General features: G+C 39.6%; 1 long non-coding RNA gene across 1 annotated transcript; it reads right to left on the bottom strand.

Annotated features, from left to right (window-relative positions):
• Positions 1-5892: 5892 nt before the first annotated feature.
• LOC311585294 lies at positions 5893-32637 on the bottom strand. The gene is made up of 3 exons (XR_014775182.1): positions 32481-32637; positions 27901-28009; positions 5893-5921 (listed from the first exon to the last, which is right to left on the bottom strand). It is a non-coding gene; the product is annotated as an uncharacterized lncRNA (long non-coding RNA).
• Positions 32638-72089: the final 39452 nt, after the last annotated feature.

Genomic DNA, 72089 nt, shown 5'->3' on the forward strand with positions numbered 1-72089 from the left:
AGGAGACTTTGGGGAAATAGCTTTCCTATAGGTCACTGGATCATCTGGTTTTTGTCTGCTCTTTCCCTGATCAATATGGGCTTTAGGTTTGCAGTTACAAACAATTACTAAATTCAATGAAAATAAGATTAAAAGCCCCTCCAAGCACTAGAAAGATGGTAACAGAAGATCTCTTCACTCGTCCTGGGAAGTGTCCCACTAACATGTCTGCTAGCTACATAAGCCTTTCTTCCGCCTTCTCTGTGAGTATGCTGTATGATCTCTCTTCCCAGAAGGACTAAATCTATGATATTTTAATTCCTGGAAACAATTCATCACACCAGCATAGCGTTTACTGCCAATGCATGGCATTTAAGACCCTCATTTTTCCAGTCCCCTCATCACAGAGGGCAGTGCTGGTAACTCTTCAATACTCATTTCACCATATGCTGAAGTGAACCATACACTGAAATGACCCTGTTTAAACAACAAAGTTCAGATATTAATCATATGAATAAGTGTCTTAAGCATATTTTTGTATGGATAGAATTCCCAGAACTGCTCAGCCAAAGGGGACTTTGAGTTTCCTTCTGTCACTATGAGTGTTCTTGTTAACATTTGTACTGAAGTCGTCACTTAACTAATCGGTAGTCTATGCACATGTGTTTTACGAATATGCTGAGTAAAGCTTTACATATATGATGATAGACTTTGACATTCTTACATCCTCAAAAAACATCTGCAGTGATGAGCCACACACAATATTTCCGTCAGTGATAGTCCTATGCCACCTCCTGAAGTTACCACTGTCTAAATTTGTGTAACTACACTCTGCGACATCACACAATGACAAAACCATCTACTGTCTCAGAATGCACCCATGGGGGCAATACCTGACTGTATATGAAAGCATACTTGAAGCATTTTACTTTTCCAAAGAATGAAAACTCAATTTCAGCAAAAACCAGGTATGTGACCTGCTATGTGGTGAATGGAGGATTGCACCATTCAAAAGACACAATTTTATGGTGTGGCCTTACCATTTACCTGATGAGTGGTACTGCACATATCACAGTATCTCTGGTTCATGTGTACATACTTTTTGAGAGTCCTTCTCAATGTAAACATCCTTGATGCTATGATTTTTCCATACCATTAAGATGCTTTTTGTTCATGGACTTCTTCCAATGACCACCAGAAATAGCCTGCTTATAACTGTGCAAGAAAAGATTTGGGCTTTTTCCCCCCTCTAGATATAGACATGTTATATGCTGTTATTAGATTGTATCATGTATTTATTTTAAGCTCTTGAAGTTACATTTAGATAAGCTATAATTATACTCATTATAATGCTGAAATGCTCAGATTTTTTCTGCAAGTCAGCTTTTAGTAAAAAGATAAAATATAGAAAGACTACTTAAAGTAATGTGTTCTTCTTAAAGTAGTCATGCCTTGGAGTCAGTACACATTGGCGTGGACACATTCTGCTTCTAATTGTTTCTTCCATTACTCTTAGTACAGTGACCATAAACGTTCTGAATGTTTGCCTCAAGTTGCTGAAAGAACCACAGGCATCCAAAACACAAACTTTGATAAGGAACTCTTATCTGTTAAGGAAGAGAAGCCATTCACTATCTTGGTAAATGTTCAAGAAGTCCGCCTGAAATTACAGACCATGCATTCTTCTGGGCACTACAGAGAAACCAGAAGACTGGATGGTAATCTTTTGTTTTATTTTAACAAATCTGCAAGCGGGGAACAAAACAAAAACTGACAGTAACATACTCATGGCTACCATGGTAAACTACTAGTCATCAACTTCCTATTTCTTTCTTGTGTTTCTCTATTCTAAATAATAGAGAAAGCTAAAAGTTTACTTTTCTTAGATGCCTTCAAGTAGAGTTATAAATGCAAATGAGACCATCCCAGCCCAGCACAGGTTAGCCAGGCATGCTAACACATGCCAGTAATTGCAAACACCATCAGGAGTACTCAGCACAAGAGGCTGACGTGGGAGTTCAAGGCCAGCCTAGGCTACACAGCCAGACTGTCTCAGAAGGAAAATGAGTGTTACTTGAGACTTGAGAAAAATCTCAGTCTGAGACTTGGCAGGGACGAGATGGGAGCCAGCTGCTTGTTGCTGTGTTCATTGATACCAGCAAGCTGGCTTGAAAGGGCTGGTCTTCTCATGTCCAGGCACAAAAGTGGTAGGCCTGAGACTGAGTTCAAGGTGGTAGCAGAAGTTCTCCCAAACCTTGAATTCTAGCTCTATGAGCAGCCATCAATCAACTCTATAAGATCCCCAGTGTCATCTGTCTCAGCATGGCTGGGAGAGCTTTCCCTCCTGTTGGACCAGTTAGGACATTCTTCAGGCACTATAGCTCGTAGCTAGCCTGAAGCCCCTCCTAAGCCTTGCACAACTCTGTAAACATCCAGATTTACACTAATCCTCCCACGTTAACACAGCTGGACTGATGCCACTTTCTAACAGCAAATATGTGCTAACTGACAAATACTTGTAAATTCTCTGAGAGGAAAACAAGCATTGAGAGCAGGAAAGATAAACAGGTACTCTGATCCACAAAATGACAATGCTACCTACACCTTGAAGGACAATGCAACACCTTGGAGAATACTTACACACATGTGCTCTTTATGTATGGGACGGAAACTTGGGTTTGCACCAGTCTAAGACCTCAGATGCTCTTCACAGCTGTAGCTCTTGGACATTTTGTCTTACTAGCCTCAACTGAAAGACATTGCTCATTTTCCAGGCTTCAGCACATCAAATGGCCCATCAAAGAGCTGTTTCTGAGGCCGCGTTTAGCCCCAGACATTTAGAGAGAATCACAAGTGATCAAAAATATGTTCCCAATATCTCATGGATAATTCATAAGCCAGAAAATACAGTGTTAGAAGAGAACTCGTCTAAGACGGCCCTCCTGTGCCAAAGAATTATGGGGATTATAGCTTGGTTTTGAGGCTTTAAGGCCTACAAATCATAACAGGCTCTATTAGGAAGCAGTGCCCAGGGGACTGTAGGGAATGCAGCTCACAGAAGCAGAAACCTCAGCCATGCTGCAATGCACCAGGGTGTTGCTTTCATCTTCTTTGCTTGGACTGTGGTAGGATTTTCTTGTTCCCTGAGGTTAACCACACCAAAGCACCCTGGGCCTTTGCTGGGCCATGTTCTCTTAGTCAAAGAAGGCCCAAATTCTTTGCCCTCTTCTCCCCAACTCATAAGATGATGTACCTTTCTTTTCCTTCCTCCCTCCGCTATGTAACCGTGTTGGATGTCTTCTTCACATAAAGCTACAGAGGACACCATCTTACTTACCTGCTTTTGAGAGCTGGCTATGGTGTAGCTATGCCTGAAAGCCTTTGATCACATATACATCCAATGAATTCAGACCAGGACAGCACTGAGGGATTCCATTTTTCCCTTTGCTTAGGGCTTAGCAACTAACAGAGGTACAAAGGTTAATTTCCTCAAGGCACCGGAGAGCCACGCCCTTATCCTCTTTGTTTTGCTCAGAGGTATGTTATCTATCCTTTGTTACTTTTGAACTGTGTGCTGTTACTATTTTCGTCAACTAATGAACCATTTGGAGTTTGTAAATGTGACATTGAAAACATGGTTACAGAAGCAACAGTTGCTAACACTATGAAAATGGACACATGAGTCCCGGCCTTCCAGACTCTTCTCCCTAGGGGCTGCCAGCTTTGAGTGAGCATCCAAGTGAGAAGCAGATGAGTGTGAAGCCACTGTATCTTCTCTGAAATTAATTTTAGGATAGATTTTATAGGCCATAAAAGGATTACACTAACAGAAGCCAGAGACACGCTAGTAGATGACAGTTGGCTTTTTACTGAACTATCTGAACCTTGCTGTACAGTGGGGCTTCTCAACGTCTGTTCAAATGCTCTCTTGCTCAACTTCTCACTCTTTCTACCTTGCTGAAATCACTGTTACTAAGTTGATAGTCAGCTCTTGGGCATGGGGCTGGGGCTTGCTGGGGGGGGGGGGCGGGCATGGGATGGGACAAGATGGACATCCAGCTCTGCACTCTTACAGAGGTAGCAGAGAATGAGAAAGTTGAGTTCTGCAGAACAAACTGTTCAGATCACTTTGTGGTAGTTTGAATAAGAAATGACTCCCATAGACCCATGTATTTGAATGCTTGGTCATTAGAGAGTGGCGGTATTTGGAGGTGTGTCCTTGTTGGGGTAGGTGTGGCCTTGTTGAAGAAAATGTGCCACTGAGCCATTAAGGTTTCAAAGGCTCAAGCCAGGCCCGGTGTTTTTTTTTGTTTTTTTTTTCCTGTTGCCTGCTGATCAAGATGTAGGACCTTCAGTTCCCTCTCCAGCACCATCTGCATGCACGCTGCCATGCTTCCCACCATGATAATGGACTAATCCTCTGAAACTATAAGCCAGCCTCAATTAAATGTTTTCCTTTATAAGAGCTGCCATGATCACGGTGTCCCTTCACAGCAGCAGAACACTGACTAAGACGCCACTACTCTCAGAAAACTCCATTCTTTTACAGGCGAAATGGGTCTTTTTCAACGGAATTGAATAGGTATTGGTGTTTTGCTTAGGTGTATATCAGTGAGCCACATGGACACCAGAAGACGGTATCAAGTTCCTTGGAACTGCAGTTAGTGACAATTGTGAGCTGCTGTGTGGCTGCTGGGAATTGAATGCTCTGGAGGAACAACTGGTGAACAACTGGTGTGTTAACTGCTGAGCCACCTCTTGCCTCTTATTTTGTTGTTTGTTTGTTTGTTTGTTTTAACTAAAGCTTGGTGTGGTAGTGTTTACCTATTGCATCAGCCACTTGCAATGTAGGGATGGAAGGATATCTTCAGTCCCAAAGTTCAAGGCCTAGCAACATAGTGAGAGTCCTGTTTCTTAAAATGGACAGCCTTTATTGTAACCAGTTTGAGCTGCAAAAAAAAAAAAAAAATACCACAGTCTGAGAAATTGAGAAGAAATGGAAATTTGTCCTTACTGTCTGGGAGGCTGGGAAGTCCAGGATTGAGGTATTACCTGATTCAGTATCTGGTCAGAACCAGTTCTCCGCTTCAAAATGGCGCCTGCTTGGCACACCCTCACTTTGAGAGATGAGAAGGCAGCAGGCTGAAGGTCATTTGAGGCCATTCATGACAGCCTCTATCCCTCAGGACTTCACCTCTTCATACTCTGTGTCAGAGATGTTTTCACTTGGACTGGGAAGAATCATGGAAGCCAGTGAAACCTATCAGGTGGCGCACACTTTGTGTTGGCATCCTCATACCTGTGTGTGAACCCAAATGCAAGCTTAGTTCCTCACTGAAGCATGGGGCCACTGCTGCTCACACACTGGGAGGCCAAAGGGAACCCAGAAGGTGAGCAAACAGAACAGTGAGCTCAGCCTATTTTCTTATAGAACCCAGGACCACCAGCCCAGGGATGCACCACCTACAATGCACTGGGTCCTTCCCCCATCAGTCACTAAGTAAGAAAATGCTGTATAGCCTGATCTCATGGAGGCCTTTTTCTCAACTGAGGTTCCCTCTTTCCTGGTACTCTAGCCTGTGTCAAGTTGACATAAAACTATCCAGCACAGTGAGACTACATAGCTAAAGGTAGAAAACATTTTGAATGGATACCTTTTAAAAGTCTGTTTGTGGTAGGAATCTCATTTCTAGGTTAATGGTTTTTTTTTTTTAACTTTCTTACAACATTTTCTCTAGTAAACTTACGGCAAATGAGCAGTAGTATCTATCTGTTGGTTAGTGATTTGTATCTTCCTTCCTATACTGGAAGATGATTGAATTTTGAAAGCTGTTCACGGAGGCAACCATACAAAAAGTGGGAAAGGCGATGCTGATTTGGGTAGGGGATGTGGGAATACTTTGAGATGAAACGCAAGTACCAGGAAATCCCAGAGATTACCACTGCAAAGGAGAAACATGTCACGCTTATTAAATTAAGAAATGGCGTTTGACATTTATTCCTCCCTCCTTAACTCACAAGCTGCTGACTCAACTCAAATCTGTCCTAATTGAAGGTTTTATTTGGTTTAAAAATGGGCTCTTTAAAAAAAACACCTCCAAATGTCCATATATTATATGCCATTTCTAATTATAAAATATGAATGACAGAAGTAAACCAGCCCAGCTCTCCATTCTAGATAACACATGTATTATTATATTCAATAAAAATAAGATGTATTGAAGGTACTAGAAAAATAAAGCTTATATCCATTAAATATGCTTTCTATATTTCCACATTGGTTTCTTTATTGTAGGTTTTTACATGAAATAAAATCAATTTTATATGCAACCCAAGTGATCAGGGTGTGACCTCCTCTCTACTTAAAGATCTTCTGGGATTTGTGACCCTAGCCATCATTTTTCTTAATGTAGCTCCTTTTTCAGGCGGTTATTTGACTTCAGTGTTTGAGTCCTTTGCTCTTTGCAGAAAAACATGAAAGGTACCTTCATCTCTCTGGTGCAGGAGAGTTTGACCACGTGCTAAGAATCGTGACCCAGACCTGCCTAGTAGTAGCAGGTCTCACCTTCCTGCTAACTGGACTGTGTACTGTGCTGATGCAAGAAGACAGTTCCAGAATTAACAGAAGAAAAAAGATTTGTTCTTAGAGCCCCATGTCTTGGTGTGTTGTGTGCGTTAAAACAGAAGTGAGAAAGAATTTCAATAAGTAAGTTACTTCGCTGCTACGGTAAACCACTTAAGGGAGAAAAGGTTCATCCTGGCTTACAGTCTAGAGCACCTCCGTCATCCTGGCTTACAGTCTAGAGCGTGCCCATCATCCTGGCTTATAGTCTAGAGCATCCTCATCATCCTGGCTTACAGTCTAGAGCATGCCTGGTTGTGGTTGCAGAGGCAACACCACAGGAAAAGCATGTGGATGATCAAATAGGATCATGGAGTGACTTTCTTACATCTCAGTGGACCAAGGAATGCAGAGTATGAATTCTGGGGCTCAGTTCTCTTTCTCTTTCTCTCTCATTCATTGCATCCATGAACCTGGATCATGGGGTGGTACCATCCATATTCAAGTCTTTCCCCTTAGTTTGTGCACTCTGCACCACCTTCTCGGACATATCAAGAAACAGGCTTCAGTCTCCTAGGTGACTATAATACTGTCAAGTTGACAATAAATTTAACCATCGAGCTTACTTTATTTGCCCCCCTCTAGAAGTCATTAGGCTGATGGCAAGAGTACAAGAAAGGAGAATGCAAGAAGACAAATGGACAGGTATGCTACTTTTCATTATTTCTTTTTGCTTGAAAAAAAAAAAAAACCACAACTCAGCTTTACAACCATGAGCACATATCCTGCCTGTTTTGAGAAGTCCAGCATCCTGGTTGTTTTGTGCCACCATCTCAGATATGCTGTAGTTAATACTTACCTCCTGAAACTACAAACTCTGAATAACATTGCTCCATACGTCTTTCTCTACTTGTTCCACAGTATCTCAGTTTGAGAGCCTGAGAGTAACTGCACGAGGAAACCTGAAGACATCTAGCTCACCCTTTCATCTTACATCATCTAAGGAAACCTTGGGTGTTTGAGTGACACAACCACCCAGCAACAAAGACAAAAACAGTGCACAGTGCCCCTACTCTGTACCCTCTGATTATCGTCCCTCCTGGCTCATCTTTCAGCTCTCTAATCTTCCCTTCTATCCAATTGTAGCCTTCCTGGAGAGTGATGGGCATGAGTGGATACCATTGTGATGAAACCTAATGGATCTACTGCAAGCATTATGGGAGAATCCCAACCTATTGAGACTTTACTCAATCCATTTCCTCTGTATCCTCATTAACTAAGAGACAGCTGGCCTCTGCCTGAATTCTTACAATGTCGAAGAATGCTGCAGTATCCAAGATAGATTATCCCAATACAAAACAGCACTTTGAGAAGTCAATTGTTTGGAGAAAATTATGCCCACCAATAACCCCTACTAGTCTGCTAAGGCCTGTTTCTCAGTAAGAAAGTGGCTTGCTTTCCTATCCAGTATATCAGAAGAGAAAACCTTCTCCCTGGAGTCTCTGTACTTGAATCTTTGAAATTTAATAACACTCTTTCATCCCAGAGGGCATTCCCAGAGAAACTGCAAACCCGAGGCATCACCTCTATTCCTATGAGACTGACAGTTGCCATGGGGACCGGATGGGGTGCTGTCCTCTGATGCTCCATGATTTCATCCCAGCAGAGCTCTTGCTGAGACCTGAGTGCCTGCTAAGATTTTTATAGAGGTCCATCAGCTGGGCCTAAGAGAGGAAGTGCTGGGTCCCTGTGCGCTGGAGCCAGGGACATGATTTATTCAGAGCTTATTGAGTGGTTCCAACTTCCTCGCTTCCTTCACTGAGAAACACAAAAATTCTGACTTTATTAGAACCCCAAGCTCCTGGTTTCAGTCATAATTCTAAGGTGGATTTCAATGCCTTATAATTAAAAGTAGAGAGCACTCCAAGAACCCTTAGATGATCAGGTACCAAAGGTCCACTGGATGCATCTAAATGCAGTCCTATTCCAAATGTTAAGCTTTAGATTCCCTGCCCCCACCCTTTGGTCATAAACAAAGAAAGCAGCTCAGACTAGCTTCAGCAGGATCTTAGGCATGACTCACCCAGTGCTGGGAATTTCAGCTGAGAATACAGTTAGTCCAGCAGCTATTTTACAGACTAATGAGAAATCTGACTCTGTTCCTGGACAGAAACAGCTCTCAAAGACAGCAGGACCATTCTGCACAGCAGAGAGTGGCAGACTGCAGCAGGCAGCCAGGAGCCACCTGATACAGAATCCAGGGTCGGATTTATATTGATTTTGTATTGGAGGGGGCAGGAGCAAACATTCCTTGTTGCAGAAGGCTCATCTCTAGTGGATTAGATAAAGTCCAGGAGAGCCTTGGGCCCATCCATCATCATCATCATCATCATCATCATCATCATCATCATCATCATCATGTCAGGAAATAGGAAATTGGACTAATGTTAAGTCCTTAAATAGATTCAACAATATCCTTCCCGACTCGTGGGCAGAATTTCAGCATGTATGCATCTTCAAAGTCAGTGTCTTGGCTAGATATGCATTTCTTGCCTCCCCCATTTTTTTTTTTTTTTGGTAGAATGTCACTATTTAGCCCAGATTTACTATAATTGATATCCTCCTGCTCTACTCTGCCAAGTGCTGGGATTGCAGGTATGGGGCATTATGCCTAGCATATGACAAAAATTATTTTAAAAATTAGACATTATTTAGAATATTTTGGATCTAAAAACAACATCATCTCATCAGAAGCAGAGAACAATCCGTTAACTTGAAGGTGGCCCATGTTAACTTTTCATTTGTTTTGTCCCAGACACTTAAAAACAACCTCAAGCTGAAGTACACATTTTTCTATACAGAAGCACTTTTGGGCAAAAGAGTACATAGTATTGAGTTCAATAACTTTACATTATATAAATATAAATAAAATGAACTTCATATATTTTTTGTAATTTATTCTTTTTGTTCAAATAATAGTTAAGCAGCTCATCCGTGCTGATAACCATAGTGGTAATTTTTTTTTTGTTTTCATTACTCACTAATAATTCATTGATTTATTTTCTTGCCAAATGGTTAGCTTTTTCTTTGGTTAAACAATGCATGTTATTTGTGAAAGAGAAAGCTCTAGAATATGTTCTCAGCTTTTTGCATTGCTCTTGAAAGTAGTTGTACTACAATATTCTCTGACAGGCAATTATTGAGGTCTTTATAACGTTGTCTTTGTTACTACTTACCAGTGTCAACATATCATGATATGTCATCTGATGCTCCTTTGCTATGACATTAATATTAATTTCTCTGATTTACACTAAACAAATCACTGCCTCTTTTATTTAAAAATTAATCCCAAATTTTCTCCCTTTTTTACATTAAATTCACTCTTTGTCTCTCTCTGTGTGTCTGTGTGTCTGTGTGTCTGTGTGTCTGTGTGTCTGTCTGTCTCTCTCTCTCTCTCTCTCTCACACACACACACACACACACACACACAGAGAGAGAGAGACACACACACAAAGAGAGAGAGAGAGAGATAGAGAGAGAGAGAGAGAGGAGAGAGAGAGAGAGAAGAGATTTCTACTGACATATACATTGTGGAAGACAGAACAATAAATACATATAATAATATGCTCAGTAAGTAGTATGTTATGAATAAATAAAGTTACACTGTATCAGTGCTAAATTTGCTTCAGGTGATAAGAAATCAGCGGTGCATGGATCTCTGTCTCCAGGAACTCTTGACGACTCATTCACCCTGTACACTGCTGCTTCTCATAGTGTCGTCTCCACTTAAACCTTCCCACACCTTCCCATTTTTGAACAGAACAACATCAAGGCTCTCAGGAAGACAGATATGGCTCATCTGGTGGAGCCATTTGTTTAATCCACTGGTTCTTAACATCCTTAGTACTGGGACACATTAAGACAGTTCCTCAAAAAAAAAAAAAAAAAAAAAAAAAGACAGTTCCTCATGTTGTGGTCACCCTCATGCATAAGATTACTTTTATTGTTACTTCATAACTATAATTTTGCTACTGCTATGAATCGTAATATAAATATCCAATATACAAGAATCTGATATGTAACACCCAAAAGGGGTCACGACTCACAGGTTGAGAACCACTGGTCTATTCCATCATGTTTTCTGGTGTGGCTTTCTCATGCTCCCACTGTTCTAAAGACATTGCTGATGACTTATCTCTTCCTCAGTGATACAGCTTACTAGCAGGCCAGACTTTCCAGGGGGGCGGGTCTCCAGAACTTTCTACATGTAGAATACACTGCCCATTTTTAATCTGTATAAATCAGAGCCTTTTCAGCTTTTGAACATGGTGAAAGCAATTTTGTCTAATAATTTGCCTTAGTTTTCTTTAATTTGAGTTGGGAGGTTCTTAATTTTTTTTTTTTTTTTTTGAGGCAAGGTCTCACCATTTGGTCCACATTCGCTTACATCTAGTGGTCTTCTTGAGCCGTGAGTTGGTATCACGGGCATATGCCAACAAGTATAGCCAAAACTATTGTATTTTGTACAAAGGGATTATGTGGCTTGGGGAGCAGGTTGGTGTTCTGACTTTTAAAATTGTAGTTTCCAAAGATATGTTTTATGTAATGTTATCACTGTACAAAACTGGTTATGTCCCAAAACCTATCTAATTTGTGTTGTGGAAACATCTCACAAGTCAGGCTGTGCAGTCCACTTTTTTTTTCATTTTTTTCTCCTTTATTAATTTATTCTTGTTACATCTCAATGGTTATCCCATCCCTTGTATCCTCCCATTCTTCCCTCCCTCCCATTTTTCCCTTATTCCCCTCCCCTATGACTGTTCCTGAGGGGGATTACCTCCCCCTGTATATGTTCATAGGGTATCAAGTCTCTTCTTGGTAACCGTGCAGTCCACTTTTTAAGAGGGATACAAAAAAAAGTTAGAGTGTAAAAGAGAGAACAACACTTTCACAGCCATCTCCACCTCTGTAGTTATTGTGTTCTCTAAACTCAGCTCTGCGAGCCTGCTCTTGTCCAGGATACTTAAGATACAACATAATGACTAGAGAATGCCATCTTCAAAATGGCTCTTAGAAGTTCCTTGGACATAAATCCTCTTCCTTCCATGAGTCAGGTTTTTTCCTTTCAGAGAAAGAAAGGCTCATTCAGCAAGACGAATCAATAAGAACTAGATACAAACAGCTGCAGCCATTACCTTCTTCCTTATAATAAACAAACATGAACCCAGAGAAGTGACGTAATGAATGTCATTGATACCTAAATGCCAAAAACCAACTGTGGACCTATAGTTTTTCCTTCTAAGATGATTTCTGCTAATACATGCCTAACATATTTTTCTTCTTCCTCCTCCTCCTCTTCCTCCTTCTCCTCCTCTTCCTTTCTTCTTCATTATTCAAGACCCTCGTTGTCTTCAACTCACTCTGTAGACCAGGATGGCCTTGAACTCACAGAGATTCACCTGCCTTTGCCTCTCGAGTGCAGGGATTAAAGGCATATACCACCAGCACCTGGCCAGTTTTATTTTTTTTAATAATTGAAAACAAAGCCCTATGTTGAGAGAAAAATGAGCGAGTCCAGAAGAAACCTAACATCATACTTCTCCTCTAGTCACTAACATAAAGGAGAAAAGAAGAGATTAATACCAGGTGATGTCTAAAATTACACCCAGCTCATTCTGTGCCCCAATGATTCTAAAGTCAGAAGTGTTCTTGCTGCCTGTTGTATTTTTTTTTTTACTGATGCTCAATAAATTGAGGAGCTTTTAGAAATACTTATATTTCACACTTTCAAAACCTACATACAAGTTACTATTAAACTGTAAAAAGAGTTTAGAAGCTAAGCCTGGTGGCACATGATCACGATCATCCTTACAAACCCAAAGCAAGAGGACAATGAATTTTAGGACAGCACAGCCTGTATAAAATGTTGCCTCAAAACAAAACAACGCTAAACAATGTCAATCTGAACACTTGACACAATTTCAAACTCTATCAATTTTAGAGTGAAGAATTTGGCTTTTCATAGAACCTATTCTTTAGGGCCAAAAACTTTCATGAGATCCTTTTCTGCAACTTAAATTCCAAGAGAGAGAGAGAGAAAAAAAAGGCACCACGTCATCTAGAAATTGTGGATGTTACTAAATGGCCTTTGATGAATCTAGATGCTGAATGTCATAGATAAATGTGGCATGGAAGAAGAAATATTAACTTTCAGTCAATGTTAAGAACAAGAAGCTTTCTTGAAAGGCCTCAGACTGTGAGTGAAAAGAGAAACATGATTAACCTTTGTTTATAGTGGGGATGAGGGGGGAAAGGCTTGTTGTCTGGGAAACACAACCACAGATAATGTAGGCAACATAGATGGCTTAAATGCAGAGGGCTTGGCTCCTAAATAAAAGCATAGACTTTGGGATGGATCATGACTCGGTGGGGAGAGGTGGAAGCTGCGGAACCACCCAGCTCTAAGCTGCCTCACCCTGGCTATTTTCTCAGCTAAAGCACACTGCAAATTTGCGTTCATTTCACTCGCCCTCAGAGCTTGGTAGCTTGATCACTACACAGAGTGTTTTCATATGTGCTGTGTCAGTGGGCAAAGTCACTCTAAGTGAGGTCAGAGCCACAGGGCTGAAGATGGAGCTCATTTGAGTATTTATCTAGTGTGCACAAAGAGCTTGGTTCAGCTTCCAGTAGTGAATAAAATAGACACCTAACTGTAATTCCAGTTCTTGAGGGCTAGAGGCAGGAGACTCAGAAGTTCAAGGTTATCCTCCCCCACATTGCAAATTGGAGGCCAACCTGGGCTACAAATAAAAGCACTGTCTCAACAAACACCACCACCACCAAACAGAATTCTGTTATAAAGACAAGGGGAGATGTCTGATATTGGGAAGAGAACAGCCTCTGTCAATACCTAAGATAGGAGATTGAGAATTATTAAAGAATGTTCTACTTGTAGGTTTCTAGGACCCTCTGGATCCTTCTACTTTGCTATTCTCCCATGCTTCTCTCATCTCAAGTACATGAATGATTGTTTAGGTACCACACATTTATGTGGTTACAGATACTGTTGCTAGCAGGTGTTTGGGGCTTTAGGTCTCAACTACTGTACAAACTACCAAAACTATAAGAAGTCATCCTGAGCTCTTGGTCACACTTGCTTTAACTGTTAATTGAAGGACTTACTGTACAGCACAGGGAACATGTCCAAATGACTGTTTCCAATTCCCAGAGAACACTGACCAAAGGAAGAATTTACGACTCTTACCCTGTGGGCAAGCAGGATTGCAGCCCGCCTATACCTGACCCTACTTTTGTGATGCAATAAGGTCTCATACACTTCCTTGTAATAAGGATTACAAGGAAGAGAATGTAAAATCCATGTAAAATCCAGCAGAGTAGAACAGGCAGGCTCTATTCATAAGCCTTTGTCTTTCTCTCTTAGTGTTTGCTAACAAAGGACTGGGGGAGAAAAAGCCTGTAGTGCACCTGAACCATTTTGAAAAACAAATATAAAACCTGACCCTTCTCAGGGACTCTCTGGAGTTCTTCACAGGCATAGATGAATACATATCTTGCATGCTTTGACATTTACTAAAATCCTATAGATTGTAAATGTGGTGTAATTAGAGGTCCTCTCCTTATGTATGTAATGTTTTTCTTCTATGAAGTGTTACTTGTAAAAGTCATAAAAGCATAGCCCAGGTAGTCCACATCTGACCATACCTGATTTTCTGTGCATTGCTTTGTTCAATCTGGGACTCCATCCAAACGAGAATGTTGGAGAAAAAAAGGTTGACTCTAGTCCATGTAGTCAATTTAATATACTCATGGTGGGGGGCGGGGGAGGAATGTCCTGCAGGAGTTTTAGCAAATGTGTTGGAATTTAAATTTCATGTGTGGCTGCTGCTTTATGAGGATTAGCTGCTGTGCAAGTCCGAAAAAGAATGGCAGAGAGAAAGCAAATTGCAGATAGACATGGTGTAAAATCAAGGGTGGCTTTTGAGTCACACTTAATAGGAATACAGAACTCTTTACACTTTCCAAGTTCCCTCCATCCTACTGGGACTCCTAAACTGAAATAATAATCTCTTTTCCCCTTTAAATAATTCTCATCCCACTTTTAAGACTATTAGGGGAATAAAATAAAACACATGCAAAAGTGAACCTCAGCGGTACTAAAACATATGAAACAGCATGCAGAAACTCCACAGACCTTGTAAAAATCCATTTCAGAGTACAGAGAAAAATCATCTGACATACAGACCAAAATGTGTGTGAATGACGGGAACCTCATCAAACCTCACCATGCATCCATTGCTTTGTCTCTGCTCAACTGTACATGATGGGCAGTCATTGTTATCTATCTGAATGTTGGTCTATTCATATAACCGTGCATCAGATCTACATATTGCGTGAGGAATATTATCATCTTTATGTTAATATTTTTAGGTCAAATGAAATAAAGTGACTAAATAGTGCAGATATTGGTCTTCTAATCAACAGTAATGAAGTGCAACAGGCAAAATTCTCACAGCCCTGGCATTAGCGCTAAGGTCACTAGCAGAGAACACAAGTTCACAGTTATCTATTCTTTTCCATGTAGCTATTTGGCCAGACTTCCATTAATATAACCAAGACCATTTAAACCATATTTTGACCCTAACTTCCAAGATTTATCTCACCCTTATTTATGCAAAAGTTTAAAAGCAGCAACTTCTACATGCAGTGAGTCCTTTTCTCCCCAAATCTCATGGATTCCCCATGTGAGAGGCAGGGTATGAGGTGTAACAAAGCAATGGACCTTCAGATTTCTCTCTTCAATGCTGAGGTCATTGGAACAATTTTTTCCCTCAATTCCAATAATTTCAAGGAGCCAAACAGTCCCTAGTCTGTTGACCTTGAAGTTTGGGCTTGAGCCCACAATCCTTAGAACTGGGAGTTAACCCAACTGGAGCTTTTATCTGGCTGCATAACAAAAGTTCTGTAAAACTCTTAGAAACAAAATGTCTACAAACAAAATTAACCAATACATTACTTTCTACAATGTGAATTTAAATCAAAGGAACTTTTAAGTACACAAAATAACACATAATTCAATAAAATGTGTGTGTTATTTTAATCAACAGTAGTTTTAGGAATATGGGTAGGAGATTTTATAGGAAGTTTAACATAATTGCTCATTAAAGTTGGTTCAGTTATCACTTTTGTCAATGACACTGTGCAAGGCTGTCCCCAGGGACCAGCTCAAAGAAGGGGAACCACTGTCATTTTCTTAGAGATCCCACACTCAGAAGCACATATGTTGAATGTCATGCTGTAACCTTCCTAATAGTTTGTCTTCTTTCTTCTCCTTCTTCTCCTTCTTCTCCTCCTCTTCCTCCTCCTCCTCCTCCTTCTTCTCTTTCTTCTTTTGATTGAACTCAAATTCATAAGTGAAGAAAATACACAGGAGAAGATGACAAAATATGGATGCCCCATTGGTATTCTGTTTGCAGATAATCAACATTCACCATGGACATGGAATTCTACTGCGATCACAATGCATAGCCCAATACTGTGAATGAACGTCTGCAGCTAAGTGAAAGTACTAAGAGACTCACTGCTATGTTTAGATAAATATCTCCCAAAGCTCCAACTTCTGCTGCTCTCGTATTTTTGTCTGAAAATGCAGTTACTAAAAATTTTCAATATTAGCCCAGTGCATTGGCTCATGCCTGTAATGCTAGGACTCAGGGAGTTAGAGGCAGGCATATCACTGTGAGTTTGGGGCCAACCTCATCTATAAAAGAGAATCCAGGACAGCCAAGGCTACACAGAGAAACCCTATTTCAAAACCAAAACAAAATGTGATTTTAAAAAGGTGTAGGCATAATGAAGTGAAATAAAAATTAATTAGCAGATTAGTGTTATATAACATTTGGTTATAACATTTGGTGATTTGGGCAAAAACAAAGCACACATGCGTCTTCATATAAACTAAATGCTGTTGTGATTGCCTCAAAATTAATGTTATGAAACAATGGCAAAAACTAACATTGCTATGAATAATTTAAATGTTTAATTCCTTTTTTTTTTTACTTAAATGTCAAAAATTCGCAAAAAACAAAAAACAAACAAACAAAAAAACCCTATGGCTTGCCAAGAAACAAAATAAAAAAATACACTTCCCTTAAACAACAGAAAAGTTAGGCTGAGTGTGGTGGTGAATACCTTTAATCCCAGCACTCGGGAGGCAGAGGCAGGTAGATCTCTGAGTTAGAGGCCAGGTGGGGCTACACAGTGAGTTCCAGGACATCCAGGGCTATACTTAAAAACCCTAACTCAAAAAACAAAGCCCCAAAGTAACTAGAAATAGAAGGACTATCCCCTTCAATATGATAAAGATTTTATATGACAAACCTATAGGAAACACTAATCTAAATGAGGAAGAACTGAAAGCATTTCCACCAAAATGAATGATGAGACAAGGATGTCTTATTTGTTCTCCATTATTTGATATAGCACATGTAGTTTCAGTTAGACCGACAAAATAAATAAAATAGATTCATATCGGAAAGAAGTGAAATTATCCCTATGTTCACATGATGAGATCCTGCACACAGAGATCTTCAAGACTCCACCAGAACTAATGAACATACACACAATAGAACATACACAACCAGGAGTGTCCCAGGAATGAAGGTAGAAAAACGGTGTTACTCACACCAACTTCAAATAAAGAAAACAGCTTAAAATAAACCCAATCAGGAAGTAAAAAGACCTACACAATGAACATTTTAAAACACTGAGAAAAAGGAATAAAAAAGGACACGAGAAGATGTAACTCAAAAAACTAACAAAATGATAATAGTAAGTCCTTCCCTATCAGTAATTATTTTAAATGTAAATGGTTAAACCTCCCAAAGGCTCAGTGTGGTTGAGTAAATTAAAAATGAAACAAAGCAAACAAGATCCAATTATATGTTGTCTGCAGAAGACCCAATACACATAGAAAGGCTCACACAGGCTGAAAGGATAATGATAATCTATAAATGATGGTGAAGAAGAAAGAAGGAGAGGAAGAAGAGGAAGAAGAAGAAAAAAGAAGAGGAGGAGAAAGAAGAAGAAGAAGAAGAAGAAGAAGAAGAAGAAGAAGAAGAAGAAGAAGAAGAAGAAGAAGAAGAAGAAGACATAGCCAGCAGTCTGTTTACATCATATAAATTATCAAGGAAACATTAACATTACCATATGGTCAAATTAGCCCCAAAAGATGTACCCAGAACTCCCACCCATCAAGACTCCAATATACATTCTCCTGGACCACACATGGGATGACTTCCAAGAATCATCACATTTTGGAGTACAAAGAAAGTTTGCCTTTTGTTGTCCAATTGTTTGTCTTACATATGAGTACTTTGCCTGCATGTAAGCCTGAGTAGTACACACATGCCTGATGCCTACAGAGATCACAAGAAGGTGTCAGATTCTCTGGAACTGGAGTTACAGACAGTGGTAGCCACAGTGTGGACGCTGGGACTCAAATCTGGGTCCTTCGGGAAAGTAGCTGGTGCTCTTCATCTATAAACCTCCTCTCTAAATCCCACAAAACAAATCTTTAAAAAATATTAAGAAAAATAAAAATCATATCAATATCTTTATAGTTATAATAAAACTAGAAATCAGTAGAAGAAGAAGTGGGCAGTTGACAAATGCATGCAAATTAAGGAACACATTCTTGAACAAGCAATGATATGAAGAGGATAAATTATAAAGTAGGATTTGACTGTCATGAAGCTGTATTATGAAGGCAAAGAAAATAGCTGATAGCACTCATCCCTCTGTTATCACTTTTAAATTACTTTTGTTGGGACATGTCTTTGAAGAATCCCTAACGGGACACATCTAACTCATTGTGGGACAGGAGTGCACATGAGACATATACAGGGTGAATTGTAGCCTGTCATCCCTCCAAGCCCTTGGGGCTATGTGGCTTTGAATGTTTCTTTTACCCCCATACATAGGTTTAAACATCAAACACACCTTCTAACCTGGAAGCCACCCTGAGAACTATCTCTGGCCACTAGGTCCCATAAAGCTACACAGGGGCAGGTTGAGAGAAGAGAGATATAGACTCCCTTTGAACAGCCTTGGCAATGACCATGGAAGGAGTATTTATTTTCTTACCATTGATCAAGAGAGCATTAGGCACAACTGCCACTCAGAAGCCAAAAGTGAGCTTAAGAATTTCTCCCAGTGAAAGTGTGACTAGTAACACCTTTGGGCTTCATGCTCCTCTCTCAGGAGCCACCCTTCAAGTCACGTAGCATTGACTCATGGTGTGCGTCCAGAGGAATCTAGTTAAAGGCAGAGCATATCCTCCAGAGGAGTGTGTGCTTGCGACAGGCACTCACTGTACAGTCTAAAGTGGGCTCAGTTTGACTGCTAGGATTGTAGGGGTCCCTCACAATGTCCAGGTAAGACAGGATATTTAATTTTCTTTATGTTTGCTGTTGTTGTTGCCTCATCTTCTCATGTTTTATTAAAAATTTTATTTGGATTTTACTATTTTTAATTTTCATTAAATATATCCACTGTACATTGTATAGTATCAGGATGTTTTCACTCAGCATGGATCTCTTGACACCCCAAATCTCCAGACTGCCCTGCAATTTCTCGTAAAATACAGCTCATGGGCTAGTTCATTTAGCACCATTTGTAGCGACTTAAAAAAAAGACAACAAAGATTGTCAGGAGGATGGGACTTAAAACACACTAGAACTTGAAAACCATTCCAATATTTCGGATCTTAGTCAAGATTTCTATGGATATGGATGATCCTCTCTCTGAAACTCATAATTACAGCTTCCCATCACTTGGACTGGTCTCCAATGGTTCTCTGCCTTCTTATTTGTGCATGTGTATCTGCACACGGCTTATGCTTTAAATTCACTATCACACAGCCCAATATTTGAGCAGCTAAAATAAATACCTCTAATCATAGAAAGGAGGGCAGAAAAAATGGTTTGATGCTATCCTTGACCTTTAGCTCCGTGTCTACAAACAATGCCCCATGTGGCCCTGAAAAGGCCAGTTAACCTCCTGATGTCTGTGCTTCCTCTTGCATTAAATGGGGCTCATAACCTGTATGATGTAAGAGAGTGAGCAGATACATTATTAAAGACTAGATGATCTATAATCTGCCTCACATACTATTTTGAAGCTTCGCATCCATTATTCATTACTGAATGCACTTATCTTGCATTGTTAGAGGATGGGGGTTCTCATAATTTTCAGATATTACATACATTTTGATAGGTGCAAACAGATACTTGCTATGTGACATTTTAATTGTGATGAATTAGACTTAAGTGAGCCGGAATGAAATTCTTTAGGATTTTATTTTTTTTAATGATAAAATCGTCATGATGGTACTAAAGACCCCTATATTCACTGTTGACAGGACTCTAGGGCTATGGGGATTCATTATCACAGAACTGGGTTTAGCACTTACTGTGTTTAACTACAATCTCAATATGGAATAATATGTAATTTTTTGATGATATGGATTTAAACTGCATCCACGTATGTGCCTGGCATGCAGAAAAACAGCAAGCTGGCTTCCCACCTTAGCTGTGTTACCCACCCTCCCTAATATGCAGTAGCTGTGCCCTCTACCCTCTCTAATATGTAGTAGCTATGTTCTCCATCCTCCTTAATACATATGTGTTCTTTGCCTTCTTTATTTTTTCTTTTTTCCTTCTTTCTTTTTTTTTCTTTTTTTCCTTTTTTTTCTCCACCTTCTTTAATATTCTCTAAGTGTTCTCTATACTCACCCTAATATGAAGTAGTGTATTTGTGGAAAATTTGATAAATAATACATTGCTAGTGCTGGTGATAAAACCAAGGTCATCAAAGAAGTGCTTAACTGGAAAAGGGAGGTGATTACTAATATGGGAAGGGTTAAGCTTGGCCAACATAAACCGTGGCACAATGAAGTTCTCTAAATGGGCATTTTGGAAACCAGAGAAATCACTCATAAAATTATTTTAACAAGAGTCTTTGCCAAGTGAAAAGTATTTATATTTCCATATTCTTTTCAAATTTGGCAAGTCTGAGAATCAAAAGGTCTCAGTTCTCAAATTTACTCTGCAGCCCATTACAGCAGAGAGCCCTGCTGCTGAAACGTGCTCTTCCTTTCCTTTACCAATTTTGCTGGCACTTTAATTTTTTAGCATTTTGTGAGAAGAAGCCACACTTTCCAAATGAAAAACTTCCTTCCCATTTTATTTAATATGCATCCACTAAGCTATATACCTTATTGTTTTATTTTACTAGTGCTTTAGAAACCATTTTTAAAAACAGGTAGCAAACATGTTTCTAATGTTTTTAATTTTTTATATATTCTTTATCTAATAATATACTTAGGGTTTCTTGAGGCACATATTATTGAACATAACGTACATGTTATACCTCTTAAAGAGATTGTGAGAAATAATGTTTTGAAATCTATTATGTTTTGCTTTTATCTTAGAGTCTTGGGGACTGCTTACCTATGGAACATACTGAATAGCCTTGTAACTTCACCTCCTATGGCTCAACATTAATACAAGGTAAAACTACAATCTTCAAGGGACTAGAAAAAGAGAAAACACTTGACCATAGTCTTATGAAACTAAAAATCTGTATCTATATTGGTCTCCTCAGGCAGGGAAGTAGATATTTTACTGTTCACTGTGAGAACAGCAGTGGGAAGGAAAACTTTTGTTAAAGCTACAGGGCAGCACAATCAACACTAAGCCAACAGTGATAAACTCACAAATCAAAGCTTCCCAAAGCAAAGAATCAGCAAATCACTGATCCAAAGGTTGCTGACCCAAGGCTTTGATGGCAAGCTATGCCTATGCTATATTTTTAGACTTCTGGATCAGTTTATCTGAAGAATCCATTGGCAACTAGTTGCTAATTCTTTACCATATGACTACAAATGTGTTCCATAACCTTCCAGCTCATATCATTTTGTTTATCAAACAACCTCATGGTTCATGAAAATCAACTATAATAATATATTTTATGAAGTCAAAATTTTAAGATTTGAACACTGAGCCCTAAATGGGGTATCTTCATCAAATCCCTCCCACAAAAGCTGGGGGACCTTTTCAGAAATGGAGGTAGAAAAAATGGTAGGAGCCATAAGGAGAAAGAATGGAGGACACAAAGGAAACAAAGCCTTCCAGACACATCAGGATTGTCACACATATAAACTTACAGATTCTTGCAGCATGTACATGGCCTACACAAGTTCCGGCCTGATGGTGTCCCAAGGTTGAGAACGGGAGATGGACATAATACCCCATCCCTAACCAATATACTATCCTCAATTTATATCTACTTGCAAAGGAAGTCTTTCCTGATGCAGCCTCACTGGGTGTATTAACCACACTCAAGGGAAGGTTCATGCCTAGCACTAGATGGCCAACATACAATAAAGTCAGTTGTATTTTTGTTGAAATTTTGTCTAATATTGCTTTGGGCATTTTCCTTTGTATTACTTTTCTTTTGCTTGTATATTATAGTTTCCAATTTTGTGTTTTTATAGTGTGTGTGTGTGTGTGTGTGTGTGCGCACACACATGTGCAGATGCACACTCATATTTCCATGTTTCCTTCTTCCTTTTTTTAAAACTCATTTTTATTCTGGTTTGGTAGTTTTTCTTTTTGTTTGCCTGCTTGTTTTCTGAAGAGGGAGAGAGAGAGACAGAGAGAGAGAGACAGAGAGAGAGACAGAGAGAGAGACAGAGGCAGAGAGATAGAGACAGAGAGACAGAGGGACAGAGACAGAGAGAGACAGAGAGAGAGACAGACAGACAGACAGAGAGAGAAAGGCGGCAGGGAGTGGAGTTGCATAGACAGGAAGATAAGGAGAATCTGGGAGGAGATGAGGAAGAGGAAACTATGATCATAATGTATTTAATGAAAATATTGTATTTTTTAATTGAACAAGATATATTTGAGCGAATATGAGATCTATTTTTTCAAACTTGATTATCTATGTGAGTTTTTAAGTGTTTTCAACTTTTACAATGCTGTATGCTTTGATAAGATTTACCTACACTTGTAACTAGTTAAAATTTAAGATCAGACTTGAATTTTTATGTTTATGTATATGTACATTAATATATTTATCTATATATGCTCTAAAACTTTGAAGCTTTCTTCTGCAATTCCTTAATAAATATCTTTGATAACTTTTGTTTCTACAATCGTTGGTATATTTTGATTCTCTGTATCAACATTAGTATATTAATTTTCCTAAAATGATCATTTTTTTGGATTTAGAAAATGCAGAATCACTATTTTATTTGTGATTATAGAAAGTTTTAGTTTGCTGTTTTCTAGACTTCCCCTCAAATTAAGAAGGAAAATGAGGAAGAAACTATAGTAATAGGAATAAAGAGCAAAAGGTTTCAGCACGGGAGTGAGAGACACAGTGTGGTCTTACTGTTTCCTCAACAGCCCTCCTTTTTTAGAAGAGCCACCATTTTTCTAGAGAGAGGGGGAAAGGAAGAGGTATAAGTTGCAGAACGTGCTTTTAAAAGTCGGGCCATACTGCTGTCAGTCAGAGATCTTTAGTTCTAACATTATTTCGTTCGTGGGTGTCACAGCTGGATAGAAATACTGATTGCCTCCCTCCCTTGGCACCTCTGGTCCTGCGAAAGCTGGGCTGCCAGGAAGGGCTTTCATATGATATCCAGCTCAAGTCTTTTGAGTCCTGTGTCCCAAGTGTCTTCAGGCAGGAGGGACTTGACTTGAACCTCTAAGAGGCAATCCAGTGCAACAGAAACAGTCGATATTGTATTGGGACTCTCTAGGACTTCCGTAACCAACAACTGAAATGGCAAGGTATCTGTAAAGGGCCTCTACTAACTCTCATATATTGGGAGTAATAAACAGCTGTCTAAGTGGACTTAAGGCCCCATTCAACAGGAGGTAAACCATGCCCAGTATTAGAAACCCAGACAATTACCTGGTACTAGAGACGCCATGGATCTTAGAGGAGAATTTTTTTAAAAATTTAATTTTATTAATTTATTCAGATTACAACTCAATTGTTATCCCATCACTTGTATCCTCCCATTCTTCCCTCCCTCCTGCTTTTACCCTATTCCCCTCCCCTAGGTCTAAGACCAAGGGGGACCTCCTCCCCCACTATATGGTCATAGGCTATCAAGTCTCATCTTGGTAGCCTGTTTATTCTTTCTGTGAGTGCCACCAGGCCTCACTACCAAGAGGAGGTGGTCAAATATGGGGCACCAGAGATCATGTCAGAGTCAGTCCCCGCTCTCCACATAACTGTGGAGAATGTCCTATCCATTGGGTAGATCAGAGTAGGGGTTCGATGTTTATTAGAGGAGAACTTAATACCACTTTATTCCATGAGCACAATTCCTAAGTACATTCTAAAACATCCTTATATCAACAAATTAATGTAGCTCTCACCCCACACCAAAGAAACTTTTCTTTGTAGCCAACAGTTACCATTACAGAAAACCAAAAGTGATTATAATGCAATTATCAATTGATTGTGGTGTACCTAGTCCCAACATACATATCTGTGATACAAATCTTTCCCTTAAGGCTCATGGCACATCATGGAAGAGGTGGTGGAAAGGTTGCCAAAGCCAGAGGACCAGGAAGTGTGCTGTGAGATTCTATCTGGTAGAAACGACAGAAAAGCTAAACTCATGATAACCTCAGCAATATGGCTGCCTAACCAAGACCTGAACAAGGACAACACTAAAAAACATACTAACATGGGAAGAGGGGAATCTCACAGGATCACATCCCTAAAATGTGAACTATAGGCACAAGAATGAGCCCCTCTAATTGGTTATTCAATACAAAGTGCTCAACAGTGAAATTGCATCTCACTGGATGGACTCTGCTCATTACAAGCACAGATTTGGGACAGGTAGTGAAGTGGGCGTGGACCCGGGAGGAAAAGAGGAAGGAATTATGTATGACCAACATACACTGTACAAAATTCTCAAAGAGGTAATTAAAAAAAATAAAACTTGCTAAAGAGAACTGTTAGTGCTGGCTCTATGTTGTTGTTGGGGCAGATTAGGCAAAATGCTCATAGTTCTCTGAGAAACAATCCTTCAGAATTAGAAGCCCTGAGTACTATGCCACAGACTGTCAATATTCTCTGAGTGGCTTGTTTTTCTCTAGCAAATATTGACTTTTAAAATCACATCCTTTTCCCCATGTTGAAGATGATGACAAAACACCATGTGAGTTATTGCTGGCAGGTTCTGGCTGGCGACAGTACTTTGCAAGAATAGGTCTGGTGTGAGCAGCTGTTGTGTCTTTGTTAATCATGAGAAATAAGTTACATTCGTCAATATGGCCTTCTAAGTCTACTGTTTAAGCACATTTCAATAACTTTGAGAATATACTGGATTCCTTCAAAGAATCAGAAGTAAGTTAGAAAAAATAAGTAAAAGATTATTATGGAGATGTGGGACCTTGAATAGACACTGTCCAAAAGAGAAATGCCTTGTCTACAACACATCTATTTTTGGCTTATTAACCTCTCTGTACCTTCTACCTAATTTTTTACCTTTCACCTACACCACTGTTTGTTGGTCTTGTGGTAATTTTGTAGGAAAAGTAATCTGATTTTTTTTTTGTTACCTATATTTAATGTTATTTCCCTACTACGTTATGTAGAGACACAATGCTCCTGGCAACACCCTGGTGGCAAAGAGATTGTATGGTGGCGCACGCCTTTAATCCCAGCACTTTGGAGGCAGAGGCAGGTGGATCTCTGTGAGTTCAAGGCCAGCCTTCTCTACAGAGCAAGTTCCTGGATAGCCAGGCTTCTTACACAGAGAAACTATGTCTTGAAAAGCAAAACAAAACAAAACCAAAACCAAACAAACAAACAAAATAGTACCTACTTTCTGAAAGTCAGTGTTTTGGATTACACAAATATCCTGTCCCTGTCTTTTTCTTGTCAATACAATCATTCTTGTACATAGACAATTATAATCCAGTTGTTCAGAATATGATCTGAGAACTGAACAAAAAGAAAGGGGAAGAAAAGTAGGGGTGAAGAGGCCCCTGGGTATTCTACAAGTTTATGGCAATTTCTACCCAGGACTGGAAAAAAAGAGAAATAGATGCCTCTAAATAAAAATAAGGGCCATTCTGCAGATGGTTCTGAGGCCTGGATGTATGCAATGGGAGGGACTGTGGAGGGAAGAAAATGCTCATTGTACTGGCCTAGCTTTGTGACTCAATCTGTATCTAAGATGCTAGAAAGGAAACTACTGAATTGAAGATAAAGCTCATGCATTTCATGAGCTAATATTGTGGGAAAGGTAGGTAGGGAATACAAAATGTTTATGTGAACAAAAGCAACAGAAAGGTAGCAATAGTTAGTTGTATCACTCAGAGGGGCAAAATCCCACTTCTCATATCCTCCTTCCCTACCAGGTGACTCAGTTTGTTAAGATAACAGGACATCGAGGGTTCAGCAAATACCAAGAAAATCAGGTAAACACCTGTAGATGATTGAGTTACATTGTTAGCAACCTAGAGTTGTCAGTTGGGAATCCAATATTTATGTAACATTTCATTTAATCACCTTCAACACTCAGGCTTTCTACATCCTATGTTGGAAGTCCCTTGATTGTTTTCCCACTTTTCTTTTTTTTTCAATTTTAATTTATTATAACTTATTCTGATTACATACTAATTGTTATTCCCTCATTTGTATCTTCCCCTTCCCACCATCCCAACCTTTTTCACCCTATTCCCCTCCCCTAGACCTCTGACGGAAGGGGACCTCTTCCCCTACCATATGATCACAGCCTATCAAGTCTCATCCGGATAGCCGGTTTCCCTTCCTCTGAGTGCCACCAGGCTTCCTGACTGAGGGGAAGTGATCAAATTTAGGGCACCAGAGATCATGTCAGAAGCAGTTCCTGCTCTCCACACAACCATGGAGAATGAGCTGTCCATACGCTCTATCTGAACACGGGGTCTAAGTTTACTGTATGCATTGTCCTTGATTGGTACAACAGTTTGTGCAGGCTCCCCTGTGTCCATATCTGCAAGCCTTGATGGTCTCCTCGTGGGGCTCCTGATCCCTCTGGATCTTTCCATCATCCCCCCCCCCTACTGTTCCATACCACTCTCACCTGGAGTATAGCATCGAGTCCCAGCATCTGTTGTGAACCCTAGCTGGGTGGAGTCTCTCAGAAGAAAAAAAAACATTCCTAGTAAATTTAGATGAATGGTCCTTTGCTTAGTCAATACCGAGGCTCCAGACATCTTTCTATGGAGGCTGCAGATGGTATCTCAGAGACTCAACAGAGAAGACTGTTTGTTGCACAAGTAAGAAGACTTAAGTTTGAATCCCCTGAACCCATATAAAAATCCAGGTGTGGTCACCATGCAGTATAGCCCAGGGCTATGGGTGGGAAGGGAAGACACAGAAGGACTATTAGACTTGATGGCCACAAACCTAGCTCCAGATTTTATAAAAAACTTTGCCCTGGGGGAACTAAGGCAGAGAGTGAAAGAGCAGGACACTTCACACACACACACACACACACACACACACACACACACACACACGAGAAGGCATGTGCTTACAACCTAATGCTGGAGAGGTAAAGTCAGAAGGAGGCTCTAAGGCTTGCTGGCTTGCCAGCCTAGCCTAATTGGTGAGCACTGGGCCTATGAGAAACTCTAGCTCAAAAAACAACGTGGAGAGACTTAGGAATGACAGTCAAGATTGGCATTTGATTTCCACACATGTAAGTGCACCTGCACACACTTGAACACTTGCACATGTGTGCATTTACACATAAACATACATACATTGCACACAATTCAGATATGTAAGATATGGCTGCTTGGAATTCAATAACACAGCAAAAACAACAACAACAAAATGTTACTGTTAACCTTCTAGCCCACCTCTCTTTAAGCATATAAGTAAATTTTTACCCAGAGATACCTACTTATCCTCAGAGGAAAAGATATCTTATATCTGAACATATTTACATCTGGACATAGGAACACACTTATATCTGAACACATAAAGAATTAAGAAGCTGAGCAGATCTTGCCTGGCAAAGTTTCCCCAGTTTATCACTACACTGTAATCCCTTCATCCAGTTCTTATCAGAGACTATGAACTTTTAACAAACTCAGCGAGGAAATATGCAGGCTCACATACATTTTAGAGCCCTGTTTTCTCATGCAGGCTGTTCTATTGTATAAAACTATATGCTTGAATCAGTTACTTTCTGTTGTCATGATAAAATACCAACAGCAACTTAAAGGAGAAAAGGATTTATTTCAGCTTACCCTTTCAGAGGGATAGAGTTCATCACGATGGAGCAGGAAATAGGCAGGGAAAGCATGGTGTCAGGAACAGGAAGCTGGCTGACCACAGTTCCTCCACAGGCAGGAAGCACTGGCAGAAGAGGCAGCAAACAGGAAGTGAGATGACATTATAAAATTTCAAAGTCCATCCCTGCAGGGGCATTCTTCTTCCAGCAAGGCTCTGTCTCCAAAGGGTTCCAGAACCTCCCCAAACAATGCCATAAAGTGAGGACCAAGTGTTCAAATATATGAGCCTACGGGGGATATTTTTTCATTCAGACCACAATGCTTTTCCCTTAGTGGTTTGTCATTTGTTATGTCGATTTCATCCAGGAACCAATGATAGCTTTGGAAAGATCTTGTCTTCCTTCCACTGTTAACACAAAGCCTGGGCCCACATCCATCCCGTTTCCAAATCCCAAATCCCATGCTTTCCCATCACATTCAAAGAACCGCCCACCATATGAGGAAGTCTGATTCACCCTTGTAAAGTGAGAGTGACGGGAATACCAGGTGAGGCTCAAGAGTCCACTGACAACAAGTAAGTGATGGGAGCAGATCACATGCTTTTCTATCATTGATCCCCAAAGCAACCCTGGCACCTGCTTGAAGGATTCTCGGATCCGTTATATAGTGCTATACTCATATGAAAAACTACCGTAACATTTAACAACGTGTAAGATTGGACCTGTAGCAGTTTCTGAATTCCCATTCACGTCATCCTGATCCATGAGCCTGAGTGTGGGCAAAGATTCTCCTACGTCCTACATGACAAGATTTACAAGACCTTCCAAAAACTCTCATCTCATGTGCGTTTAAAACCTGCTATCCTTCCTCTGAGTGCCACCAGGTCTCCCATCCAGGGGAAGGATAGCAAGTTACCAAGAAGAGACTTGATACCCTACGAGCATATACAGGGGGAGGAAATCCCCCTCAGGAACAGTCATAGGGGAAGGGAATAAGGGAAAAATGGGAGGGAGGGAAGAATGGGAGGATACAAGGGATGGGATAACCATTGAGATGTAACAAAAATAAATTAATAAAAAAGATTTAAAAAAACAACAAGATATACCCCTGTGCTGGAAGAACTTCGGAGTGTTCTCTGAATTGAGATTTAAACATCCAGAGACTTCCATCATTAACTAAATTATCATCTTTCTTTCTTGAGTTTTCCAGGGAGCATTGGGAAAAAAACTGGATACTAAAAACCATAAAGAGGTTATGAGGTGACTCCTTCAACATGCTCCAAATTACTTCTGGGGTGAAGATGTAGGATCCATTTCTCCCTTATAATAAGTGCCACCAGCCACTGAATCCCTGCTCGGAAGCCACGATCCAAGCCACATCTAATGTCTCGTGCCAGGCTCTGTTGATTTTCTATATTAGCACATAGTTGCAACTTCTGCTTTAAGGAAATGCCCCCAAGACAACTCTGCTGTCAAAAAAATGTGAATTCCCCTGAGTGGGAGGTCAATAGCATCTCCATATGCCCAGCCTGGAAGAAGAAATGAGATGCCAAGCATGAGGCCCACTAATCATCCACCTTTCAAGGCTTGATTTGGTAATTTTCTCCAAGGATGAAGAAGCTGACAAAAATGCTTTCTGGGTGGAAAACAGGCTTGTAAACCTTCCCAACTTATTATTTTCTGCCTGAGAGCAATAAACATCTGTTTCCTTGATAAAGTAACCAGGCTCAGATTGGAGGGGAACAAAGCTATTTAGCTCAGCTCCAATTATGGAATCTTCCAGAGAATATCACCCCGAGGGCTTTGTACTGTGAGATATTGAACATTACCCTAAACCTCTCCATTCCCCTACGTATCCTGTCAGCCCAGATTTCATGCTGTGAGACATTTCTTCGAACTATAAAATGTTGGCAGATTTTGTGAGTACAGAAAGTAGGCAATAGATGCCTACCTGAGCTATTGGGGACCAAACCAAAGCTTAAGGATGAGACACTTTTTCTAGCAATAAACTTCTCTCCAACACTCACTCATTTCTTAGATCTTATATAATCAATTAAATCCAGAAGGAGATTGAAGGTTTATCTCAGTTTTCCATATCTGTGTCTCATTGTTATATGCAGAACATGTTGACTTGGGGTTCCTGGCTAACAAAAAATAAAAACCTATCTTCTGATATTCTAAAATTGCAGTAACAATTATTTAACATTAATGTTTAAATACAATGTTTTAAGGCCAACCAAGTGAAGTAGAGGAGGGTAGAAAAGGCAAAAGGCAATCTGTAACTGTTCTGGTCAAGTGGTTGTAAACACCACTAAACTTGAGCCAACCAGCAACAAAATATTTTGAGTCCTGTAGTATACCAAAACTATTCTTTTTCACTTAAAGGAATATGAGGGAAGAAAATTTCCTAACTTCTGACCTGTAAATTTATATCCAAGGTGATAAAAAACATTTATAATATAAAAAAAGACATAATGTAGAAAAGAAATGGCCGTCAGGAAAGCAGAGGATTAGTGATAGAAGATACTTGCAGGAGGAGGACAAGAGGGGGGATCTCAGAGAACTGAGCAAAGGTTTAGAATGTGAGGGGGCTGGTGAAATAGATATGTGAATACATTCAAGGGAGACAGAAATCTCAGAGACAGGGGACTGCCTGGTAATTTTGAGAAGCAACATGGAAACCAACATGTCTAGAGACGAGTGACTGCAGGAAAGAAGCAGGATGTGACATCAGAGAGATTGACCAGGAGGAAGGAGGGGAGTCATGTAGACACCTAACGTGGAATAAAATAAAGTTTTCTACGATATTGAGCAATGGAGTCACGTGATCTGAATCACATTTTAGAAGGATGCTTTGTGGAAAGAGATTGTAGATACTGGGTAACCAGTGTGGAATCAAGGAACATTTTCAGAGACTGGTAATCTAAGCAAGTGGCTTAGGAAAGTGGGGCTGTAGAAGCAGCTCAGGATTCTGCATCTGCTTTGAAAAGTCACTACAATTAGACTGCTTGTAAGGTATGAAAGAAGGACACTCCAAGGGTGTGTTAGGATTGTTTTGACCTTGAATGAATTTGGATACACAGAAATAAGATGGGGAAAATTGAGTGAAACAACTTAAGGAAGAACATCAGTGGCTGTTAGATGCCTCATATAGATGCAGAGGCAATTGGGTTTAGAAGCCCAGATTTCAGGCAAAAGGTGCAAGATAGAGGCATCAATTTGGTAACTGTATGGTAGTCAAAGCAATGCTTCTGTAGGATGCTGCATGAATAATTATAGATAAGAATCAAAATCGAAGTTCAATGGTAGTGGTACACACCTTTAATTCCAGCCCTAGGGAGGCAGAGGCAGGTGGATCTCAGAGTTTGAGGCCAGCCTGGTCTATAGAGTGAGTTTCAAGAGAGCCAGGGCTACACAGAGAAATATGGACAAATCAAAGACTGAGCATAGGAACACACCAAAGTTCACAGGACTACAAAAAGAAGAGGGTTCCAGTAACAAGGACCAAAGTGAGCTGTTGGTAAATTGACAACAAGCAAAAAAAAAAAAAAAAAAAAAAAAAAAAAGCTGTGTTCTAAGATCATAGAGAAGAAGCTGTCAAATGTTTTAAATACTGTCAAACAGTCAGGTGGAGAAGGGAGTTGACCATAGGGCTGAGCATGTGAATCTAATCAGAGCTAGTTAAGGTCGAGAAAGCCAAAGAATACAGTTATAGAGAAAAATACCGGAAAACTTTAGTCACTTCTTCTGCAGACAAAAATTAGAGAGCAGAGCTTGGTGGAGGAAATGAAATCAACCTATGTGTCCGTCGTTTTAGTGTGGAGAAAGATGGCAACAATAAGCCAGGGCACCATAGCTAGAGGATGGTGTTGACTTGGAAAGAAGCAGATGTGCATGGCTGTGGTGTGTAGGAGAGAGCGGTCGGGGAGGGGAGCACAAATAGGCCACCAATGGCCACACCTCTGGTAGAAGATGCAAGTGCTATGAAGCAGGTGGCGGTGACGGTGTGCTTCGTAGAGTCTCTTAGGGGTACAAGGTGAAAGGAATGGTCATCAGGTGAAAATGATGCGGATGGATTAGGTGTTTGGCAAGCGATGTGGGAGTTGTCTCCACCCGTGTGTGAAGTCACTGGGCCAGGAATGAGAGCATCAGCTTTAAGACTGCTGGACATGCACTCTCGATTGTGTGTGAGCAATAATTCCAAGTGTCTCATCTATGAATGAGGGTAGCAAGTATGCATCAAGGAGGTAGTTTCAACAATAAACACATAGGTTTACACAGTACTCAGCCGTCGGGTCTTGGTAGGAAACAAAATCCATGCAGATGGTTTTACTGGCTTCATTACCTGTGGAGCTGTTGAACAATGGGGCCTGTAACACTGCTCTCCAGGGATAGGAGCCCAAGCATTGTGGTTGTCATAGTGATGATAAATGTGTAAACCTCCTAGGTAAGTGGTTAGACTTCAAGGAAGGAGCTACTCACAGGGATCTAGGCAAAGTTCCCAGAGAATGCTGGAAATGGAAGTGGGAAATGAAAGTGGAAATGGGAAAAGGAAACACTCAGGGACCAGCAAATGCAGGGAAGGCATGAACTTACCTGGAGCCTAAGGAACAAAAAGAGGAAACCTTCTACTATAGGGAAGGAAGATCAGCCTGGTGAGGTTCAGCAAGGAAGGACTGGGCTGCTTCCAGGGAAGTAAGCAAATTAGGGCCCAGCAGGATTTAATTGTCTTCTTTCTTCCCAAGGCTGGTCTCATGATGTTTCCTCCCACTGGCAAGGCATCTTGGGCTATGTAGTTCTCTACTGTGGTCCTGAAAGGGGAGGAGATGGGAAAGGTTGCTGAGGAGTCAAATGGAGAAAGATCAAGGGAAGCCTTTAGTGGAGGACCAGGACATTTTCCAAGCACTTTATATAGATTAACATTTTAACAAGTGGCTTCATTTCTTTTTATTAAAACACAGTACTTTCTTATTGAATAAGGCTACATGCCAAGTAAATTAATTATTAGAGACAGCTGAATATTTTAACATTTAAACACACAGCATCTCCAGTTGAACACTTCAAATTTTTACTAGGTGATAAAGCTAGCACTGATCTTTTCTGGACTGAAGAAAGTCTTACTGTTATGTTGAATTTCGAATATAATCTAGGTGATAAGACCGCCCGGTTCTAATGACCACGTTTTAAATTTTTTACTCAGGAAATGTAATAGAGAAAGATACAATGCACCCATAAGTTGCAGAAACTGCTGGGATTCTATGTCCTGTTCTTGACCATCCTGAAGAACTCTACTTGTAAGTTCTTTTGTTTTCAGTTATACGCTATGTTTTGACATCATCAACAGAAGTTCTGGGGAAGATAAGAGAAAATATATGATTGCTAGAAGGCACATGTGACTCATTAGCTGAAGCAAGCAGAGAAAGCATTCCACCAGAAAAGATAGAACTTAAGAGAATAAACTATGTCATTTCTGAGTTATTTTTTTATTTATTTTTTTCTCCTTTATTAATTTATTCTTGTTACATCTCAATGGTTATCCCATCCCTTGTATCCTCCCATTCTTCCCTCCCTCCCATTTTCCCCTTATTCCCCTCCCCTATGACTGTTCCCCAGATCTAGCCAATGGAAAGAACACTCTTCACAGTAGAGTGGAGAGTGGGATATGACTTTCTCACATACTCTGGTGCCTCACCTTTGACCATGTCCCCTGGAGGGGGAGACCTGGTGGCACTCAGAGGAAGGACAGCAGGTTACCAAGAAGAGACTTGATACCCTATGAATATATACAGGGGGAGGTAATCCCCCTCAGGAACATTTCTGAGTTATCAAAACACAACCAGAGTGTGGCTGGCGAGACAGCTCAGTGGTTAAGAGTGCTTGTCACGCTTGCAAAAGACCTGGGTTCAATTCCCAGCACCCATATGTTGACTCACAACCACCCATAACCCCACGGAATACAACTGGGATGCCCAAAGCACATATACATGAACACAGGCAAAACATTCATACAAGTAGAGTAAAATACATAAATCTAAAAAATATGTTTTTAAATTAACCAGCGCCTGGGGCCAGAACTTAGTTGGCACGATGCTCAGCTAACATATGGGAAGCCCTGGATTGGATCCCCAGCACCATATACAAACTAGAAATTCCGTGAGGTGATAGCATGTCTGCAGGCTTAGAACCTGGGAGGTGAAGACAAGAAGGTTAAGCATTTAAAGTCATCCTCACCTACAGTATAGTGTTGGAGGCTAGCCTGGGCTACACAAGACCTTATAGCAGAAGACCAGCAGCAGTGACAAGGAGGGACCTGTTCTTACGATGGGCATTTTACTAGACCCAGGAAGCAGTTGACAACAAAGCTTCCTGGGGGAGTTTGGGGGATGGGGTAGTGGGGGGTGTGGTGGGTGGGTTGTTGTCAGCATCATCTGCAGAAAACAGCTGATGAAAACAATAAGCATCACTAGAGCGAGCAACACAGCGGGAAGATCATCTTCCTCAATGACTGCTTTCCTCTGCACCCAGAAAGTTGCAAGTGCAGAAAAGCAAGGGTCAAGAGTAAGGCCCTGGGGACCACAAGGGTATCTCATAAAGGGCATTCCTGTGGGTGCTGTCACCAGCATTTTTGGTTCCTCCGTCATTCTGTAATCAAGGGAGATATGAACCTGATTCCTTTAAACTCTGTTGAGCTTTTGGGAATCACAGTGCAAGAAAGGTCGTCTGCTGCTTCAACCTGTGTGTGCTGTTTGTTAATCTGACAAAGAATTGCCACAAAATGTCCAATGCATGTTTCCATTTCAGCATTTTTTAAACTAATACATTTTTAAAAAATTTAAAAATAAACTATCTTCTTAAACACAAGAAATATCATTTTGCTAGACATCTAAATTTTTTAAAAAATTTCCTAAGCCCTGTGACAAGTCCGTCAGAGAGAGAGAAGGTGTCTACAAATCCTACTCTAACCAAAACTGTGAAGCTGCTTCCATATCTAGGCCCTTTACTAGCCAGTTAATGAGGCTACCTCAGCACTGGCCATAGTAATTTAACATACACTATAATCCCAACCGGCACCGCCTAATGAGTCTATCACTGCTATAGACAAAAAGCTCTCCCACTCAATAAGTGTAAACTCACGTGTCAAAAATGAAACATAGTTGTGATGCTTAAATGGCCTGTATCGATTCTCCACAGTCTTTCTGCGTTAGCCTGGTGTCAGTCCTTTAATTTGCACCCTGAAGGGTACAGCCTCACTTGATTTAGATGTCAGCATAAGGCAGTCTACCCGTTTGAGAAATCAACTGAAATATTTTAGAAAATTGCTTGGAATACTGTCACACAGTGGCTGTGTAAAGGCCACTGCTCTCAGAGAAAGAAGGGGCTAACTAATGTGACTCCCATAGACATTTTGGGAATTTTGAAGTGAATTTAATCAAAGGAAATGTCCTCAGAGTCAACGCTTGCCCGGTGCAGTCCTTTATCTGAACAAAAAATTCCACTTGAAGAAATTCAATGCCAAGTCTGTAGAATCTGCATTCCAAGGGAATAACTATGTAGGGCATTGTCTTTAAACTTAAAGTAAGCAAGAAGAATGTTCTAACGAAAGTATTTCAGTAGTCAAACTACGTGCTCTGTATCTAATATTCCAGAGGAGTCAGGCTCTTTCAAAGATGTCAACCTGGTGAGAAAGCACATTGTGGTCACCGCTATGGACCCTCCTCAGAGAAACCGAGCACTTCTAAGGACATGAAGAGGAGGGGCTAAAGAACCAGCATTTTGGCGGTCCTCCAAATTGCTATCCAATGCTGCCAAAGCACAAAGAAAACTAGTTCTTTCTTTTCAAATGTCACTGAAATATTCAAATCCCTAGAACTATAAGCAACACACAGTACAATTATCCAACTATAATCCAGATATAAAGTTTTAAGGACTAGGAAGGACTTTGAAGATAACTATTGGGTCTCCCCTCTACTGTCCCTGTATCCTGGTTAGGGTTACTCTTGCTTTAATAAACTACCACAACCAAAGCAATTTGGGGAGGAAAGGGTTTATTTGATTTATATTTCCACCTTGTAGTCTATCACTGAAGGGAGCCAGGACAGGAATTCAAACAGGGCAGGAACATGGAGGCAGAAACTGGTGCAGAGGCCGTGGAGGAGTGCTACTTACTGGCTTGCTCTCCATGGCTTGCTCAGCCTGCTTTCTTATAGAACCCAGGACCACCAGCCCAGGGATAGCACCTCCCACAAAGAGCTGGGCCACCCCCCAGTAATCATCAATCACAAAAACACTCACACAATCTTCTCTACAAGCTAATCTGATGGAGGCATTTCCCCAGTTGAGACTTTCTCTTCACAGATAGCTCTAGCTTATATCAAATTGACAAAACACTAACAAACGTAACTCCCTTCTGCATGTGACAGAAAACATAATAGTTGTCTTTAAGGGACTGCCCTATTTCACTTAACATGATATCCATTTCCATCCATTTTTGGCAGACAACATAATTTAATTTTTTAATGGTCAAATAAAACTCCATTGTGCATATGTTCCACATTTTCTCTGTGCATTGTCAGTAGGTACCAAGGCTGACTCCATAACTTGGCTATTGTAACCAGCATCATATGGAGGTATCTCCATGGTAAGGTGACTGAGTATTATTTGTATGTACCCTGAGAGGCTATGGCTGGCTCATCTTGTGATTCTATTTTTATTTTTGAGACTCTTCTATAATTATTTTCATAGTCTTGAACTAATTTACATCCCCACCAGGAGCATATAAGGGATTTTTCCCCCACATCCTCTCCAGCACTTGCGTTGATTTGTTGATGACAGCTACACTGATTGGGGTGAAGTGAAATCTCAGTGACATTTTGATTTGCACTTTTCTAATAACTAAAGAGACTGATACTTTTCATGTATTTCTTAGAGAAAAAAAGGAGGCCATGAAGCCAAAAGGGAGATTCCTAGGAATACAGAGAAGGGAAAGAAAAATAAGAGGAGGAATTATTATTAAAAACAATAGGGTTATAATGATTCAAATATATTATATGCATGTGTGGAAATGGCATAACTCAAATCCTTTATGTAATTAATACTTGCTAATAATTGAAATTAAACTACAGCACTAAAAAACATCAATTGGTTTTGTTTTGAGTTTTTTGTGTTGTTTTTAGGAAAAATGAAAAAAAAATGTCAGAAGAACTGAAGTTACTAACCCAAGTTCTAGAGCTCACTAAGAGTTATTGGACCCGGACCATGTTGGTTGCAGAAGATGAGTAAAACTGGAAACTGTAGTACCAAACCAGACGAGCCAGACTCAGGAAGACAAACACGGCTGTTTCCTCCCACAGGCGGAACCTAGACAGAGCAGCCACAAACACATGAAGGTAGAAGGCGTACTATGTGGGGTCAACATGAAGCATGACTGGGAACAACAGAGGGCGACTGTACAAATATGACTCAGGTCCATTTCATTCATGCATGGAGATGTCATCGTGAAATCCATTTGTTTTTTTTTTTACAATTAATATATGTAATTTTTAAAATTAAAGGGTATTGGGAACTGGAGCAAAGATAGTGATTAAGGGTGATTGCTGCTCATGAATGAGACCATGGTTTGGTTCCTGGCACCCATATTGGACAGCTCACAGCCACCCGTGACCCCAGCTCCAGAGAATCTGCCACCTCTTCTAGCCTCTGTACGCACACACATTCACTGCTCTCATATACAAACACACACACACACTCACACACACACATACATTCACATGCACATATGCTCATACACACACACACACACATTCACATATGCTCACACACGCATACCACACACACATATTCACATGCACATATGCTCACACACACATACGCACATGCACACACACACACACACACACCACACACACACATTCACATGCACATATGCTCACACACACACACAGCACACACACACACATTCATATGCATATACACTGACTAGGCTGCCCACATTCTGATGCAGAAACTCCGAGACAATTGCTCAGAGTGGATGGCAGCTGTTCCCAAGCTCATGTGTTTGCCTGGATCTTTGCTACTGTATAAGAATACTGAGCTCGGGATGGACGCTCAGGGAGATAAGTTACAGGACGTCTGCTCCCACACAATGTTATTAAAATGATCGTGGAGAAGAAATCACACTGTTTTATGTACCCTGCAAGGCCAAACAGCTGCAGCACTTGACGTGTAAATTAAAATCCTAGCTGTGAGTTTTAACAAATTAGATGAATTTAGCTAATTGTCTCTGTGACTCATTACTGATAACTCACCAGTCTGTTATATTTCTGGCATTTTCAGACTCTGGGGAGTCTTTTTAACAGGAACCTGCTGTAGATAGACTTTATTCTCAACATCTTTTATTAAGCAGGTCATAATAAGTCTGGGTGGCCTGTCTCCAGCACAGAGCTTATTTTCCATGTACATTTGTGCTTGCATTACTGATCCAAGCCTTGTTTAGGATTGTGTGATACATCTCACACCAACAATCCTACGTCCTGGTATCAATTATGTACATGACCCTTTTGTTTTTCCATTAATTTAGGCTTTTAGGAATGAAGAAACAATTCTATGGGAGTTTTAGGGTCAGTCTTCTAAGACTTGCTATATAAAACAGATGGGTCACGTGAAATCAAGAATCACAAAGGCGCAATTGAATTCTTTTAGGACAAGAAAATTAAGAGATAGTGGAGGTTTCCTGCCCATGGAATTGGCCTGTCTGGACAGTTTCTGTATGGGCTTCCAATGGCAAAGCAAGCAACAACCTCTACTCATGGACAGGGATGTTAAATAGCACACACAATCATCAATGGGGGGAATGACCCTGCTATGTCACACTCTTGTATTCTCTCTGTCTCTGTCTCTGTCTGTCTCTGTGTCTCTGTGTCTCTGTCTCTCTCACACACACATACATACATACATACACACACACACACACACACACACACACTCCTCTCCCTCCCTACCTCTCCCTCTTCCTCTTCCTAAAAGCAATGGGGCCAACTTTCTATGGACTAAATCTACTTAATCTGTTCTTTGTAAGTTAAGTAACCTTGGGTATTTGTTACAGTAGCAAACTTACTAGTGGATCCTACCTTCCTAAAGCCCAGCAATACAATGGACCTAGAACTGACTTCATTGTTTGTTCCTAACACTGTACCCCCTACCCTACATACATTCCCCAAGAGCGTGTGAAGTGCCCACTTGAACAGGAATTCACTGGAATTTATGTTGCTTGCTTTTTTGAGATAGGATCTCACTATAACAGTTCTGGCTGTCCTGGAACTCACTCTGTAGACCAGGCTGGCCTTAAACTCAGAGATCCAGCTGCCTCTGCCTCCCAAGCGCTGAGATTAAAGGCATGCATACTACACCTGGCTCCAGAATTTGCTGGGTTTTAAATATGGCACTAAAAAAGAAAATGGGTTACATGTCATATTTTGTAACTTACTCGGAGTTTCTCAGGCTGGATACAACCCCGATCATATATTAGATTTGCTAAGAAAAACTTAGCTACCCAGCACACATTTTGGTGAAATTACCTTTGTGTTGGAATTCACTACCAGATACCAAGCGATAAAATGAATCTTCAATGGAATAACTGCTTTTCATTAACTGGGTCACCCTTTATGTCTAGAGGGCTGAGCTAAATTGGGACACTATAGAATACATTATCTGGGGGAAGTCTGCGATCTAATTTAATAACACTCAAATAACTTTGGGAACAAGCAGAACTGAGTAGTTCAATGCTGTTCTAACTTCCAGAATATGTCTTTTTTTTTCTTTACCTTCCAAAGAAGCTACCCCCATCTCTGTGATGATCTCACAAAGTCCAAGATGAAAAAGAACTGACTCACTCTAACTGGTTTATTATATGCAGAACATAGGAATATGGAGTCTTCAACCTGAGAGCAGTGTGGAACTAGCACTTCAGCTACTGTCTATAGACTGGGATTTTCACACAGAAATTGCTAGGAGTGGGCCAGATTCTATTGCAAAGCCAAGGATAAAAAGAATTCCCTTTTTTTTAATTTTTCTATCTATCTATCTATCTATCTATCTATCTATCTATCTATCATCTATCTATCTATCATCTATCTATCTATCTATCATCTATCTATCTGACCATCAATCATCTATCTATCTATTTAGTAAGCTAATTAACAAAGGCTACTCATCGTGTTTTATAGAGAATAAAAAATATTTCTTCTATGAAACCCAACTGTTTCTTTGCGGTTTAAACAGTCATCCAATACATGGCATAAACCCCAGACGTTCCTGAGCCATCTGCTGACTCCTTCTTTTTCAGTGGCTGCCCTTCTTGGCTGGTGGGAAGACTCGGAGGTCTGGATGCCTTGCCATTACCTCTGTCCACTGTGCGCCTGGATATGGCCATGTAGGTAAGTGACTAGTTCACTTCATGTTCTCAGAACTCAGTTTTACTGTTAAAAAGTATTTCTTTACCTTTTAAGAAAGTCTCCTTTTTATGTACCAAGCTCTTCTGGTGAATTTTTATAAAAATGCTGATGGAAGATATTTATTATTCCTTGTTTTATAAAAACGAGAAAAACATTTCTCTGAGCTTACTGGCTCACCCACCCAGCAGTACAAGAATAACAGAGATGTAATATATTTTCTCATTTCTGTATATTATGGTCTTAGGCTGTACATATTTTCCAGTATTACAAAGGCATTGACAAATATTAAGATATTAGTGGATTGGCCAGCAATGCAACAAAAGCTCATGGATGGGCAACCAAATAGACAAGGAAACAACATTTTCTTCTCAAGTGTCTTTGATAAGATTGCTCTGGAATTCTGAATGGACGTCTGGGCACAGTGATAGCAGAACAGTATAACACAGGGGAATTCAAACAATGGGAATATTTGTGAGGGTGATATGTAAGAAACACAGGAAAATATATTTGTGTCTTTCCACAACATGAAAATGTATCAAAATATAATAAATTCACAAGCTAGGTCAGTTTTGTTAGTTGTAATTTGCTAAGAAATTATGATTTTTCTTCATACCTCTTCATCAACAAACACAGCTCATTTCATTCCAGTCCTAACTAGCATCAACTCTTACATCATACAATCTCTCTCTCTCTCTCTCTCTCTCTCTCTCTCTCTCTCTCTCTCTCTCTCTCTCTCTCTCTCTCTGTGTGTGTGTGTGTGTGTGTGTGTGTGTGTGTGTGTGTGTATAGCGATGGAATGACTACAAAAGAGATAAGGAAGCTGCAGCCAAATTCAAGGAGTTGAAAGGGGCCTAATTTGGGGCAGAGGCAAAGAGTTGATTGAGATGTGGGAAGTGGAGGCATCAGGCCAGGGACCTTGATGGAGAATCCACAGAGATGACAAGCCACAGTACAGGTGTGAGCTGCAGCACTGGGTCCAGACAGATAAGCTTATGGGTGGACTGGCAGCAGGGCAGTTCAAGTTAGTCACATCAACCGTGTGAACTTGATAGCTGATTGTCATTTGTCTTTTGGTTCCTTGATGCACACACTGAGTAGTCAGATGACAAACTGGTGCACTGGTCATCACTATGTTAAGTGCTGTCTGTCCTCTTCCTGAGGTCCAAGTAAGGACCTCAATCTCATGTGTCCGATTGATTCTCAGGTCTGGTTTCCCTATGTTTTTTCATATGATCCCAGTTTACTTTGATAAATACATAGAGTCATAATGTTTTTCCTTTTAGGAATAAGATATCAGGCTGGGCCTTGTGGGTGAATCCAGGCAGATGGTACATCAACCAGGTTCAGAGCATCCTGGCTTCGTCTGTACTCAAAGTGCAGTCAGATGCTCCTTGGAAAATGGTATCTTCTTGAGCAAGGCATAGCCTGAAAACCTAGTTTCACCCAACATGAAAAGTATCCACAGACCAAGGCACAGCTTGATCTCAACAATGGACATACATGTTTATGAAATTGGAAAGTGATTGATGGGCAAAAATTCACCGAGCTAAATGCTGTCCACATAGGTTACCTGAATAGGAGGCTGGACTTGGAAGTGACAGCTCAGAAACTGAAGAACACAAGAGGGGATAAAAACCTTCTAGAGGGGCATAAAAGGAGATTAAGTAAGGCCAATAAAATGGACCAAAATGCCTTTTTTTTTATGCATCTGAAAGGTCTTCGGAGACAACCTTCTGAATTCCATGTTAGCTGAGTTATCATCATGGACCTTAAATGGAGAAAATAAAATAAAATATCTCGCCCAAAACAAGCATGCTAACTGCTCAGAAAGGATAAACGGGAAAAGAAAAGTTCTGGTTCCTTTTCCAGGTGGTGAGAAATAGTAACTCATGAGGGCAGTCCCTGAGGGAATTCACAGAATTGCTGTGAAGCACTTAGAAATTAGTCTGGAAAGCAATAGAAAATCTAGTGGGAGAGAAAGGAAATAAACACAGCAGCAGCCCATGGTCTCCCCTCTTCCAACAGTTCTTTCTGATGCTGTCGGTGGGCAGTGACATTTTTATGCCTCGTTCTTCGATCTCTATTTCTACCAGGTGTTTGCCATCCCCCCCCTGCCCCCGTCCCTGTCTATTTCAACAATTATGAATACCAGCTCATGTCCTAAAGTGTCTGCTGATATGATTTCTTCTCTTCAAATATCACCTAGATAATGCCATCTCATCCAATAAAACATGAAGCTGTGACAAACTATCCTAACTTTTCAGACGCTAACATGAAATAATGAATGTAGTCATTGATCGTTAGGCTAGAATCATAAAGAAGAGACAATAAGGATAGTTTCCAGCTTACAACTCCTGACCTCACTGGTCAAATGTAGCATCACAGAAAAGAGGCCATCAGCTCACCTTCCTGAGAAAAGCACTGGACTCGACTTAGAAGGAATTCTTGACATATACATATATCAATATGTATTAGTTTACAGAAAAACTCAAGGGCTAGAGAGCTATCCTAAACAAAACCACAGTGACACAGCCAGCAAAATCCAAAGTATCAAAATATTCAAAGGATCAAATGACCCCATTTCCTCAACAAATAACAGTCAGGAAAAAATTCAGGAAGACTTTATTTTTTTTATTGAGTACATGGATCTTAAGAGCAGTGTGTGGAGCTGGTCGTTAGAATGGCTCCTGATGGGAGCAAACTACAACAGAACACAGTCACCAGCATGGTGGTGACCTCTGAAGCCCGTCTGATACTAGAGATTCTAGTCCAGTGCAGAAGCAGAGGTAGGATTCAGTAGTGTCGTTCTCTCTGTTTCACTTTTGTTTTTCTTTTTTTCCTTTTTTTTTTTTAAGAGGCAAGGGAGAATGGGGAAATAGAAGGATCCAGAGGGTCCTAGAAACCTACAAGAAGAACATTATGATGGATGGATCTGCATGGCACCAGCCAAGGACAATACGTGCAGTAAACTTAGAACCCCAACCCAGATCTAGCTGATGGATAGGGCATTCTCCACAGTTGAGTGGAGAGTGGAGACTGACTTTCACATGAACTCTAGTGCCCCATATTTGACCATGTCCCCTGGATGGGGAGACCTGGTGGCACTCAGAGGAAGGATAGCAGGCTACCAAGAAGAGACTTGATACCCTATGAGCATATACAGGGGGAGGAGGTCCCCCTCAGTCACAGTCATAGGGGAGGGTAGTAAGGGGAAAATGGGAGGGAGGGAGGAATGGGAGGATACAAGTGATGGGATAACAATTGAGATGTAATATGAATAAATTAATAAAATATATTTTTAAAAGTTATTGTTCTTTATTGATGAGCATTGTTGTGTGAAATATTAGGAAAATGAAGTCTACTATATATGACTTGCTTCAAAATAATCAAGGCAAGGAGGAAATGGGTGTATATTTAGAAAGAAAATTGGCACAGATGGCAAATTCAGTGACACGTACATGCTTTCCTTATACTGTCCTTTCCATTTTATGTATGTTTGAAATGTTTTGTAATGAAAATGTTCAGGAAATTTTAATTGACAAAGAAACAGAGTCCACAGCATCACTGTATGAAAATCGCTAAAGGGACTTTTTGATAGAAGCTGGGAATGCATACGCTGGAGAACTCAGCTGTTTGAGTGCAGAAGCTGACTTTATTTCTGTTTTGTGTTTGGCTTTGATCCCTCTAGTGAGCTAGCTCTGGGTCCCCTTCCCTCTTTGCATTAGTGTTTGTGCTCTTTCCACTAGGGTTTGTAAAGATGATTATATTTGAAAACACAGGTTATTAAATATAATTTAAATGTGCATATCTTGTAATGATATGTTGCCATGGTATAGAGTATTAATATATCTGGGTCTCATTGAAAAAAATTGGAATTTCCTAAATAATTCATAGTTTATCAAGAAAAAGCTAACATTCCTTTTACATAAGACTATGAAAATGTTAATTTGTGAAAATAAATTTTAAAATGATATTCTAAAAAGCTTCTTGTATTATTGATAATCATTTTATAATGTGTCAGATTGAACATAATATTTGACACTCTTTAGGTAAAACAAAACCTTGGGCTAATATTGGCTTAATTAATTTGTACCCAGATGATGTTTAGAAAGGATTAGAGTTTTAGACAAAGGCTATTGGGGATAAAATCTAAATGCTCAAACTATAAACTCTATAATCCAATCAGACCTTTTGCTGTTACTGTCCGATGTGAACTGTTTTCTACCTATGAGTAGTGCAATGAGTTAAACTTTAATCTTATTAAAGAAGCCCCAGTATGATGGGGCTCCTTTACAGAAATTCAGAGAAAAATAAAATGGGGAAAAGACTAAAGCTTAAAATGCATTGAACTTAAAAATTAAAATTATTTCTTCAGAAAGAATGAGCTAAAAACATTTCTATATAAAAATACACATGTACACATTCACTGTTTAATACTTCTTGGTTTAATAACTTGAGTTTAAGAAATAAAAGAAATTCAGCTACCTATCTATTTCTAAATTTAATTATCATGAAATATAGTAGAACGATACATGTATTTTTATAAGATTAGGGTTTGCTTTCTTATGAAAAATTAATCAGCTTTCTAAATTACCTATATTATTTATAGAAGAAAAAAAGCTAATGTTGCTATTATATAATACTTAAGACTATGAAAATGTTAATTTGTAAAAATTTAATTAGAAAAATGATATTCTGAAAAGCTTCATATTTTATCAATAATCATTTTATAATGTGTCAGATTGTGTATAATACTCAACATCCTAAGGTAACTTAAAACCTAGTACTAATATTGACTTAATTAATGATTAACCATTAGATCCCCAGATGATTTTTAAGAGTGATTACATTGAAAACAGGCTATTAAATATAATTTAAGTGTGCATATCTTGAATGATATGTTGCCATGGTATGTCTCAGTGATACATAAGGTTAGTTTTTCCATTGTGAAAAAATTGTAGAAGGGACTCGAATGGCTGCAGAAGGTTGTGTGGTCTGTGCCCATGAATTTTGCTAGTCTGATAAAATGATCATATATGACACAAAGGGATCAACGTTTGAAATCCCAATGTTCTTTGTGAAATAAATGCTAATAACTTTGATATCTAATTTTACAATATGAATTTTGAGACAATGCTGGGAATATTGGTGGCAGAGAAATATGAATTTTGCCAAAATGTTATTATTCAAGATAAAAAGTGTTTTGTCTTAACATGTTTGCTCCAAATGTGAAATCTGAAGAAGACAAGGAGGACAATGGTGAATGATTCCAAAGAGTTGGAAAATGCTGACAGAAAGGACAGAGCATTTTATACCTGAAGTCAAAAGGAAACAATGAAATAAATTAAACACCTTTTCAAAGTTGTCTTTGTTTTTGATGGATTCATCTATAGGGGGAAAAAAGTGTTGTTTATTTACTGCCAAATACTGTGTTTTGAAATACATAAAATTCGATTTTCTAACTGTTTAAAGTAACAAGCTAATTTAAGAACTAATTTTAGCATGCTAGTCTTTACTCTCTGCATAATCCTCACAGACAGAGTAGATGCCATATCTCACCGTTGAAGTTCCCTTTGAAGATGTGCCCAGTTGAAAATTCTCTTAAAGATCTTATTTAACTACTCATTCTCTCAAAAATAAAAACAAAGTGACCACCTAAAGCTGTGCGGCTGCTTTGTGGGTAGTCCCTGGTGCGTATTTCTAGCATTAATTTTATTGCACCAACTGTACAACTGGGAAATTTAAAAGATAATGGCACATAACATCATCTCAACTCTCACACTGCAGACTCACCAGGCTGTAAACAGTTGTGTCCTGGTTGCTTCTAGTCTGTCTAAGGCAGTTGAACCTTCCTGGAACACCTGAAAATGACAGTTCCTCGTCATCTCAAGGGCTGTTGTCCCCATTTTCCCAAGAGTAATGAGTGTGCTGAGTTGAATGTATAAGCTATTCACTGGAAATATAATATTGTCCAGTAGCTCTACGACAAAAGAAAAGGAAGCAAGCAGCATTAATAATATATTTACATACTTGTTTTGAAATATGCTTTTAACAATCAACATTTCAAATATATTGCTTTTTTTTTAATTGTCAGAGTAAGTGTGTAGTTTACATCCACAGCAAGCCTCAGTTTGGACAAGCTGCATTCCAAAGTCAAATGGTAGTGTGTATCTGACTGTTAGGATTCAACCAGGTCAACTCATCCATCTTTAAAGCCATTCCGTATATTTGTGTGGGTGCACAGTGCAATACAGTAGTGTTATCATCATTCTGGGAGTTAGATTTTACACCAGTGATACATTGCTGTAAGTGTGTCTCAGTTTCTTTCTTAACGTTTTATATATCAGGTCTACATTCCACAGTGTTTTTAGGAACCAGCTAACCAAATACGACAATGCCCTCACACATTACAAGATAAGAGCATTGCCCTGTGCATTCTATAGGACTTAGTGTGGACCCTTTCTCTGCACAACTTTATTCACTGGCTTCTATAAAAGCCCAGATTTTCTCCTTTCCTCTTTGAGCTAGTTCTCATTAGGCAAGGCACTCCCTTTTGTGGTGACTTAAACAAAATCATCTCCTTAATTGTATGAACTGTCATCCTTCATATCTTTGGTGCTGTGACTTGGATAAGATTATTGTTACTTTTATATTGCTGCTATACCATGGACACAAATGAGCTTCGTAGAGCCATTTCTAACTGCTCCAAAAATCTTGTTCTCTGGACCATCCCCCCACTGAAAGTGTGACAACATTCAATTTTGATTTCTGCTTCTGGTTTTTTTTGGGGGGGGGAGGAGGTTATGATCTGTCTATTTGAGTGTCAATTGATACATGGATTAACAGTACAGAAAGATCTTGACTTTCTCACATAATAATGAGAGAAATCTGTGTTGCTATCATTTGCCTGTCTTTCTATTAAAGATCCCTTGGTACCATGAGGAAAATGGAGCTTTGATATATACCACAGTGTTTCCTAATTGCATGTTTACATATGAGCATAGTTGAAAACTCAGAACTAAAGCTAATTTAAACTTCACAAATTTAAGAATCTGTAATTCAGGAAGCCTTTGCCTCTTGTATGTATATATATTATTTCTCCCTCTCATTGTTAATGGTCAGATTACATTATAGAATATCTTGAAGAAGCTCCATTCTTACTGGTTTAGTGATAACTAATAACTTATCTGAATTACCTATTCCTTACATTTTTGGAAACAAAGATGCCTGAATCTCAAATCTTTTTAATGTACTCTGTTCTGTACAAGGAAACAATCAGTCCACTGAAGAGGAAGTCCAGAGAGTGGTAAAGAATTTTAGGCATATAGCTATATGTTTGACAGGGAATTAATATCAAGAATATATAAAGAACTCAAAAAACAAAGAGTCAAGAAAAAAATGACCCTTTTATTTTTTTTAAGGTGAGCCACAGAACAGAGAGTTTAAAATGGAAAAAATAAAAATGATGAAGAAAGCTCTCAAAAGGCATTAGGGAAGTATCAATTTAACCTGCTTTGAGATTTCATCTTGGCCTCCCTAAGAAGGCCTAAGATCAAGAAAAGAGATGCTATAGAGAATGTGAGGAAAGGGAAACACTCATTCTCCATTGATGGGTTTGCAAATGGGCATGGATACTGTGGCAATCTGGGAAATTCTCAAAAAACAATCAAACAAACAAACAAAAAAACTTGAAAACAGATCTATCATATGAGCCAACTGTGGGAAATTCTTACTCAGATTTGTTCATTCCTCTCTGTTGACAATAGCCAGAGACTGGAAACAAACTAAACATCCTTCAGCTCCTGAATGGTAATGGAAAATGTGGCTTTACACAGCAAACGGCTGAACAAGGACAGAGCAAGGACAACATTACACTGAGTGACATAACCCAAACTCACAAGACAAACAGCCACTTGTTCTTATTTGTAAATCCAAGCTCTGAGTCCTTAGATATAAGTATAGCACCTGGAGCAATCACAGACAACAGAAGAAAAAAGATACTGTGGTGGGAGGAGGGAGGAGGGAGGAGGGAGGAGGGAGGAGGGAGGAGGGAGGAGGGAGGAGGGAGGAGGGAGGTGGGAGGAGGGAGGAGGGAGGAGGGAGGAGGGAGGAGGGAGGAGGGAGGAGGGAGGCCAGGAGCTCAACAAAGTGAGTGGGACAGGAGTGCCATGAAAGGGGAGTGGGAAAAGCTGGTGTAGGACACCTTCCTTGGGGAAGGAGGATGAGGTAACATAGAGAGAAATGGAGGGGGAGGAAGGGGAAAATGACACCAAAGATATTTGAAAAAGCCACAGGAAGTAATATTTATTTAAAATTACTATATAGTTTTTAAAGTGAAATTACACCATTTGTGATAACATTGCTTGCCTAAAGAGCCATGTAATATCCAACAAACACCCCAGTGCCCAGAATGGGAAACATTGCTTTGAATTTCCAAGAGACTCCCTAAACAATATGAGATACTGTCTTAGCCCTTGGTTGCTGCATTGGTTGTTTTGTTGTTTTTTGTTTTTTTAATCAAAACTAAATGAACTCAGCAGGTCAGAAACAAAGTATTAAACTAGATTTCCAAAAACTCCAACTAGACATTGTGAAAATGGTCAGCCTAAATTCTATCTGCCACAACTTTTTTTTCCCATAAAGAATAAGTGTTATTAAGCTCCAAAGTTCTGCAGGCACCCTGAAGGACCCACGGGAGAGGGCGGATGGTGGAGGAAGGGACAGTGAGTGATAGTGGAAGAGAAGCTTCATGTCCCACAAGGCAAAAACTGTACCCACAGGACAGGATGGGAAAACTCAGGCTGTCAGCAACAACTCCTGTTGTCTTGGAATGAGTCCACAGCACAGAGTGGGTTATATAAACACCAGTACAAAGCGTAGGTTCTAGAAGACAAGGCACAATGTCTAACTCCCTTCCCAACCCCTTAGCTCCACCCCTACCCTCCACTCCTCCAACCCCCACCCCCCGAGTATGGAAGAGGGTCAAGTCTAGTCAGAGCCGAGAGAGGCGCTAGGCAGGCAGTACATCATTGTGAGAAATTCATGTGGTGTAAACAAGACAGGTACAAACTTCCCGAGAGCACAGGAGTGCTGAGCTGGGTTTGCATGGAGGACTAAAGAGACTCAGAATAGGATCTGTTGTCAGACTGGGTTTCAGGCAACTAAGCCTGATGTAACAGAGTCAGAAATGACTGTTCAAAAGCGAGTAGGACAAAAACGTCAGTGTGTACATCTTGCTGGAGGATGAACCCCTTAGGCCTCACTTGATCCCAGGGAGATGCTACTAGAAATCAGTCACCTTGGAACTCCATAGCGTCTGGGGGAAAGACAGCCCAATGGAGACTCCTGGGCTGGTTCATCAGGCACAGAAAACACCAAACATTTAGCAGAAGGTGAGTCAACAATTTTGAATCAATAGGATTAAGGGGATTTTTTTTCCCTCCGACTGATAGAAATGCATAATCACAAGATGGATTACCTTCATTTTAGAAGGCTGACATCTCTGCACACCTTTATGTGTGGATGGGTGACATCACACCATCAAATACTGAGTAGAAACCAGCAAGGTCTCAGGAAGGAAAGATATTTTGGTCTGAATTAAACCGATTACAGGCTAAGAGGACTACTCAGGGTGTTCCGATGTGACATCCAGGGTGAAGCCAGGACAAGGAACCAACATGGTAGGAACTCAAAGTACCCTCCTCTGGATGCAAAGGATAATGGAGCTGCTGGACCATATTTTTCAGAGAGTCTTTTCTCACTCTGGAATCAGTGAACAAATGTTTGCAGGTCTTATTCTCTCTTGCGTAGATCATCTACCTATAAAGAGTAAACCAAAGACTTGGAATTAAATGAAGTCTGTCAAAATTTAGGAGGCCTGACTCCTGGGTCTGTGCTGGTGACAAATCACAGCTATTTGCTAATTATTCTCCCTCACAGGATAATTAAAAAGGCAATGCAAGATACAGATAATTTCCTAGCTGCTTAGATAATGTGAATCAATCTCCTAAAAAAGCTATGTTTTCATGGACTTTCAGGTACGTTAGTGTAGGTTGATTGGTTTTCATAGGATCTCCGAGCACACACACACACACACACACACACACACACACACACACACACACACACACAGAGAGAGAGAGAGAGAGAGAGAGAGAGAGAGAGAGAGAGAGAGAGAGAGAGAGAGAGAGACATACACACAGAGAGACACACAGACACACACACATATGCATAAATCTTGTAGATAGCAACAGCTTGCTCATTTATTTCAACATTAACCACACTCTCTGCATCACACAGCTCTCAGGAAAATCTCCTAGGGCTTCATGCCTCTAATGCTACAGCTCCCAATGTTGAGGGAGGAGATTGCCTCTAGTTCAAAGCAAGCCAGACTGAGTTACATAGAATCTATCTCAAAATAACAACAAAAAGAGTGTAAAACCCTTTACACGAAGTGCAAATTGTTTAGTGACAACTGTGCATACCTGAGGGAGGGCTCGCCCCAGAGAACTCCATGGAGACTCTGAAACCAAGGAAGTGACAACAATCTTGAGACAGCAGGCTCCATTTTGGCGACACTAGTGCCCCAGAGCTTAGCCCCTTACTTATTGGCGGCTTCATCAATGCCTAAATTGGCTTGGATGGGACCAACATACATCTTCTGGTTAGAGACAAAAGCTGAGCCCAGTGGGAATGCAGGTCAAAATTACTGTACTTTTTGGAGCCATAAACATACTCAGCGTAGGGCTTATACCTAAGAGTCAGTTGGTATTCAGCATAACTCCCTAAACAGAATAAGGGCTATATGAAGATAGTTTCATTTTTAATACATAAATCAGGATATACTGGAACAGTTACTACAACAGGGTGAGTGTATGAGGATAGACCTGGCACTGGGCAGACATATCTACTATAATAAGAAATAATAGAATATTCTTAATAGCACATGTTCAAAAGTCTGCTGACAGATCCTCTATGAAGTACATGTCAGTTGGCCTAACTAAAATTCTTTAACGTAGGTAAGGCAGGTTTTTCGTAAGATCAAATTTCATCTCTTTGTTCTACCCCTGTGCCTCTTTTTCCTTTTTTTTTTTTGGTCCTTGAGAGAGATGATCTTGCTATGTAGCCTAGGCTTGCCTTGAACTCATGATGACCTTTTCATCCTCCCAAGTGTAGATTACAGCTGTAGCCGCCACACTGGGTTCACTCCTGTGTCCTCTTACCTAATAACAGCTTAGTTCATCTTCAAGTCTGCAAACTGCTGTGTGAATCCTGAAGTTGAGAACTTCACATTTAACTGAAATGAAAAGGTAACCCAGCATTGCAGAAAATCTCTACCACAGTGGGGTCTAGTACAGTCTCTCCGCAGCTGTTCTTATGAACTGAGGTGGTGGATACCATCTCACCATTGCAGTGCCAGGCAGTGCCTGCGGTGCCTCTGTCCAAACTACCCTCGCTTTTTAAATTACTCTGGGAGCCCAGCTCCATTAAAATACACTCAGCCTGGCCAGTTTCTGACAGAGATGTATGGGCTCTTCACGTGAGCTAATAATGCTGCACACCGACAGACCAAGACCCTGCTGCCCCTTCACACTTGCATCGGCAGATCATTTGTTCACACTTATTTGGAGAGGAGATTGAGAGCTGCCTCGGGGAAGGACAGAGAGGGACTCTGGAAGCAGAGGATGATGTCACTTCCTTGTCCTTCTCAATCAGTTACATCCACAGAACACACACACTCTCAGGCAAACAGAAACCCCCACTGTGTTTTGCACTGAGCCTCCTTAGTAAAGAGTTGAATTAATATCTTATGTGTCTCAAGCAAGGCAGGGAGGACCTTGGCACCTTTCTTAAGAGGCCTTTGAAGCATTGCTCATTCTTATGGTATTTTCCACATGAGATATGGTAATTGCTGGCTGAGTGACTTTGAACAACTTACTTAACATATTGTTGTGAGATTTAAAGAAGTTAATACACACAGCAAAGCATTGGACACAGGCTGGGCCACATAAAATTTGCATTATTATTAGTAGAATAGCAAGAAGAATTCAGGTAGTTATTTTCTCTCTATTTTGGAAGGGTTCAGTGACATCATTGGGGTGCTTTGTGTGGATTTATCATCTTATGCATCGCCTGTTCCTTCCTCTCTTTGATGTTGCTAAAAGTTCCACACAACTTTGCAGAAAGAAAGAATTTGCATGTTTTGTTTTGAATTTTCTCAAAGTCACTCTCATAATGATCATTATGGAAAAGTTCAACTAGAGTATCTAGATCCAAGTCAAAACAAGCTTCAGTGTGATAAATGAATGGTGATGCTTCTGCCCACGGTGGGGGGAAGGTGCTTCCTTGCCACATCCATGTGTTCTGGTCTCAATGCATGGGGACAAAGAACCATAGATAAAATCCTCTGGAGCCATGAGAAAAATAAATAAATAAGTAGATAGATCATAATCTCTTTCACTCTTCATTTCCAGTATTTTGGTCACAGTGATAAAATTAACACAACAATTTAGACATAAGTGACATAACAAATGTTTGAAAAGTCTTGCCATAGTCAACCTTCTATTCACACTCAGACAGATTGGTTGAAATTGATTATGTTCTGATTTTTTTCCTATAGATTTCACATAATGTTAAGCACTGCATATCAGGTCAAAGGAAGGATTTGGAGTAATGATCAGGACCATGCTATCAGGTGTTTCTGTATCCCACATGTCATCCCACTGCAACCTGAGCATCTGAAACATCGCTGAGTGAGAAGGTTCCATACATCTTTATTATGAAGGACCACACAACTGCACTTCTGGACAAGGGGGAAGGTGCCATTTCTTTGACTGACTGAATTCCAGGCCAAGAGCTTATGTTAAAGCCAGGGCTGAAGGTAAATTTTAACCTCTTTGATATATTTCCGTTCTGAGTGTCACAGAACCACATACCAATAACATGAAGATATGAACAAAGAGGATGGAGCTGTTACTTACTGAGCACCTACTGATATCCCCATTAAATTCATTGCTTACCTCTTATAAAGTAGGACACTGGGATTAAAAAAAGAGACATATTTTCAATGTTTACTCTCTGACAGCGGCGGGACTAGGGTGGACTCTTGGGTTGATTTTTCTTTCCACCACATTTGGGAGTTCGCTCTGGAAACCCACTACACGTTCAATTTAGTTTTCTCATTTGAGATTTGATCTTCCAAAACTGTGTGTTTCTTCACTAGGTTCTTTCAAAGGTCAACCTTGAACCAGGAATCGAGTGCATGGTATTAAAGTGGATGGGAACTTTAGGCAGGATGCTCAGGGGAGCAGAGAACTGAAACCCAGCCAGATGGGAATCAAGGTAGGGATGAGAGGAGTTGGCCTGTGCACTTAGGGAGTGTGGACACGCTACAAGAGGAGCCTGCTAGACACTGCCCTTAGCACAAAGGTGGGAGTGGCTGAGCACACTAACTCACTTAGGGTATTTCCATTGGAACATATTTTAACTCCTCCCAACAAGCAGCTAAGTTATTGCTCCTCCTGAGACCGTTTTCCTTCCAGCTCGCAGTTCCTCAGCTCTCCAGTCTGTACAACAATCAACTTGGTCTTCAAAGTGGCTTCTCTCACCTTCCCACCTTCCTGTGGTCTCCCCTCTGCCTTCCCAATTTGATTTAATCACCCCTTAAAGGCCCTATTGCCCAATAAGTGTACATTTCTGACACTGAGAAGGAAACGGCTTTCATATTTGAATTTAGAAGGAAGGGGGAATAAAATTTAGTTCACAACAGTACAGATATCTTCCATATGCGGAATCGCTGCATTAGGTTTGGAAATCATCTATGAGAATTTTCACTTCTTTTCAAGTAATTGTCATATTTAAAATAATTTGGCATCTGAGATTCTAGAAGATTAGCCTCCCGAGCAAATGTGATTTGTGTAGCAATCATTCATTTTTAGAGTTGGAATTTTAGGTTGAAAAGTCTGGGATTTTGATGAACTCAATAAACACACGAGATTCTGCATGTTTTCAAATGCAACCTGAAAGGTTTCCTTGCAGTGTCAAAGTATCTCAAAGGATTTGGCTTGTTTGTTAAATAGGTACTTAAAACAGGTAAAAATAAAATCTATTGCACAAAATTTACAAGTTAACTTTACATTGATTTAAAACAACTTGGAGAAGTTTATAAATAGAAAAGAATATTTAGGAGGCTAAAAATATTAATCGAAGTTCCCTTTCAGGTGAACACTAAACATTACCCCACTTGTAACTATAATAATGCTATTTCAAGTTGAACTTAAAAGCATAAGTGAAAACTAGGATATTCCATCCCTTACCTTAAACTAATCATCATTTATCAAAAAGCAATGATTAATAAAAAGTCAACAGTACTTTCAGTGCTTCAGTGTTTTCTCTAAAAGATGTGCACAAAACCCCCAAAATATTACAATCGTCATAGGAGAAATGTTTGCTTCCTCTAAAATTTAAGTTCTGAGCATTTCATACTTGAGTAGAATGCATTTACATGGTGAACATCTAGCCTCCCTCTCTACTGTAGCGCCTCCTCTGCCCTCCCCTTCCTTCTCACATTCATGACCTCTTTAATTATTCTTGGTGTGTGTGTGTGTGTGTGTGTGTGTGTGTGTGTGTGTGTGTGTGTGCATGTGTGTATTATGTATGTATAAGCTCATATCACCTATTGAGTCTATTTATTGTTGCTCATATGTATATATGTCTAAGGCTGACAACTTAGGGGTGGATAACTTAGGAATGGCTAAATCATTGCTCCTCTTTGGAGAAAACTGATTTTCATCTTCTCAGTGGTGATTGGTTGCTTATAGCTGTTCACTTAGAGGTGGGAGTCCTTCCGAAATTTCCCACATCCACATTGATCTGTCAACTTGTATCAGCATTAACAGGTCTTGTTAAAGCAACCTAGCTTGAGATTTCATGGTTGCTGTTTCCCCATCATGTCTAGCAGGCATCATGGTACTTTGATACTTCTGCAGTTTTTCATCAGTATTGGGTTAGGTGATTGCAGTGTAGATATAGGAACTGGGGTTGAGCACTTCACAGTCACTTATTCTCTGTATTTTGACTACTTGTATATGTCTGTGATGAGCAGTAAGAGCTACACTTATCTCTGTGTATAAGGATAACTGCTTAGGATGTGGTTATTTTAGGAAAATGGTTGTAGGTTTTCCTTCAGGTTATGACTTCTTCAAACACATAGAGTTAACTCAGTTTACAGTACCAGGAATACATTTGTTCCTATTGGTGGGCTTTAAGTCCAGTTAGGTGGCCATTGGTTATATCTACCTCAAAAATTACACTATTACATCATTGTTATCATTGTCATGGTTTGTAGATTTTATTGCTTTGTAGGATTTTTAAATTGTTTTAATTTTCTTTCTCCCTTGGGCAGCTTGCATAGTCCTCTCTGATACTATGAGAGCTAATTATCAGAGAGGAAGCGCCCAGTTCGGCTACAGCTCAAGTTCTTCATCTGAAGTATATGGTGGCTTCAATAATAATGCCTTACCTTCAAGTTCTGGGAAGCAAGTACGGGCAATTGCGGTACCCAATATTCTTCTGAAGTCTCTGGTATCCCCCAAAAGAAAGCTTTAGGGGAGATTTCCCATGCCTGGAACTTGGCTTTTTGTTAGATAGTCTGGCTCTTGGAGAGGCATAATCACTCCATGTGGCATAACACCACTTAATATATACATACATACATACATACATACATATATATACACACATATGTGTGAATATATGTGCATATTTTAATTAGTTTATAATTATACTGTTTTCCAATTGTAGATGGAATATATTGTATGGATGTAGCAACTGTCAATTATAAATCTGATGGACTATAGCTCAGACAGGAAATAAGATCTGGAACATCTAGCAGGAAGAAAGGATTCTGAGATAGAACAGGCACAGGAATATTTAGCCAGCAAGATATGAGTAGGACAGACTGCATGGTACCTGAGGCTATGTGGCAGAATGTTGATTAGTATAATAGGTTATTTTTAAGTTATGAGCTAATCAGAGAAGTGCTGATCTATATGGCTTAGGTATTTGTAATTATCTTGACTCTCATGAGTTGTTATTCTGGGAGCTTAGGGATGAGAGGAAAAAAGACCCTACCATATCTGGCTTTTTCAAGCATCCTTAGTATTATTTATCTCTCTGCTTTCCCTCCTTCCTTCCCAGTTAAAGCCCTACTGTGGTCATTTCCCCTCACAAAGTGTCTCTTCATAGCACCTGTGTCCCCCTTTCTAGAGCTCTTTCTCCCCACCTGCTTGAATGGCCTCTTTCTTCTTCCTGACTCCTGGGGTTACTTCAGGTCATATAGTCAAATTTAAATATTTGGAGCTAGTGTCTACAAATAAGAAAGACCATGGGGTCTTTCTGGGCCTGGGTTACATCAGTGTAGTTTCCAATTCCATCCATTTACCCACAAATTTTGTTATTTTAATTTTTTTTCCTTTCAGCTGAACAGAATTGTATTGTGTATGTGCCACATTTTTCCTTGCCCATTCATCAATAGAAGAACACTGAGGTTGTTTCTATGTCCTACCTATTATAAATGGAGCAGCAATGAATATGACGGAGCAAGTATTTCTGCAGTAGGATAATGAGTCTTGCAAGGCGTGATATAACTGGGTCATATAGTACATGTACATTGAATTTTTTTGTATATTTTCCACACTGATTTCCATGATGGCTGCACCAGTTTCAATTCCACCAACGATGCACAAGGGTTCCACTTTACCCTCCTCCTTGCTGGCATTTGTTGTCAATTGTTTTCTTGACCTTACCCATTCTGATTGGAGTAGGAGGATGTCTGAAAGTAGTTTAAATGCTAATTTCCCCAACTGCTAAGGATGTTGAAAATGTTTTAAATTTTCTTAGCTATTTTTATTTCTTTTTTTTTTTTTCAAACTCTTTAGCTCATCTCTTAGTTGAGCCATTTGTTTTCTCATTTCTTTGAGTTCTTTGTATATTTTGTATATAAATCCTCTATTGTATGCATAGCTGCCAAAGAGTTCATGCTTCTCTGTGGGCTTCCTCTTCATTGGCTTGATTGTTTCCTTTCATGTACAGAGCTTTTTAGTTTTATAAGGTTCGATTTGACAATTGTTAGCTCTAATTATTGGACAAATAGAGGTCTGTTCAGCAAATCCTTTCCTATACCTGTGTCTTGTAGAATATTTCCACTATTTTTCCCTAGAAATTTTGGTCTTATATTTTGTGTACTGTGATATAATTAATTCTTCTACTAATGTAATTCTAAATTAATTCTTCTACATGTAGGCATCCAGTTTTTCCAGATACCAGATGCCTGTAAGTACGTGCAGTGATGTTTGGGTCTTGAGTTTTGTTCTATTTTCTTACATGTCTGGTTTTTTTTTCCAATGCCATGTTTTTTTCTTACTATAGCTCTGTAGTGGAGATTGAAATCTGGAATGTGAATCAAACCAGCATTGCTCTTTTGCTCAAGATGCCTTTGGCTATCCCAAGGTCTTTTGTGGGTCCATATGAATTTCAGGATATTTTTTCCCATTTGTCTGAAGAATGTAGTAGGAATTCTGGTTGTCACTGCACTGAATCTGTAAATAGTTTTTGTTGATATGGCCATTTTCATGAACAATAATTCTACCATTCCATGAGCATTTTCTAGTGTCTTCCTTAAACCTCTTTCTTTCAAGATTTAAAGTTTCATTGCAGAGATCTTTCGTTTCCTTGGTCAGCTAATTCTTAGATTCTTTTTATTCTTTTTTTTTCCTTAGATTCCCGAGACCACGTTTTTCCACAATCTCTTTTATCAGCATGCTTGTTATTGGTCTACAGAAAGGATATTGGTTTTTTGTAAACTGAGCTTGTATTTTAACATGTTGCTAAAAGTGTTGATAACTTCTAGAAATTTTCTGGTGGCAATTTTTGAGTTTCTTACTTATAGTATCATATCATCTGTAAATAGTGATAATCTGAATTCTTTTTCTTATTTGTATTTTCTTAATTTCCTTCTCCTAACTTATTAGTCTTGCTAGGCTTCAAACACTAGGAATGAAGATAGTGGACAGCCCTGTCTCATTCCTGATTTTAACTGAATTTCAATGTTTTCTCCACTTAGGATGCTGTAGGTTGTAGGATTGACACATAGTGTTCATTATATTGAAGAACATTTCTTACACTCTTATTCTTTCTGGGATTTTTATAAAGAAGTCATGTCAAAGACCTTTTTTGCATCTATTGAGATATTTATGTGATTTTATTTCTTTAAGTCCATTACATGACATTATATTTATTGAATTATGTATGTTGAACTATCCATGCATCTCTAGGATAAAGCCACATCAATAATGGTAAATGCTATTTTAAATATATGCCTGTTCTTGCTTTATAGGTATTTTATCAATAATTTTTGTATCTGCATTCATCAGTGCTATTGACTTGTAGCTTTTATTTATTTATTTATTTTTTGTCCTTTCTTGACCTAGTTTGGGGTTTAGAGTAATACTGGCTTTGAAGAAGTTTGAATGTATTCATTCTGCTTCTTTTTTGTTTCTTTTTTAATAACTTAAGGATTGGCTGTAGGTCTTCTCTGAAGGTCTGCTAGCATTTTCTTGTGACTCCATCAGAGCCTAGGATTTTTTTTCAGTCAGAATGCTTTTTATTATCATTTTCAGTCTGGACCATTCTTTCTCTATTGACATATCGGTGGTACAGATGAATCAAGGCAACTGAGTAATCCATTTTATTCAAGTTAAGTGATTGGTTAAGGGATTCAAAGAATGAGAAGCATGAGTCTGTTTGTTCACTGGGACTTACGTTTAGGTAGGGGGATATCATAAGTGCCCTTGAAACAATAATATACAAAACCAAAAGCTAAACAAGGTAAGAGACAATAGCATTGTTAATCAAAATTCTAGGAACTCTTGTGAAGCTCCTGTAACATCCAGGTCCTTCTATCCTTCCTCCCACTTTTCCACAAGACTCCCTATGCTTCACACAATGTTTGGCCACGAGTCTCAGCATCAGTTTCGATCCACTGCTGGATGGAACCTCTCAGAGGACATCTATGTTAGGCTCTGGTCTGAAAGCATAGCAGAGTATCCTTAATACTGTCAAAAGTTGGCTCTCTGCCACAGGGTGGGTCTCTGTTTGGGCCAGGCATAGGTTGGACATTCCCTCAATCTCTGATCTATATGTATCGCTTCATATCTTGTAGGCAATGTAAATTTTGGGTCTAGGACCAACAGAACCAGAGCTGAGGTGAGTTGGTATGGGCCGGGGTCCCCTTTTCTTAAGAATAAGGGAGGGGGGAGAAAGGGAGTAAAGGTGGTGCTTGGAAAAGAGGAGGGAGGGGGCTATGATCGGGATGTAAAGTGAATTAACTAATGAAAAAAGAAAAAAAAAACTAGGAACTCAGTGAAAGGACCATTTTTATCTCAGAGATCAGGAAAGGCTTTGGATGGAAAAAGAGGTGGTGGAACTCTTTTATGCTAGATGTTTAGAGAAAGCTGAAGACTTCGATGAGTAGTGAGGAAGAAAAGAATAATGCAGGTAAGAAAAACACAAACAAGAGTGAAGACAGGAAGAACCTAAGACCAATCATCTCTGTCTTCCAGGTGGAAAAGCATATCAGTCAAGATAGGCTTCCTTATCTCACAGCAAACAATACACAGCCTTGGCACTTTAGAATGATTCATTTCTGTCTCAAAGTACACGTCATCATGGATCAGCAGAGACTTTCTACCGGCCAATGTCTGTATGAAGGCCAGGATGATAGATCAGTCCCTACTGGGGGGCCTTGTCAGTAACTGTGGATAAAGAAAATGAACACTGGAGGATCTTATCTATCCCCTTAGCTGCCACAGTTCAGAGTGACACAAGCCAACTTCCACTTAAGCACTTTCTCTGCCACTAGTTTCCTGGCCTGTCCCCAAATGAGAAACTTTTGGCCATTTGGCAACAGTAAAGCACATTACAAAGGGCAGTAGGAGAATTTAGCTGGATACGAGGCATGCACCTCATATTCAATCTGCAGAAATTATAAGAGGACACTGCAGAATTCTGACAGATGCCTAAATTGGGCTCTTTATCCTATCCCCCGTTGCTTCTCTGCCACCCCACGAAAATTTCAGTTTGGGCATATAAAGATGCTTCATTTTTCTTGTTATTATTCAACTCATGTCTGAGCATTCATGAGGCTTGGTGCTAGGACACAGTAATATTCCTTTGATTCACAGAGTAATAAGGTAAAGTGGAAGTCAGGGAACTTCTGTGAAGAAAGAGGAAGCAAATATTTTATCCTTTGCAAATATGTACTAACTGCCAGGATCGCTCAGTCCTGACACTGGAGCAGGAGAGCAGCCACAGATGCCAGAGAACTCTGCATGTGCCTGAGACTTAAAGAAACCACAAAAAACAGCCAGGGGCCCAGATTAAGCCCATAGGGTATAGATTATGGACCCTGATCTAGGGGATGAGGTGGATGTACACATGATCGTTTAAAAAGTTACCCCTTAATCCACTGCTCTTTCATGTGACACCAGAACATTTATTAAAAAGAAGTCAAGATCTTTGGTTCTAATCAGCAATGTCAAGAACTCTGTCCTCACAGCTTCCTGTCCTGGAGTCTCAGCTCCCTTGGCTGCATACAGTTATACCTCAGTATGCACAGGGGATCATAGATGCCAAACCCCAGAGTCATGCAGGTCCTCAGACACAATGGCATAATATTTGTCTAAACCTGTACAATCCACCCATATACATTACTAAAATGTTTAACACTTCATATGCTAATACTATATTAACATCATTTTTACTTATCTCTTTCACCCTCTCCATTCTCTTTCCCTGTCAAATTTGTGACATATAATACCATCAGTCACACAGAGTTCATGTTATGAATACATTATATATAATATTCAATACATTGTAAATGCTATGCAGAGTCATTATACTGTGTTGGTTAAGGAATACAGGACCTACCAAAAAATTCTGCCCACATATGGTACTGTAGCTGATCTGCCACTGGATGCATTTGTGGGTGCAGAATCTCTAAACACTGATGACCAAAAGCATGGCATATAGTCAGGACTTCCGGGAACTATGATGGGCCGCCCTCTAACGTTCTATATTCCTCTTTGTTGTGCACAGGACTGAATGACTGTGACGAGGCAAGGAGCACCCTCCGTGGCTTGTCTGTGCGTAGAGGTGATGGGAGGCATCTCACTGTTTCCTCTCTGTCTATGAGGCTCACAATAGGAGAGAAAACATACACGCTGCATGCTATCTTATAAACCGTTCCTGGTCCTCTTCTCTCCCTCCATCTTCTATTATTCTCTCAACTCTCAGTAATAGCACCATAATAAATCAAAGTTTTCATAAGAAATACTAAACATGTCCAGATGAGTAAAGCTCTGGCAAAGAATATGGCTTCGAGCTTCTCCTTGCTTAAGTAAGCAAAGGTGATGAATGGACTCACAAAATAAAGTGCCGAAGATAAATTTCATGGATAATAAAAGTTCTTAACAAACGCAGGTGGACTGATTTGTGCTCTGTGAAACACAGCTCACCCACAGAGCTATGTTCATTCCACAACCCAGGGCAGTCAGTCATTTGTCTGGTGTGTGAAGAATATCTTCCTTAAAACCATGGCTGGAGTCTCCAAAACAAGAGGGTGTGGAGAGAAAAAGAACTCAAGGCTTTTTATTATTTTTTCAAAGGCAAGCTAAAAGCCAGAGAGGTGGCTCAGCCCTTAAGAGCATGTATGGAGTACTGGAGTTTGGTTCCTAGGACCCATATTAGAGGCTCACAGCTGGCTGGAACTACAGTTCTCAGGCTCTGACAGCCTCTTCTGGCCTCTGTAAGTACTTGCTTTCATTTACACCAACCAATACACAGAAAGATGCTCAGATACATAATTAAACATAAAATCATAAAAAAAAAAGAGAAGAGCTAGAAGCAATCCCTTTAAAAATACAGCACATAGCCTGAAGAGATGGCTCTGCTGTTAAAGGTTAGGCTCACAACCAAAACTATAAAAACACAGCATGGGTAACATTCTATAGACTGAGCAGATTGTGTTTATGTAGTTTAAGATGTGTGTGTATGTGTGTGTATGTATGTGTGTGTATGTGTGTGTGTGTTATAACAACAATTAAAGAAAAAGGGTCATGAATTTGAAAGGAGGCAAGGGGGTCAATGGGAAGAGTAGGAGGGAGAAAGGAGATAGAGGTAATGATACAGTTATACTATAATTTCAGAAATAAAAATATTATAAAATACAGTGAGAATTCTGAAGTTGATGTACAGTGGGAATCTGTAGTAATTATTGTTCTTTATTTATGTCCTTGTGTACTTAGTTTTTTCTCCATAAGGAATACTCAGCCCTCTTCCTTAATATTAAACACACACACACACACACACACACACACACACACACACATACACACACACACATACACACTCCCATTGTAATTTCAATTGAGTTTTGGGAATACTAGAAAACAATCTAATCTATGGTATAGAAAGAATGATGTGGGATATCCATTCCCCAATAATTGGTAAATGTTCCATTGCTGTACGTCCTTGAAATGTAATCTTACAACATTTACATACATAATTTTCCAAGATTCAAATTTGTTTCCAAGCATACTATGAATCAGCAATCTTAAACCTCTCACACTAAATTCTGAAATATAGATATTAGTATGAATGCCACTCTAATATTACTTAGGGAGAGTCCAAAAAAACAATAAATCTAAGCAAGATAAATAATGTACTGCTTTCTCAAGTCAATATTGTTTTGCTTACCTCACAGAACTTTATTTTAAAATCAAATCAAAGAATAAATAGATGAATAGGCAATAGCACAAGTCAACCCTTTTGCTCAGGTTTCATCAAGAAAGTAGAACTTGATTTGTTGCAGGTAGAAATGTAGATGAGATACAGGTAGACATAGATACAGATTCCCAAGTGTCCAACAACATGGTCATCTAAGATGACTTCTTAAGAAGAGATTTCTGCTTTTTTTTTCCTTGTTCAACATAGTTTATGTCATCTTCTTCGATAAGCTTTGTCTGGGAAGTGAGAGGTGGGGGTTGTACTTGTCTAAATAACAACAGTGTTGGAAGTAGGTATAATGGAAGAAGAGATGGCCAAGGATGGTATTCTAATGAGAGCTCATTAAGCTCAGGCCGAATAGAGTGGCAAAAGAAAGAAGTTCAGGGATGGGAAGGTGTTGTGGAAGACGGGATGAAGTCCCAGAACTGCTGAGGCGAACCCTCCTTAGAAGTCAGAGTGGAGGGCAGAAGTCTTAGCGAGTGTGTATCAATTAACTAACCAAGAAGCAGCATAGCTCTGGTGCCGAGGCCTGAGATGAGGCCATGCTAGTTGACAACGAGGGAGGAATCAAAGAGGAGATTGTCAGAGGACATTCAGAACCATGAGGATGGACTGCTCTCCGTGTGTCATGTGGGTAGTTGTTAGAAATCATCTCAAGTGCTCGGGGCTTTGGACAGCTGAACTGTGGAGCCCTAGATCGGGTGTGGGGCCTTGCACTGGAAGGGAGGATGTGTTTGTACACATATTTCCCCATGTTCTGTGCATGTTACCCGACCTCAGCACTCCTCCTCTTACTGAGAAATTGATACTAACTTTGGTCAAGGAAATGGCTAAAGAAGACCTATGTTTCTTTTTTCCACTGTTAGATCATGTGCATCTAGACATATGAAGCAACTCATTTTTATATTTTGATTTGAAAGCTCTAGAGTGGTTTCTATGAGATGAAGTATCTGTGAAGGTCCTGTTTACAATGCTTCTGGGTTCTATCTTCTATTTGTCATTAGGATGGGAAGTGAACACCCAGCCAGGAGCCTCACTAATTAGACCCCGGCCTTGGGCATACTTCCAAACATCAGAACAGAGACCATCTACTGAGAAACTGCCACAAGACACTGTGCAAAGAACCTTATGGTCACTTTAGCATTTGTTTCTAAAGCATAACAAAAGGGGCTATTATTTCCCAAATCCACAGGTTGGAAAAGAGGTGGGAAAGATTAATGTGCAGTGGGGCAGGCTTGGTGGCACACATGTGACCCTTGCACTTGAGAGGCTTAAGTGGGAGGATGGTAAATCCCAGGCCAGCTTGAACTACATAATGAGATCTATCTTCAAAACAGCCAGGAAGGAAAAAAAATGAAAAGGGGATAGAGAAAGAAAAAAATAAGGACATAGATACACACACACACACAAACACACACACACACACACACACACACACACACACACGCGCGCGCGAGTGCGCATTTGATCAAATAAACTTGCTTAAAATAAGAACTCCCTTTGAATAGAGACCCATGGCCAGACATTATGAAGAGACAGACCTTGGAACACTCAGCCCCAAATGAGATATCTCCATCAAATTGCTCCCCTCAGAGCTCAGGGAACCCCATAGAAGAAAAGACAGAAGAGTGAAAGAGGCAGAGGGATAGAGGACTCTAAGTAAGCAAGACCTTGTAAATCAGTATGAGTGAAGCTCATATGAACTCACAGGGACTGATATAGCATGCACAGCATCTGCATGGGTCTGTACCGAGTTCTCTGGATATATATTATGGGATTGCCAAATGTGTGAATGAGTAGCCCTCTGATTCTTGTGCTTTCTCTTGGGCACTTTTCTTCTTTGTCTTGTCCAGCTCTGATGTGATAGGCTCTGATTTATCTTATATTATACTTTCTTATATATTATTATTAATATAGAAACATGGTCTTTTCTAGTGAGAGACAGAAAGGAAGTAGACCCAGATGGAAGAGGAGGTGAGGAGGACCTGGGAAGAGTAGAGAGAAAGGAAATCCTAATCAAGATATGTTATTTGAGAAAATAATCTATTTTCAATAAAAGGAAAAAGAAAAGAAACTACAACTTCTCAATTACTAAAGTCACTAAGATTTTCTAGAGGATGGATACAAGTGTTTACATTAGAGACATACAAAACTGTGTAAAAAAAAATAGCTGGGAAGAAGAGAAGAGCCACTTCCTATTGTTTTGAGCAGGGTACCACTTTGATAGGCAGATGACTTGAGTGGCAGTGTGTATGCTAACATGGTAACTGAGAACACCCATCCAAAGCTTCAATGTTGTTCCAAAGTCCAAACTAGCTCTAACTACTGGAGCAACAAGTGCTGCCCTGGATTATTTCTATATGACTAGCATCCTAATGATAAATGGAAGACAGAACCCAGAAGCATTGTAAACAGGACCTTCACAGCTACTCCATCTCGTAGAACCACTCTAGAGCTTTCAAATCAAAATATAAAAATAAGTTGCCTCATATGTCTAGATGCGCATAGTCTAACAGTGGAGAAAAGAAACATAGGTCTTCTTTAACTATTTCCTTGACCAAAGTTAGTGTCAATTTCTCAGTAAGAGGAGGGGTGCTGAGGTTGGCCAACATGCACAGAACCATGGGGAAAATATGCATAGATATGCTTCCATGCCCAAGAGGCATGCAAAGCATTTTCTGGCATGGGAGGGCTGGAAAAGAAAATCCAATCACTAGGTGTTTACTTAATGGGCCTGTGAGTGTGCTCCTGAAATAAGAGATGTCTATTGACATACTTCTTAATGGTTTTGCCCTTCATAACATTTAATGCCTTTATTTGTTCTCCCAAACATCTATATCTACTGTAGACAAGCCAAAACTTATAGTTTAAAAATAAACAATAAAATCAAACTCCTCAGATATTATTAATATCTGATATATTTAGAAGTCACCCATATTTTTATAAGTATATCTTATCTTTAAAACAGAACAGAATTACACATAATAGTCTATACATTTCTTTTCTCCCTTGGCTTTAAACTTGGCTAAAATATCAAAGAAAAATTATTCTTATGTTACAGAAACTATCCAAAGCATAGAAATTGATGGACAGCTTCCCATCTATATGATGTTGGGAACATTATGATATAAAATAACAAAGTACACAAAAATTAAATCTAATAATATGCCATGGCCAATCAATATGGACAGAGGAAAATAAGACACTCCCAAATACTGGGAAAGCAGTCTCTGTACTCACTAGGTGAAAGATTAAGGGATAGAAAATACATGATCACCTTGGTGGCACACACTGCTCATTTCTGACACCTTTTTAAAATGAAGATCCTTTCCTAGTCAGTCAGAATAGAGAGAGACCCCCACAGCCTGAATGGATAGCTAACAAAAATCAGTTAGTGTTGAAATATTGGCAATATTTGTAGCAAAATTTCTTGGTTTACAAAGTGTCATTATAGTTGCTCTGTGCCATCCTATACTAGAATTTGCTTGTCCTCAGGTTTTAACCAATGCAAAACATGTAACAAGAAATATGAGAAATAAGTACCCAGAAGGAAGAGAGATTGTCACTATTGTCTGTCCAGGACATAGAAGATGCATCCTGTCTCTATGGAGAACTGATGAAGGTCTCAACAAGCAAAAAACTGACAAGAGAATAAAACAAAACAAAAATGCTGAGGTTGAAGAATGAATGATGCACAAGTATAAGGACATGAGTTCAAATCCAAGCACCGCATAAAAACCTGGGCTTGGTTTTGCATATGCACCTGTAACCCAGGCAAGGTGAGAGGTGGAGCCGGAGGATCCATGAGGCTCTCTGCCAACTGCACCCCTGTCAGTGAGAAACTCTGACTCAAGGGAACAAAGTAAAGAGATAGAGCAGGACCCCTGAAATCCTCCCCACTGGGGGATACACACACACACACACACACACACACACACACACACACATTATCATATCATACACGAATACATTGCAGTAAGGTACATATATATACAGATACATAAAAATGAAAATTATGCTTTCTTAAATACAAAGCTGAAAAGAAAATAATCAGTTACAATACTAATCATCACTAAAATTGCCTATAGATTAAACAATAAATGTGTAGGATGTTTATGGAAAGATGATAGCATATTCCTGGTAATGTAAGACCTATGTTATGAAGTGATAATGCACATTTTTGTGTGGGCAGACTCACTATAAAGATTCTTTTGATTTTCAGGTTAAACTATGAAGTTGGTGTTTGATGGCAATATTGATTTTAAAATATATGAACATGCTTTTATCTTTTCCCATTCCCTTCTTTATGATCTGTTTGCCTAGAGGACTTTATTAATTTGGAGGTAAATTAAGATTTTAAAACAGAATTGGAAAGTTAAAGAAAAAGCCAAGGTTTCTATTTTAAGCTCAAATAGAATTTTTGATTCTGCAACAAAGAAATTGCCTTAAAATCTATATTTTGTTGAAAGAAAAGTGACAAGTCCTAACTTTCACAGCCTCCTTTACATTTTGACAATGGCACCTTACAAGCCTAGATCATAGAGTTTACTGGGGAACATGAGATCCGTGCAAGAAAACTATCATTGATGGTGAGAAGAAGTGAGGTTCATTCCTTGTGAAGGACACGAGATATTTAGCAGTGGAGTATGTGAGGTCGAGATTTGCTAGATTCCTGAGAAAGGGACATGAGGACTGGACCGTCATGGAATCAAAATATGAAGGAAAAGGAAACAGCTGGTGTATACTGATAGAGAAGGCAGATGGCATGTAGTCACACAGTATAGCATTATAGGTTAAAAAAAAAAACAATAAGACAATAGATTGCAGGAGGGTATGTAGAATGCATTTAGATTAAAAAAAAAAAGTCTATCCCATATGTAGTCACATGAGATAAACTTGTCTCCTGCACTGGCTCTGATGGCTACACACTTGTGCTGTGTGAAGAACCCATGTTATCAGCCACTGCTCTGCACTTATTTGTACCCTTATCGATTATTTTTCCCCTACATTGAGTATTTTATATATACACTTCAGGACCCTGCTTGGTACTACATAGAGCTAAGGAGAGAGAATGCAGACAAATCCACAAGTCTCTTGCTCTGTCCATAAGGTGTTCACCGATGGTTCTGCGCTTGTGCTAATTGAAATTTTAAGCAGGAAGAGAATATATAGAAAAGCTTAGCTGGAATGGCACCTAAAAAGGTGGACAAAATGTCCTCATTTCTACCATAGACAGAATTTCTTCCTGAAAATGGGCAAGCTTGGATGCAGGCAGAGTCGATGGCCAAACTCTACTAAGACAGGATAAGCAAATCCTCAATAGTTCCTGCCTCACAAATATGTCTGTCAGATATATAGGGCCAGAAGGCTAAAGATGATGCTCCAGCATTATAGAGAGTTGTGGGTAACTGCTCAGGCAGCAAACTGTCTTTGTCATCTTCTCATTTGGGAAGCTGCTAGCCTGTACTCCCTGTCTACTCAGGTAATTAATTTTACCCCTTCTCAAGTCTCTGATGGGGTTGAAGACCTGATAGTTTAGTTTTACAATTAAGCTTAGTTGTTTAGGGGCTAAGGTGTTTTTATGTCTAGATAGATGTTTTAAGTTGATAACGACAATATATGATAGATATTGACTTACATTTCAGAATTTTAGACTCACCAAGATAGGAAAGATGTTTTCTTCAAGGCAGTCAAGCGCAAATAGACAAAACATATATATGAATGTAACATATATATAAGTCCTGATTGTTTTGTGGTTCTTCTGGCTATATGTAGTTTATTGCATATATGTGTAATAATATAAATGTATTTGTAAAAATATTTAATAAAAAGACAAGATGTTTAGTTTTTAAAATATGTGCTATTTTCCATCCAGTATTTTATGTTCATCTTACTTCAATTTCTATACAATTACCACACACTATTTATTTTATTTTCTTTATTTATGCATTTATTGATAGCATGTTTTATTTTATGAAAGTTACGTGCCTTTATAAATCCTGCCTCAGGCTCCACCAAGGCCAAGCTCCATCACTGTGGCACCCCTTTTGACTTCATTTCATCCCAAAAGTACTGCGCATGTGCACAAGTTTGCAGCCACTACTCAGACTTTTTAATGGGTACAAACATGTTTATTTGCTTTATGATCCAAAACAGTCTCAGTTTTGTTAAACAATAAGGACCTGAACAAAACATGTGTCCTAAATGCGGGGAGCCTGTCTCATATGTGTGCATAATGTGGAGCTCTCTGTATCACCAATAAATATCACCTCCTTAGTTTTAAAAAAGTAGAAATAGGGGGCTGGAGAATTGGCTCAGTAGTTAAGAGCACTCTCTGCTCTTCCAAAGGTCCCAGGTTCAATTTCTAGCACCCACATGGCAGCTCACAACTGTCTGTAGCTTCCGGATCTGACACTTTCACACCAATGCACATAAATTAAATAAAGATATATTTTTTTAAAGTAAAAATAGATACAATGTTTCTAAATAATTCTGTTGGTAAATTTTCTGAGGAGGTTTTTTCATTAAATATAATCATAGGTGCCACAGTAATCACAAAAGCTCTATCTAACTGCTGCATCAACAAAACAAAGCAACAACATCAACATAGCTCTCCCATAAAGTCAGCTTTTGTGTGACAGGCCAGGAGGCTTTAAAAAAAATAAATGAAACTTAAATTGAAGTAAGATCTAGAAATTCATACTGGAGTCCTATTTCATGATTCCTGTGTCAGCTTGAGAAAGTTACTTGTTGCTTTTACTCTTTTAATGTGTACTTCCTTGCTGTAAAGTAAAAACATTATCAGTGTTTCAGTAGCGAGTGTTGAAGGACCGGGTGTGATGCCAGCACAGAAGAAATCACATTTACATTTCTGTTTGCCTCTTGTGAAGCAAATATCTCACAGAACTTTATAGCACATATCTCACAGATAAAACACAACTTGAACACTAGAAAAGAAAATATTTTGAGATGAAACCTAGGATTGGGGCTGAGGCCCATAGGCACTTTCTGGTGGCACCACTTTGCTGTCACCAACTTCCCGGCATGATTGTGAACAAATTGCAGCTCTTCCTGTCATGTGTGTTTCTTGCCATTAATGAGAAAATGTGTTCCGAAGCACAGGCTGAAGCTAAGGATAACTGTTTAGATGCACATTTTTCTGGACTGCCTCCACACTCTCAACAGACTTCCAAAGCCATGTGCGATACAGGGATGGTTAGCCATTCAGAAGCCTAGACTGTAGGTCTTAAACATTTCTTCCAGATTAATCTCAAAACTAGCTCTTCTATTTGGCTCAGTATTAGTTATTTTAGCAACATAAAGTTTTAGTGGCTATTTTTTAAGCCAAATTTTGTAGGTGCCGTCTTGGCTTTCTTAGTTCCTTATGGTTTTCTAAAGCCTTTTGGAGACACAATATGGCAGAGAATTGCTACATCAAGGGTGCTAATTCACCACTGATTTCCTAGACATATCACCCTCCTTATCTTTCTTGTTCGTTTTGTTTAAAAAAAAAAAAACCTATTCTCTCTCTTGGCCAATTCACCAGAGTACAGATTTAATTAATAGGTGGCAACATATTGCAGCTCTCACTGCCAAGATACATGATTAAGAAAAAGAGCCCTGGGCTTCCAGATCTGCAGTTTCCCTCCTTCTCTTTTTCCTTTCCATTTTTGTCTTTTATAATTAGGTCTCTTAAAATATTAAAAAAAAAAAAACCCATATTAAGGAAACGACGGACTGTCCCTGTGGCACAATAGAATGGACACAGATCGGAAATGATTTTGCTAGTAACAGTATGCTGACCACGGTGCCAAACATGGCTTTGTCACATACATAAAGAAATAAGAACTTTACGTAGGAACCCCCCTTCGCAGAATTGTTGTGAATTGTCTGTGTCCATCCTCACTCCTTCTCACACCATTTTTGCGGGTATTATTCTAGCCGCATTTATCTATCTCTTCCCCCCCCCCCCCCCCCCCCCGATTAAGGAGTTGTCTTAGTTACAGTTTCTATTGCTGTGATAAAACACCATGAGCAAAAGCAACTTGGGGGAAGGAAGGGATTCATACATGTAAACATATGGAAATAAAATATTATGATGTCAGTGATATGAAAAGCCAGGTGTGGTAGTAGATCACGTATAAACCCAACACCCAAGAGGTAGAAGAAGAGAACCATGAATTATGAATTCCACATAATGGAATCCTGTCTCAAAAAAACAAAAAAACAAATAACAAAAAAAAAAAAAAACCCAACCAAACCAAAAAAAAAAAAAAAAAAAAACTGAAAAGAGATAGAAGTGAAACTACCAGGGAACATTATTGAAGATTTGTCAATGAACTAGATCTTAAGCATCAAGGAGACTTAAAAGGTTGACCACACAGTCAGGTGTGAGAGCGTGGGAGGAAGAGCGTCTTGGCAGCCACTGTGATGGAAACTCGTTTCTCTTTTCCCTTGGCTAGAAGGATTTCCCTTTTTTCCTTTTTTCTCTCTGTATTTTTGCTACACGTTTTCAATTTGACAACACCGTTTATTACTCTGTCATTATTTGGATTGTGAGGCAGGTTTGCTTCTTGTTCTTAAATCAACAATTTTTTTTTTCCTGTTTCCTTTGAGCTGGGTAAATGTCAAAGAATACGGACTCCGTTTTACAGGCCTGTTTTCTAGGTTAATGTCCCTCACAGGTCTAGATAAGGAATAATAGTTGTGTCAAAGACAGGAAGTTAGCATGCCCCCCCCACATCTTAAGAAGAAGATTACATTTTCTGAAAGCAAGCTGGCCTCTATCTAATCGCCACAAGATACTTTTTTTTTCCCATTGCAGCCAAATACAAATTGGCTGATCTCTTGACAAAATGCTCATAAGGATTAGAGAAGGGACTAGGAGTTTAAGTTGCCCAGTCACCAGTAATTT

The sequence above is a fragment of the Acomys minous genome (assembly GCF_964271855.1).
Source record: "Acomys minous genome assembly, chromosome: 15".
Lineage (NCBI taxonomy): Eukaryota > Metazoa > Chordata > Mammalia > Rodentia > Muridae > Acomys > Acomys minous.